At 40.2% G+C, this 60,948-nt stretch overlaps 2 protein-coding genes across 2 annotated transcripts; both read left to right on the top strand.

Moving 5' to 3' along the window:
• Window positions 1-490: 490 nt before the first annotated feature.
• Window positions 491-21,192, top strand: LOC139154085 (vomeronasal type-2 receptor 26-like). Its single transcript, XM_070728516.1, has 7 exons — window positions 491-674; window positions 5,216-5,285; window positions 10,657-10,948; window positions 11,767-12,624; window positions 14,126-14,353; window positions 15,220-15,346; window positions 20,291-21,192. The coding sequence occupies exons 1-7, from the start codon at window positions 491-493 to the stop codon at window positions 21,190-21,192; spliced, it is 2,661 nt and encodes an 886-aa protein (XP_070584617.1).
• Window positions 21,193-22,017: 825 nt separating this feature from the next.
• Window positions 22,018-51,012, top strand: LOC139154084 (vomeronasal type-2 receptor 26-like). The gene is made up of 6 exons (XM_070728515.1): window positions 22,018-22,085; window positions 38,532-38,823; window positions 39,665-40,522; window positions 41,913-42,140; window positions 45,034-45,160; window positions 50,111-51,012. Exons 1-6 carry the CDS (start codon window positions 22,018-22,020, stop codon window positions 51,010-51,012), a joined length of 2,475 nt encoding a protein of 824 aa, XP_070584616.1.
• The last annotated feature ends 9,936 nt before the right edge of the window (window positions 51,013-60,948 follow it).

Below are 60,948 nucleotides of genomic sequence, written 5' to 3'. Positions count from 1 at the left end.
TATAAGCCCTTTAAATTCAAATTATAATTTCACTGTCCTGAGAGAAACATTAAGTCAAGTATGTTACAATCTCTTCAATAAAAATAGGTCAAACAAGAAAGGAGGTGGAGTTGCAATATACATAAAAGACCACTACACTGTCACAGAACTGTATCCAACCAAAGAAGATAACTCCCTAGAAAGCATATGGGTTAGCATAAAAGAAAAAAAGTGCAACACTACAATAGGAGTATACTACAAGCCACCAAACCAAACTGATACAATTGACAACTTCTTTACATGCCAACTAACAGAAATATGCAATAAGCATAACACAATAATAATGGGGGACTTTAATGACCCCGACATCAACTGGAAAACCAACTAAGCACCAAGTGGAAAGTCTAATAGATTTCTCACCAGTCTTACAGATAACTTTCTAGGCCAAAAAGTGGAAACAGGAACCAGAGGGACTGCAATACTAGACCTAATACTAACAAACACGGAAGAAATGATAGAGAGAATCGAAGTAGAAGGGATGTTGGATGAGAGTGACCACTTCCTTCTAAAATTCAGTATAATACAATCACTAACTGCTGAACCCAACACCACTACAGTCCCAGACTTCAGAAAAGCGGACTTCAAAAAGCTTAAAGACAACCTGGAAAATATCCCCTGTAAAGAAGTTCTAAAGGGTAAATCCACACAGGAAGCCTGGGAGGCCCTCAAAAACACAATCATATATGCCCAACACAATATAATCCCTATGAAAAAGAAAAACAGGAAAACTAAAAAGAAACCAGCATGGCTAAACAAAGACCTCACAGACAACCTAAAAGAAAAAATAAGCCAAATACAAAAAATGGAAAGAAAGACACATAACCAAGGCAGAATTTCAACAAACAGCAAGAATCTGCAAACAAAAACTTAGAACAGCAAAGGCCCCACATGAACAATACCTAGCAATGAAAGTCAGTGACAACAAAAAAGGCTTATTCCAGCACATAAACAACAAGATGAAAATCAAGGAAACAATCACTACACTAAAAAATGAAGATGGTAAAGAAATCACAGACAACAGAGATAAAGCACAGCTCCCCAACCCCTATTTTGCATCAGTCTTCACACAAAAAGGAACCACCAACCAACCAATCTGCAACTCAACTGCAATAAACAGCCCCGGAACCGAACTCAACATAAATAAAAACACAATAAGGGACTACTTGTGGGAGCTCAACTAGTACAAATCGCCAGAACCAGATGGACCACACCCCAGAGTCCTAAAAGAACTGGCAGACACCATCGTGGAACTAATTCTCCTAATCTACCAAAAATCCTGGACCACGCGAGATCTACCGGAAGACTGGAAACGAGTTGATGTAGTCCCCATCCACAAAAAAGATAAAAAGACTGACCCAGGTAACTAGAGACTAATCAGTCTGACTTCTATACCTGGAAAAATACTGGAGAAAATAATCAAAAAACAACTTTGCCACTACCTAGAAACAAAGAAGATAATATCCAAGAGCCAACATGGGTTTGTCAGAAACAAATCATGCCAAACCAATCTCATATCATTTTTCAACACCATAATCAAATCAGTAGACCAACGCAATGTAGTTGACCTCATATACTTGGACTTCAGAACAGCTTTCGATAAAGTAGATCACAATCTCCTAATCCACAATTTTTTAAAAAAACATGAATACAATACATGCAGATGGATAAACAGTTGGTTGACCAACTGCACCCAACAAGTTGTTCTCAACAGCTCCAATCCACGTGGAAGAAGGTGGGCAGTGGGGTACCACAGGGTTCTGTCCTGGGCCCTGTGCTCTTCAACATTTTCATCAATGATCTAAATGAGGGAATAGAGGGGGAAATAATCAAATTTGCAGATGACACCAACCTAGCAGTGACAGCCAACACCCTAGAGAATAGGCACAAAATACAGAAAAACCTAGATAGATTAACGCTGTGAGCCCAAACTAACAAAATAATGTTAAATGGCAGGAAGAGTAAAAATCCTTCACCTAGGTAAAAAAAACCTAGACACGGATACAGTCTGGGAGGAACCCTACTTAGCAGTAGTGACTGTGAAAGGGATCTTGGAGTCTTGGTGTATAATCAACTAAATATGAGCCAGCAATGTGCAGCAGCGGCTAAAAAGGCCAACACAATCCTAAGCTGTATCAACAGGGGGATACACACCAAGACCAGAGAGGTGTTAATACCACTCTATAATGCCCTAGTCACACCACATCTGAAGTACTGCATTCAGTTCTGGTCACCACACTTCAAAAGAGACATAGAAACTCTGGAGAAGGTGCAGAAGATAGCAACCAAAATGATTAGGAGACTAGAAACCAAGATTTATGAAGAGAGATTGCTGAACTGGGCATGGATACCCCAGAGAAAAGAAGGGCCAAGAGGGACATGATAGAAGTCTACAGGTATTTGAGGAGTTGCCACAGAGAGGAGGGGATCACACTTTTCCAGGGCACCAGAGGGCCAGATGAGAAACAACAGTTGGAAGCTGACCAAGGAGAGATTCAACCTAGAAAAAAGGAAGAACTTTCTGACAGTCAGAGTGATCAACCAGTGGAATGGCTTGCCAGTGGAGGTTGTGAACTCCCCAACTTTGGACATTTTTAAGAGGAGATTGGACTGTCATTTGGCTGGGGTGCTGTAGGATTTCCTGCTTAAGCAGGGGGTTGGACTTGATGATCTGCAAGGTCCCTTTCAACTCTAATAATAAATAAATAGATAATTAATAAATAAATAAATGTGTCACACACACACACACACACCCATGAACCAGACTCTGTAATACCTGTGTCAGGTCCATGGCTGCCATGGAAGCCATAAACTCCTGTGCCAACTGAGCAATGGTAAGTTAAAGTCCCCCAAGACCACGATTCTGGGGAACTCGACCATCAGCCTGGCTACTGCTTCAAGTAGCACAGACAGGGCTGTTGTCACACAGCTGGAAGGCAGGTATGTGAGCAACAAGCCCACCTGAATCCTCAAAAGGAGATACTCACATCCAACTATCTCAGGTGCAGGGAGTCTGAGCAGGCTAAGGGTCTTCCGGACTATGACTGCCACTACTCCACCCCTTCATTGGTGGTTTGTGGCTGGTGCAGCATCTGAAACCAGTCTGGGCACATGTTCAAGAGGGGAGCAACCCCCTCTTGGCCCAGCCAGGTCTTAGTCACACATGCCAGGTCAGCCTCCTCATCCACTAATAAGTCATGGACAGGGGAGCTTTATTCAGAGCCTAACCGGCATTGAGCAGCAGCAGCCAGAGCCCAAGGTCCACATTCACCTATCACAGTTATGTGGGTTGGGTTTGATGACTCACAGGGGCCAGAACATGAAATCATTTTTAAGCAGCAAATTCTAGTTCCCAACGAGCAGCCTGGCTCCCACAAAATCTGTCCCTTCCAGTCAAAACCATCATGCCCTGGCCCTCTCCCACTCCAGGGATATCTCCCCCCACTCTCTAAGCCTCACTCATCTTTGGCAAGTCTGTACACATTCACACCCATCCGCACCAATACTCACTCCCTCACCCAACCCACCTATCCTAATTAAAACAAATTGCACCTCATTGCAATCACAATCACTATCATGGCATACTACAGGCATTCATTCAAGCAAACAAGCACCCCCCAATAAAATTAATTAACAAATAGCTAAAAAAGCAAGGCCAACAATATAAAATATTATCTACTCCTACCTCTCTTCTATAAATAAGAAGAGTAATAAAGTTCTAAATGAGGTTTTTCTGTTTTGAAAAGTCCTGCTATTAAGGTCTATTAGTAGGGGGAGGCTGACCCAAATAAGTGCAATTATTGGCCCAGTATAATCCACATACCCCATATTCTTCCCCCTAAACAAGTCCTCAAGAGCTGCAACATCAAAGTTTAAAGATATAAAAGAAGAAATTGCTCGGGGTAAATTTATTTATTTATTTATTTATTAGATTTGTATGCCACCCCTCTCCGTACAGTGTTCTCTCTAAATTTTTTTTGGGGTGGGCGGAAAAGTATAGTGTCTGAGCGGCAGTCCCTTCGGGACTGGGCGACACAGAAATAATAATAAAATTTCCCTCTCGGCTTCTGGGCAGGTTTGGAAAACTCTGAGTTGATGATGATTTTTAAGTGAGCGATTGCTCACTGCTCAGCTTAGAGGGAACTATGTCTCCGTAGACTCGGGGCGGCTCACAGCAACAATAAAACAATGTAAAAAGCGTCCTCTAATATCAGATGTTAGCTGGAATTAGTTAATGTTAGTTTATTGCAGTGTTTCCTACTTTTGCCTGTGGCCTCAATTTTACTTTTCTCATGGGCGTTCCAATAGTGTTGGGGTATTGAATTCCCCTTCTGACCAGCTTTACTGCCTTTGCTGCTACCTTTGCTAGCCACTCTCACCTGCTAGCAAGGTAGCAGAGCTCTCCTCTGTTGGTGCCACAGTTTCTTCACTGGCACGGCTTCCGCTGGCCATTTGCACCTGCCAGCTCTGGCAATGACACTCACCTCTGTTTCCCTCATTGCCATATAGCTCACTTTCTTTTTTCTTTTTTTTGAAAAATAATTTTTTTATTGTTTTACAAAAAAGATTATGTACAAAGGGAGAAAGATACATCAATTCACAACATTGTGATAACCTGACACATACTTGCTGTTATGCCATGATTACTCCATTCAACTTATTTTGTTAAACCAATACATATCATAACCTATTGTGGTTAACATAATACATCTCTATAGTTCGTTATTTTTTGGGTCTTTTGGGTCTTCCTCCCAACCCCTCCCCCCCATTGAACTGTAATAGTTCTAAAAGGTCTAAATTGTTTGTTTGGGCGGCATATGGAAGCCGCGGTTTCGTTAAAGTAGTATTTATATCAATATATATTTACATTTGAGAAGAAATCGTGCTGGATTGATCAAGGTATTCTTAGTAGTCCGATATTATCCTTCAGAATTCTAGAGTTTTTCTACAGTCATTTCTACGCTTTCCACTAATATTTTAGTATTTTAATATATCTACGTTTTGTAGTATTTCGTTATATTTTCCCCTTTTCTTCATTTATTTCTTTTCTTACTTTTTACCCAATTGTAAAATTTTTCCCAGTTTTTGTAGAATTTCAAGTCTTCTTTATTTTTGAGTTTTTGAGTAAGCCTATCCATTTCTGCACAGTCATAGATTTTTTTGATGATTTCTCTTTCAGTTGGTATAGTATCTCTTTTCCAGTTTTGTGCTATTGTTATTCTGGTAGCTGTGATTATATGGTGTATTAGGTACGTGTCTTCTTTCTTGTTTTTCAAATCAATTATGCTCAAGAGGAATATTTCTGGTGTGAGTTTTAAGGAAACTGTTGTGATTTGTGATTTGTTGTATCCATGTTTGGATTTTTTTCCATAGTTTTTTGATGAGGGGGCAAGTCCACCATAAATGAAAAAATGTTCCAATTTTGCTATTGCACCTCCAACAATTTGGTTTTATGGTAGGGTAGATCTTGGCCAGTCTCGTTGGTGATAGATGCCATCTATAAAACATTTTTTGTAGGTTCTCTTTATATGGAACTGATTTAGTAATTTTCAGCACTCACTTCCCTCATTGCCATATAGCTCACTTTCACTCTCGCTGCCTCTCACCAACATCACCTCCACCAACTGCTCTCCCTGTTGATTTGGTGATGCAGCTTCTTTCTGGCAGCTCCACAGCTTTCACAGCATTTGCTGTCACCCACTCTTGCTCCCATCACCATCACTGCCATTAACATAGAAACATAGAAGACTGACAGCAGAAAAAGACCTCATAATCCATCTAGTCTGCCCTTATATTATTTTCTGTATTTGACCTTAGGATGGATATATGTTTATCCCAGACATGTTTAAATTCAGTTACCGTGGATTTATCAACCACGTCTTCTGGAAGTTTGTTCCAAGGATTTACTACTCTTTCAGTAAAATAATATTTTCTCACGTTGCTTTTGATCTTTCCCCCAACTAACTTCAGATTGAGTCCCCTTGTTCTTGTGTTCACTTTCCTATTAAAAACACTTCCCTCCTGGACCTTATTTAACCCTTTAACATATTTAAATGTTTCGATCATGTCCCCCCTTTTCCTTCTGTCCTCCAGACTATACAGATTGAGTTCATTAAGTCTTTCCTGATACATTTTATGCTTAAGACCTTCCACCATTCTTGTAGCCCGTCTTTGGACCCGTTCAATTTTGTCAATATCTTTTTGTAGGTGAGGTCTCCAGAACTGAACACAGTATTCCAAATGTGGTCTCACCAGCACTCTATATAGTGGGATCATAATCTGCCTCTTCCTGCTTATTATACCTCTAACTATGCAGCCAAGCATCCTACTTGCTTTCCCTACTGCCTGACTGCACTGTTCACCCATTTTGAGACTGTCAGAAATCACTACCCCTAAATCCTTTTCTTCTGAAGTTTTTGCTAACACAGAATTGCCAATACAATACTCAGATTGAGGATTCTCCTTTCTCAAGTGCATTATTTTACATTTGGAAACATTAAACTGCAGTTTCCATTGCTTTGACCATTTATCTAGTAAAGCTGAATCATTTACCATATTACAGATGCCTCCAGGAATATCAACCCTATTACACACTTTAGAGTCATCGGCAAATAGTCAAACCTTCCCTACCAAACCTTCCCCTATGTCACTCACAAACGTATTAAAAAGAATAGGACCCAGAATAGACCCCTGTGGCACACCGCTTGTAACCTGTCTCTGCTCAGAATTCTTGCCATTAACAATAACTCTCTGATGTCTATGCTTCAGCCAGCTGAAAATCCATTGAACTATCCAGGGATTAAGTCCAATCTTCACTAATTTATCTATCAGCTCTTTATGTGGAACCGTATCAAAGGCTTTGCTGAAGTCCAGAGAGGCAATATCCACGGCACCACCTTGATCCAACACCTTTGTGACATAGTCAAAGAAATCAATGAGATTAGTCTGACATGATTTGCCTTCAGTAAAGCCATGCTGATTTGGGTCCAATAAGTTATTACTTTTTAGATGCTGATTTATCCTCCTTTTGAGTAGAGGCTCCATCATTTTAACTATAACTGATGTCAAGCTAACTGGCCTGTAGTTACCAGCCTCTTCTCTACTGTCCTTCTTGTGGATAGGCACAACACTGGCCATTCTCCAATCCTCAGGAACAGGGATTAGTTAAACAAATAAGTCAGGGGGGTAGGAATGACAGATCTGAGTTCTTTAAAAACTCTGGGGTGGATGCCATCTGGACCCATTGCCTTATTTATCTTTAATCGTTCAAGTTCTTCTAAGACATTGGCTTCTAAGATTACTAGAGCTGAATCCATACAGCTGGAAGCAATGCTATATCCTTCTATAGTATTATTTTGTAAGGTGTCTTTTGAGAAAACTGAACAGAAGTAGCTATTGAAATGGCCAGCGATCTCCTTATTCCCATTAATGCATGTATTATTCCCGGTACTAAGCTTCGTGGTACAGCAGCTTTTCTTCTTCCTATCACTAATATATCTGAGGAAGGTTTTATCCCCCTTCCAGCAACTCTCACCAGCCGGTGTTTAATAATCAAATTATCATTTATTAATCTAATCAAAGGGCAGCTTGGCAGTTCAGCTCACTTCACTCCACCAGTCTCTCCCCCCATGCGGCCTCCATCTTCCATCTCCACCTTCTCCTCACCTCCACAGTTGTTACAGACACAGCCATGTAGTTCTGTTCTTCGAGACACTGCACCAGCTCAGACTCCCCAGGAAAAACGGGGAACCCCTGGCACAGTTTGAATTTTGGACAAAAAGCCTTATCATGATCTTAATAGTTGTTATTCACTGTTGTCCTCCATGGGGTTTGCTCCTCATTCCTCTCTCTGCTAACACCAGAACTGGAAATTTGTCTGAGTTTGAGGCTTACAGGAATTGTCTAGCATGTTTTGTACCTAGATCTAGGATGCTCAAGTTGAAATTATGCTACCTAGTTGGTTAATGAAATATTTTCAAGAAATCAACCAATCTCTGCAAAATAACTCTGTAATTCAATCCTGAGCTTAAATATTGTTTCCTATTAATAATAGATTTGATCCCCTGGATCACACTTTCTACTACTACTACTTATTTACTTGGTTCATCAGAAACTTTTTAAAAAGCCATGTATTTACACTTCATTAGTCTTTTTTAAATTTTCTGATATAAATTCTTTACATAAAGACTTATTTATCTAATATTTTAATCCATGTCTATATGAGTTCCTGATCACATCATAATTTTTTTTTCAAATAAAAAAAAGACTTTCCAATTTAATAGGAACTTAGCCCCATTGATAATAATAAATTGTGACCTGTGAATATTCTGTGAACTATGAATGTACATTCAAGTAGTTGCAGATTTTTTTTTAGGTCTGCCTCCCATTTCCATAACTAGAGCAACTCCAGTATCAGTATCTGTATAATAGACATTTCTGTTGACTGTAATTTGTTATGTCTAATATCTGTTTATGACATTCCATGCTTTGACATAATTAGATTAAAACAACATATAGTTTTTCTCTGTAGATCCTAAAAATTTAACTTTCTTAAGAGAAACATATTGTCAGGCCCAATACCTAAAGGGGAACAACATTTGATATTAAGAATAAAATATAGATAAATCTCATTATTGAATGATGATTTGAACAGCTTGTAATCATATTATTGTGAAAATATATGTTCACAATATATTTGCAAAAATATATTCATGAGAATCAATGGTAATTGACAAGGGTAATGACACTTTCATGACATCAAAAATCTAAGCATATTATAGTCCCTAAATAAACAGGTCTAGCTCATTTCTCAGGAGAAATGTGCATAATACTGAATTGTGAAAATTACAGGTATTGTCTTTAATATTAACAATTATATTAAATTCAATGTTCCAAAAGTCAGCCTAATAATAGAAATGTCTTAGGTATCTTCAAAATATCATTTGTTATACTGCATATAGAGTTGTCTTGTGATATAGATATATTTTTCTGTTTAAGGAACATGTATCTTTGTCAGGATAGAAATTGTTAATAATAGGATGAGTCTGACAAGAATACTACCTCTTGTGTTCCTGTTCTGTACTATGTACAAATCATATGCTATCAATTGTAGCATACCTGATGACCTACTTCCTATATACCATCACTTTGCTCAGCCTGGAGATTTTATCATTGGGGCAATAATCTCTCAAGCCTTTGTCTTTCACAGTAGTCCTTCCTTCACAGAAGAGCCCTCTCCGATGGCTACCAATGAAGCGATGTAAAAATATCTATTTTATTTTCCTCTTCAGACTAGAAGGAATTGGGGAAAATTATTGGTTGGGGGAAGAGTTAAGTAACAGGATTATAAAGTAGCAATTTCTTTTTAAAAAAATCATAACTATAATGTCATTAGGAATTTTCTGTTAATTCTGTTAAAAAGAAATTGTCTACTAAGTAGAAAAGTCCATATGGCTTCACACATTGCACCAAATCAATATACAATTCTCCTAAAATATTCAGAATTCAGCACAGAACAGAGGAATAAAAATTATTAGGGAACTGAAGGTTAAAACATACCATGAACAATAAATGGAACTAATCTAAGGAGTAAGGAAGGCATGAAAACAATATTTGAGGGGCTGTCAAAGAGAAGAGATGAGTCAAAGTATTTTCCAGAGCACCTAAGACAGTATAAGAAGTAACAGATGTAAAATTATCCAAGGAAGATGCAACCTAGAACTACGGTTAAATTGCTTGTGAATGAGAAAAATTAATGGATTCATTCTAGTTGTTATGGATACTCAATCACTAGAGGTTTTGCAAGAAGAGAGTGGACAGCAATATCTCCAGAATGGAATAGGATCTCCTGTTTGAGCAGGGGTGTTAGACTAGAAGACCTTTAAGATACAAACACAGAAAAATAGAAGATTGATGGCAGAAAAATACCTCATGGTCCATCTTGTCTGCCCTTATACTATTTCCTATATTTTATCTTAGGATGGATATATGTTTATTCCAGGCATGTTTTAATTCATTTACTGTGGATTTACCATCCAGGTCTGCTGGAATTTTGTTCCAAGCATCTACTACTCTTTCAGTAAAATAATATTTTCCCACATTACTTCTCATCTTTCCCCCAACTAACCTCAGATTGTGCCCCCTTGTTCTTGTGTTTACTTTCCTATTAAAAACCACTTCTCTCCTGAACCTTATTATCCCTTTAACTATTTAAAAGTTTCGATCATGTCCTCCCTTTCCCTTCTGTCCTCCACACTGTACAAATTGAGTTCATTAAGTCTTTCTTGATAAGTTTTATGCTTAAGACCTTCCACCATTCTTGTAGCCTATCTTTGGACCCGTTCAATTTTATCAATATCTTTTTTTCTCCAGAACTGAACACAGTATTCCAAATGTGGTCTCACAAGCACTCTATACTGTGGGATCACAATCTCCCTCTTCCTGCGAATTATACCTTTAGCTATGCAGCCAAACATTCTATTCGCTTTCCCTACTGCCTGACTGCACTGTTCACCCATTTTGACACTGTCAGAAATCACTACTTTCTGACAGTCTCAAAATAGATGCTTTTCAGGGTTGTTTTTCTTTGTGTGTTTTTGTTTGTTTGGTTGGTTTTTGCAGTTCTTCAACTAAGTCATATCAGTACATCCTTGCTTTGGTATTTGCTATCAAGGAGATCAATAGGAACCCTCAACTCTTACCGAATGTCACTTTGGGTTTCTACATTATGAACAACTACTTTACTGAGAGGATAACCTATAAGGCAACATTGAACCTACTTTCTACCCAGCAGAAATTGATTCCCAACTACACCTGTGATTTAACAAAAAGATTTATTGCTGCCATTGGGGGTCGTTTGACGGGGACCACATCCATTATGGCCAATATTCTTGCCAACTATAAGATTGCACAGGTAGGCCCTTGAAATGGCTCCCTGTAGATTCTTGGATTCTTAAAAATTCTTAGGATATTTGTCAAAGTTGACTTCACAGGAGTGTATCTAAAAGAACATGCAATTTTACTTTCAATTCTTATTCATATGTATAAATTGGAGGAATGCATTTATAAACTGGGTACTTTTTGCAATTTCTTCCAAATATTGCAGATTGCGAAACACCTATTGGCATTGAACTTCACCTGGTGATGCCACTATTAAATTTTCTACTTGCTACTTGTGTGGTATTGAGTTTCAAAGTGGGGTGGACCAATATAGAAAATATTCTGTCTTGGTTACATGCTGCTTGCCTCCCTTCATGTGATCAGGCAAGAAGACTTTTGCAGATCATAAATACCTGGATTTTGATTTTGTGCTATATTTTCACATTCAGTTCAATTTGGATCAGAAACATATAGGCAACCCTTTTAACTGATGTAATATTGCGGGTAAATGAATTTACTGCACAATTTCCAGCAATTTCCATTATGTGTGTCAATATTTCGTTTAGTTACAACAGCAATGGCATTTAGACTTTTATACTGCTCCACAGTGCTTTAAAGTCCTCTCTAATAGCCCCAACAATCTGGGTCCTCATTTTACTGACCTCAAAAGGATGGAAGGCTGAGCCAACCTTGAGATGTTGAGAACTGAACTGCCAAACTACTAGCAGCCAACAGCCAGCCATAGTAGCCCACAGTGTTGCATTCTAATCATGGTAACAGCATGGCACATGAAGATGAACACATTTCAAATTTTCACATAATGGTTCTGATTATTTATTACATTACTTTCAGCTGGTTTATGGAGCATTTACACCAATCCATGGTTACAAAAATACATTTTCATTCTTATACCAGATGGTCCCAAATGAAATGTATCAGTACACTGGTATTATTCAATTACTTCAGCATTTTGGATGGAATTGGATTGGGATCATGGCTGTGGATGATGACCATGGAGACATGTTTTTTCAAAAAATTGGACCATTGCTTTCCCAAAACAATATTTGTTATGCTTTCATACTTAAAACACCAAAGAGGACATATCTGGAGGAATATGTAAACTTGATTTCAATGGACTTAAGATATGACCAACTTTTTATGGAAGATAAAGTCAAAGTTTGTTTAATCTATGGAGCACCACCATCCATGCAAAATATGAGGATGATTATCCTTATAGCATCTTTGACTTCATGGCCACCTTTGGGTAAAGTGTGGATTGTTACATCTCATTGGAATTATGACTCACTGTCATTTCAGAGACTTTGGGATATGCAAAGTTTCCATGGAACTCTATCATTTGCAATTCGTTCAAAAGAACCCTCTGGATTCCAAGAATTTCTTCACACTGTAAGGCCATCCTGGGCAAAAGAAGACAATTTTGTTCATAAATTTTGGGAGCAGGCATTTGACTGCCCATTATTAATTTCAAGTGTAAATGAAAATAACAAATTAAGGTGCACCGGGGATGAAAAATTAGAGAATTTACCAAATATATTATTTGATATGAACATGAGTGGTAACAGTTACAACATTTATAATGCAGTCTATATTTTGTCTCATTCTTTGCATGTTTTACTCAATTTCAGATCCAGATATAAACATTTAATAGAAAGAGAACAATTAATATTTCACAATTTAAAACCATGGCAGGTACTTTATTTTATTTTAAATAGAGAAATGTTGTGTATGTAGTTGGACTATCATATTTCCCTAATCCCTAGCAATGCTGTGGGAATGATGTTTCATAGCACTATGGCCCCAATGAATGCTATAGAAAGGAACATGTCTTCTTCTATGAAAGAAAAACATTTTAGTTAGTTATTGTACTCTCTAGTATAAAAAAATGCAAGCACCATTTTAAAAGCTTTTCATTGTTGAAGAAATCGATCATTTATTCCGAAAAATTCATTGGGCCATTTATTCCAAAAAATTCATTGGGCCCATAGTCCTTATTAGTTTCAAAAAATCTGTAGTTACTTTGAAAGACATACAGGAATTTGTTAACATTGTGTGTTCATTTGGAGTTTTAGAATACAGAAAAAAGCCATGTCTTCTAAAGGTCAGGTTGAATTAGTAATAGTAGATGATAACTGTGTATCACGAGGACTTGTCACTTTGCAATGGAATTTGGACAACTCTGTTTGAGTGCCCCATGTATACTGCATTCAGATTCTACATAGCAAACAATCTGAAAGTAAGCTAACTAGGCCAAACTCAGTGAATGAATTTTCCTAATGCTCTTAATAATTCTTACAAATAATTCTTATTTGTTTATAGCAATAGCACTTAAACTTACATACCAATTCATAGTGCTTTATAGCCCTTTCTAAGTGATTTACAAAGTCATCATATTTTCCCCAACAATCTGGGTCCTCTTATTAACAACCTCAGAAGGATGGAAGGATGAATCAACCTTGAACTTGTTGAGATTTGATCTGCCAAATCACTGGTAGCTGGTGATCAGCAGAAGCAGCCTTCAGTACTGCACTCTAGTCATTGCAGCACCGTGGCTCTTTTATTATTTTCTTATCTTGTATTATTTGTTTATATTTGTTTGTTTTCTTCTCTGCATACTTTCCACTTCTCTTGCACTATTTCTAAATAACACTTACAATAATTTGTCTAGGATGCTTCTTTTTCTTGAAGATAATAATAAATAATAATAATATAGTGTTTTTAAAAATGGGTTAAATGTTAGTACCAATCAATAGTAGATTAAACCTACACTCTAAATCTGTAATGAATCCAATGTCTATGTGTTGAAAGAAATGGCTGTATTTGTGAAATATGGATAATCTATGAAGAGTCTTTAGTCATTAAGGTTCAAATGGTGTAGTCATTAAGGTTCAAAGTTAGCTAGGAATCTTGGACCAAATGCTGTCTCTCAGCCCTAGAAAGAAAGCAATTAGAAAACTATCAAGTATTTTTGAGAAAATTGCAGGAATTTCTCCATGCGGTCACCAGGAATGAACATTGAATTGAATGTATCCACATGAATTTGCCATATGCAAACATATGCATAAGCAAAAAGATAAACATCATCAATGACATCCTGAATCCTCATTTGTATTTTTCAAAGCACGATGTCCAATTTGATAGGTTTTTCTCCTGTTGTGATTTAAATTGTTACTTTCTTTTTCATATAAAATAGTTTCACCCCACCTTGGAAAGCATCGTATTCAACAACAGTATGGGCGACACTATTAGTTTTGATGAAAACAAAGAATTGATTACAGATTTTTATGTCGTAAACTGGGTTATTTTGCCCAATAATTCCTTTTCACGAGTCAAAGTTGGAACATTAGAACCTCGGGCTCCATCAGGCAGAGAATTAACTCTTAATGACAATGAAATAGTATGGCATAGGAGTTTTAACCAGGTGAGAAAAAGTTGCACATTATCAAATAATAACAAAAGTAAATCCTTCTTTAGAGCAATTGTCAAATGCATGAAAATACTTGAAGAATGTGATGTTTTGATGTTTTGGAGCTTTCCATAGCGATGGCATTTTCTACATGTACTTTTGAACACTGATGTGTCCATGACATGTCTTAGGAGAACTGCTTACAATTTCGCCTGGGAAAGAAAGATTGTGAATTTAGGTACAGATAGTTATTGCCTCAATCATTTATTATTTTTTTTCAATTTAAAATAGAATGAACAAGTTATTTATCACTCAAGTTACAATGTCTAGTTCCTCCACAGCCATGTGATCAGGCATTTGGCAAATCAATTCACTTTTATAACCAGTTGCAGAGATCAACAGTTCCATGTTCATCACTGTACATTTACCACTATTGATTTGCTTATTGACTATATAAATCAAATATGAACCATGTGATTTATTGCATACCCATAGTGTTTCAAATTACAATTATTATAAAACCAGGTGTAAAATCAAATCACATATACCTTGACTTATGACTGAAATGACTAGTCATAAATCAACACATCTGTAATGCCTTATTTAAGCTACTTATTGAAAAATTCTGGCAAAAATAGAATCTTGACATTCGTGTTGGCATTTTCTCATCTTCCGAAACAGCATGAGGAATAATTAAAAAAAGCTTTCAGATCCTGTGAAAATCTAACTTTGTGGAGATTTTTTTTTTTTGCCAATTCCTTCCCATTAATTGAAGATTTTCAATTTTCATTTTCTTCTTCATCGCAAGTGTGAGTTGTTTGATAAAATTCTATTAATGCAAGTGTTCTTTTCTTGATTCTCTCATATGTATTTCTGATAAGGTGGTACCTGTTTCTCTGTGTAATGACCACTGTGATCTAGGCTCAAGCAAGAAGAAGAAGGAAGGAGAGAAATTTTGCTGCTATGATTGTGCACCTTGTCCAGAAGGGAAGATCTCTGACAAAATAGGTGGGACAAAAAGAGGTTAAGACAATGGCTAACTGACCAACAAAGTTTCAGCCAAAGGGTCTTATTTTTTAAGTACAGAAACATGAAGATATAATCAGTATTCTTATTCTTACAAAGTTTTTCTTACTCTCCCATGCATCTATCTGATTCTCATGCACTGTACATATAACCTTTTGAACCAAAGTCACTTAAGATCATATATTCTATGTGAATAGAATAGAATAGAGTAGAATTCTTTATTGGACAAGTGTGATTGGACACACAAGGATTTGTCTGTGGTGTACATGCTCTTAGTGTTCATAAAATAAAATATACATTTGTCAAGAATCATGAGGTACAACACTTAATGATTGTCATAGGGGTCAAATAAGCAATCAGGAAAGAATTGATATTCATATAAATTGTATAAATATAAATACAAGCAACAAGTTACAGTCACATAGTCATAAGTGGGAGGAGAAGGGTGATAGGAATAATGAGAAGAACTACTAGGGTCGCCCAGAAAGTAATGCACCACATTTTTTTACTTTAACAATTATTTATTGAACACAATGAAACTTACAGACAAGAAAGAATGATTTTTCTTCTACATTCCCTATTTTTCCATGTAATCTCCATCCCGTTCTCTGGCTTTCCTCCAGCAAGACACAAGGGTTTGTATGCCCTGTCGGTACCACTCCTTGATCTAGTCACAAAGTCAGAATCACTTCTTCGTTATCCTCAAAATGTCTTCTGCAAATGGCATCCTTTAATGGCCCAAACAAGTGGAAGTCTGAGGAAGCTAGGTCAGGGCTGTAGGGTGGATGGGGTAACACTGTCCAACCCTGTTTAGTGATGTGTTCCAAAGTCTTCAAACTTGTGTGAGGCCGAGTATTATCATGTTGAATCAAACATTCACCTGAGTTTTTATGGTGCCGAAGTCACAAGCAGTGCTTCTTGAGTTTGGTTAATGTCTTCACATAAGCTTCAGAATTAATGGTGCTACCTCTTGGCATCACGCCAGTGAGTATGACACCCTCACAATCCCAAAACACAGTGATCATGACCTTATCGGCGGAAGCAATTGCTTTGAATTTTTTCTTCTGTGGAGATTGAGGATGATGCCATTCCATTAACAGCCATTTTGTTTTGGGCTCAAAATGGTGAACCCTGGTTTCATCACCTGTCACAATCCTGGACAAGAATACGCCCCCCTCAGCTTCAAAATGTTTCAACAGCTCAGAAGAAATGTTTTTTTCTGAGAGATTTGTAAGACAGTGTGGCACCCATCATACACACATTTTTGAGTAATCAAGAGCATGGATTATTGCACCCATGCTTATTTTGCTGATTGATAACTTCATCATCATCTGCCAAGTCATTATGTGTCAGTCCTCACGAATGAGCACATCAGCAAACTGCATCTGGCTGCCCCGAATGCAGCAAATCTTGGATCTCTGCCAAATCGTCTTCTAATGGCCTCTCCCTCTCTGCCCAGCGACTAACCATATTTCTTTCAACTGCAGATTCTTTATAAACTCTAAGCAAAGGTTTGGGAATGTTCCCAACAGCTTTTTTCTCTGCAGTGAGAAATTCAATGATGACACACTGCTTGTAATGTACATTACCTACAGATGCCATTTCAAAACACTGCTGCAGCTATGCTATCTGTCTGAAGAGATGCAAAATTTACACATGCACTCCTGACAATTCAAATAATGTATATCTAAAGTTTTGCATTTTTACCATTACTGTAGGCTGAGAAAAAAAATGTGGTGCATTACTTTATGGGTGATCCTCATAGTAGTAAGAGTAATGCAGGGCATAAACTAATTTTAAAGATATTTAAAGGCAATATCTAATTTTAAATGAATTGAATAATCTGGGCCATAGATTCATTAATAATAATAATAATAATAATAATAATAATAATAATAATAATAATAATAATAATAATAATGACCTGCATTGACTACAAGAAAGCCTTTGACTCATTGCCACACAGCTGGATCATAAAATGCCTGGAAGTCATTGGAGTCAATGAAAACATCAGGAAATTCATAGAAAAGGCAATGAAGTATTGGAAGACTGAGCTTTTTGTTGGGAATGAAAGCTATGGACTGATCAACATCAGAAGGGGTATCTTCCAGAGGGACTCTTTGTCCCCATTGCTATTCACCATTGCTATTCACCATTGCTATAATCCCACTGTCACTACAGAAAACAAACCTAGGCTATCAAACTGCTAGGAATTCACCAAAAAATTCACACCTGCTGTATATGGATGACCTGAAGTTATATGGAAAATATCAGAAAGTGAGATACAGTCACTAACCAACACTGTGTGAATCTTCAGCAATGACATCAGCATGGAGTTTGGCCTGGATAAATGTGCCACAGTGGCACTGAAAAAGGGGAAAATCACTGAAAGTGAGGGCATTGAAATGCCAAATGTTCAAACCATCAAGTGCCACCAGCCAGAAGCGTACAGATACTTGGGAAGCATGCAACTGAATAATATCATGGCCATGTGAAAACTGTGATCAGCAAAGAGTACATCCAGAGGACCAGAAAAATTTTGAAGAGCAAACTGAATGGTGGCAACACTATCAAGGCTATAAATACTTGGGCCATACCTGTCATTAGATACACAGCTGGCATAGTGAACTGGACTCAAGCAGAACTGGACAACTTGGACAGGAAAACCAGAAAATTAATGACAAACCAACATGCACTACACCCCCCACAGTGATGTTGACAGGCTGTATTTAACAAGGAAAATAGGTGGCAGAGGACTTTTGCAAGTGAAGCAGACAGTGGAAGAAGAGAAGCATGCATTAGCTGACTATGTGAAGGAGAGCAAAGAGTCAGCGTTGATGGAGGTCAACAATAGGAAGCTTCTCAAGATGAAGCAAACTAAGGACCAGTATAGAAAAACTGTAACTCAATGTCGTATGGACAGTTGGCGGAACAAAGTATTCCATGGCCAGCTCTTGGAGAAGATTGAAGGCAAAGTGGATAAAGAAAAGGCCTGGTCATGGCTTACAAATGGAACACTTAAAGGACTGATACTGGCGGCACAAGAACAGGCCATTAGAACAAATGCTGTCAAAGCCAGAATTGAAAAATCAACAGACGATCCAAAGTGCAGACTCTGTAAAGAAAGAGATGAAACAATCAGTCCCATACTCAGCTGCTGCAAAAAGATCGCACAGACTGACTACAAGCATAGACATGATGCTATGGCACAGATGATCCACTGGAACTTGTGCTGGAACTACCATTTCCCAGTGGCAAAGAACTGGTGGGATCATAAGCCTGAAAAAGTGGTGAAAAATGAGCAAGCAAAACTACTGTGGGACTTTTGACTTCAGACTGACCGAATTCTGAAGCGTAACAAACCAGACATCCTGATTGTGAAGCAAAAGAAAGTATGGATCATCGACATTGCAATCCCAGGGTACAGCAGGAGAAGCAGCTAGAGAAGTTAGTGAAATACGAAGATCTAAAAATCGAGCTGCAACGACTCTGGCATAAGCCAGTGAAAGTTATCCCAGTGGTACTTGGCATGCTGGGGCAGTGTCGAAAGATCTCAGCAGACATTTGAAAACCATTGGAATTGACAAAATCTCCATCTGTCAATTGCAAAAGGCTGCTTTACTGGGATCGGCAAACGTAATTCGCTGCTACATCACTCAGTCTTAGGTGCTTGGGGACCGCCCGACTGGTGATGAAATACGAAATCCAGCCTAGTGCTCTTGTTTGCTGTGTTGTATTGACATACTACTAATAATAATATATTAGACTTGTATGCCGCCCCTCTCCGAAGACTCAATGTGGCATAGAAGTCTAATAAATTATATAATTATCCTTCCAATTTTGAATAACATATCTCTGTCCCAAACAAAAAGTAAACAATGGGGAATCTATTTCCATAATTTAACTAACATTTAATAGTAATGTAGTTCCAACAGATAACTGAAATTAAAAATATGAAATTTGATCTCAAAGTAAAATTAATACACTGGAACCTCTACCTAAGAACGCCTCTACTTAAGAATTTTTCTAGATAAGAACCGGATGTTCAAGGTTTTTTTGCCTTTTCTGAAGAACCATTTTCTACTTAAGAACCTGAGCCCAGAAAAAATTCCCAGGAATTTTGAGAGCATGAAGGCCTGGCCAGTTTCCTGCTATTCCCCCCGGATGTCTCTCTTTGGCGCAGTGCCTCACGCTGGGTGTATGAGAGGTGCACGCTCCTCCTCGCTGCCTCAGAGTGCCTCTTTTTTTTTAAGCCTTAAAGTTTTGGATTTTTTTTATTACCCTCACCTCACCTTCTTCCTTCAGCAGCGACTGTCCTCCTCCTATTCTTCTTCTTCTTCTTCCTCCTCCTCCCACCCAAATTCCGAGCTATTATTTCTTTCCTAATGGGTTTGCATTCATTATTTGCTTTTACATTGATTCCTATGGGAAAAATTGCTTCTACTTACAAACTTTTCTACTTAGAACATGGTCACGGAATGAATTAAGTTCTTAAGTAAAGGTACCACTGTATATAGGTTTTAAGAAAAAAATGTGTTTCAATGAAACTTTACTCTTGTTCCATTTCCAATAATTACAACATAGTCTTACATTCTTTAGTCCTGGATTCTCCAATTTTTCCATCCATTCCTTATATTTCCATATTAAATTAAAGTATTTATAATATTTATTTCTATAAACATACTATGTATGTCTCTTAAGCTATAGCTGTTTTTAGTCCAAATTGAGATAGTAATAAACTACATAAAGAGTCTATTAATAACTATCACCTCAGTTTTAAAAAACCTAATAGGACAGAATATACTTTCTTTTGCTTTGTATTTTTAAAATATGTAGTTGCTATCAACATCAATTGTGCTATTTGTATTGTAAATTGATAAAAAGTTTGATATATTTAAAACAATATATTCTTTTGTCTTTTATCAGATATGGATATCTGCATGAACTGTCCAGAAAATCAGTATCCCAATAGTATCCAAAATCAATGTATTCCCAAAGTGTTCACCTATCTCTCTTACAATGAACCTTTGGGGATCCTATTTACAACATTGGCTATTGCTTTCTCTTTGATTACATTCTTCATTCTTGGAGTCTTTTGGATGCATCAAGGGACTCCAATTGTCAAAGCCAATAATTGGAACCTCACCTGTATTCTCCTCGTCTCCCTTTTTCTCTGCTTCCTCTGCTCCTTCCTATTCATAGGAAGACCTAAAAAGATTATCTGTCTTCTACGGCAAGCAACGTTTGGCATTATCTTCTCAGTGGCCCTTTCATCTATATTGGCAAAAACCATGACTGTGATTCTAGCATTTATGGCAACTAAACCAGGCTCTGGAATAAGAAAATGGGTAGGGAAAAGATTGGCCAATTCTATTGTATTTTTGGGTTCTTTCATCCAATTGGGAATTTGCATTGTTTGGTTGAGTATCTCTCCACCTTATCTAGATACAGATCTGCACTCACTAAAGGGAGAAATCATAATGGAATGCAATGAAGGCTCTGTGATCATGTTTTACTCTGTCTTGGGTTACATGGGCTTCCTGGCTAGTGTCAGCTTTAATATTGCTTTCCAGGCCAGGAAGCTTCCCAACAGTTTCAATGAGGCTAAGTTCATCACTTTCAGCATGTTGGTGTTTTGCAGTGTTTGGCTGACATTTGTTCCAACCTACCTGAGCACCAAAGGGAAATACATGGTAGCTGTGGAAATCTTCTCTATCTTATCTTCCAGTGCTGGTTTACTGGGGTGTATATTTTCCCCCAAATGCTACATCATTTTATTGAGACCCGAGATGAATAATAAGGAACATTTAATAAGGAAAGAAAAATAAGTATTTCTGTGTTTCACGGTAATGCATAATTATTTAAGTACTTTAGCTCATTCCATTTCATAAAGTCTTTTTGAATTGAAATTTAATAAAAACTTCATTAGATTATTCCTGAAATTTGTTTTTATTAAATTTAAATAACTTTATTGTGATCATTAATAAGCAGAAAAAAGAAGAAAGGAAAATAGTTTTTGAATATACAGAGATAATCAAAAAATAAGTAACGAGGAATGATATATAGAAAAATATGCTAAAAGGTTTCATTCTTATTAGTTAAAACTAAACCAAAATGGTTAATTATAGAGTTCCTAACAAATGTGAGGAAGATACAGTACAGTATCTGACATAAAAAATGACTAGTGGGGAATACTGAATTTCTATTGAAATAAGTTCTATGGCTCTTAATTATTCTTTGTCTAATTCTGTATGCCACCACCAATAACCTGGCAATGTTATATATTAGTTCAAGATTAATATATGAAAATAAGAGTTGCTTGTACTACTGGTCATTATATTCTGTTTTACTAGCCAGGATTGGGGCAATTAGAGCATTTCATGATGCATTGCTGTCATTATTTTCCACCTAGACCACACAGTTTAGAAGTTCCAGCAATGCCCTACAATACTTGCTGATGGGTTCCTGGTGCTTTTTCTCCTTGTAGAACTGAGCTCCTTGTATTTTGAAGTCCAGAACTCTTGGATTTCAAAAGTGCTCCAGCTCAGCAGCTGGAGAAGCAGCATTGGCTTTCTAAAACCAACCAAGAGTAATTCAGGAGTTGGGCGGCATACAAATTAGATTAAATAAATAAATAGATTAAATAAAGCTCAATGCTACAAGGAGAAGAAGTGTCAAAAAGCCATTGGCAAGATGGAAAGCATTCATCCAGCATTCAGAGGTAAGCAGGAAGCTCTGGTAAGTGCAGTTAGCAGCCTCCCTCCCAGGCAGCATAGGAAGCAGCAGGAAGTGCAGAAAGCTTTCAGAAGCGGCACAGACAAGTGACTTGCCTCCCAGATAGCATGGGAATGGTGGGAAATGGAGCAGGTGAATGGAGCATAGCTTGGCGTGCTTGGTGGCAGGAGGGGGCCTGTTGGGATGGAACTGTTTTGTTCTTTCTTACTTCATGCTAGCCATTCAGTTGCTTGTTTTGCCAATGCAGCCCCAAGCCATGCCACAGAGATTCCCCACCACCACCACTGCCCAGATGCCTTCGCTTCTCCCAAATTTCTTTGCCTACCTAATGTCCAACTCCATCACATTTCTCACCATCATGTGCAGGGAAATGAAAAATTGTGTGAGTCTAAAAAATCTTCACTCAATCAATTCCAACTTCATAAGATTGTTTTCTTTTGGAAAATGTTGGAATTGATTGATTGAACATTTTTTTTATCTCCATACAAGCTTTCGTTTCCCTGCACACAATGGTAAGAACTATGATGAAGTTGGAAATATGGTAGGCAAAGAAATGCTTGGGGAATTTGTTGGGGGCATCTGGGTGAGGTGGGAACCCCACCCACTGCCCACAAAGAGAATATTATTATTTTTTTATTTTTTATTTTTTTATTATTTGGATTTGTATGCCGCCCCTCTCCGAAGACTCGGGGCGGCTCACAACAAGTGAAAAACAATCCAATACAATCCAATTAATTAAAATATTATAAGTTTAAGAGAATCCCCAATACTAACATACACACATACAGGCATACCATATATAACTTCAACGTGCCCAGGGGGAGATATTTAGTTTCCCCATGCCTGACGGCAAAGGTGGGTTTTGAGGAGTTTACGGAAGGCAGGAAGAGTAGGGGCAGTTCTGATCTCCGGGGGGAGTTGGTTCCAGAGGGCCGGTGCCGCCACAGAGAAGGCTCTCCCCCTGGGGCCCGCCAACCGGCATTGTTTAGTTGACGGGACCCGGAGGAGGCCCACTCTGTGGGACCGAATCGGTCGCTGGGATTCGTGCGGCAGAAGGCGGTCTCGGAGATATTCTGGTCCAGTGCCATGAAGGGCTTTAAAGGTCATAACCAACACTTTGAATTGTGACCGGAAACTGATCGGCAGCCAATGCAGACTGCGGAGTGATGGTGAAACATGGGCATACTTGGGTAAGCCCATGACTGCTCTCGCAGCTGCATTCTGCACGATCTGAAGTTTCCGAACACTTTTCAAAGGTAGCCCCATGTAGAGAGCATTACAGTAGTCGAACCTCGAGGTGATGAGGGCATGAGTGACTGTGAGTAATGAGTCCCGGTCCAGATAGGGCCGCAACTGGTGCACCAGGCGAACCTGGGCAAACGCCCCCCTCGCCACAGCCGAAAGGTGGTTCTCTAATGTCAGCTGTGGATCGAGGAGGACGCCCAAGTTGCGGACCCTCTCTGAGGGGGTCAATGATTCCCCCCCCAGGGTAATGGACGGACAGATGGGATTGTCCTTGGGAGGCAAAACCCACAGCCACTCCGTCTTATCCGGGTTGAGCTTGAGTCTGTTGACACCCATCCAGGCCCCAACAGCCTCCAGGCACCGGCACATCACTTCCACCGCTTCGTTGACTGGGCATGGGGTGGAGATGTAAAGCTGGGTATCATCCGCATATTGATGATACCTCAACCCATGTCCTTGGATGATCTCGCCCAGCGGTTTCATGTAGATGTTAAATAGCAAGGGGGAGAGGACCGACCCCTGGGGTACTCCACAAGGGAGAGACCTCGGAGTCGACCTCTGACCCCCCACTAACACCGACTGCGACCGGCCAGAGAGGTAGGAGGAGAACCACTGAAGCACAGTGCCTCCCACCCCCAACCCCTCCAACCGGTGCAGAAGGATACCATGGTCGATGGTATCGAAAGCCGCTGAGAGATCGAGGAGCACCAGGACAGAGGATAAACCCCTGTCCCGGGCCCGCCAGAGATCATCCATCAATTATTATTATTATTATTATTATTATTATTATTATTATTATTATTATTATTATTTTTACTATTACTATTAGGTTTATATTACGCCCCTCTCCGAGGACAGGGAAGAGAAATGGGAAGGGATGGCAGGAGGAGCGCCGTCTCAGTCCATGCACTCCAATGAAAGGCAACAACAGACCAGCTGCTTCCCTTCCCCGCAAAGAAGGCAGGCAAGCATAGAGTTGTGGGTCATGAGGAAGTGGGCCTCACTATTGAGAAGGCTGAGGTGAAAATAGGCAAGCATGGCAGACTGCAGGCCACATGGAAGGGAGAAGGGAAGGCAGACAAACAGGTCTGTCCATAGGGACAGTTGTGAAGGCTGTGGGGAGGGAAAGGAAGCATAGCATGGCCACGGGCCATGTGTAAGGAAGTAGAGAGTGCAGGTAAGCAGGCCTGGCTATAAGGACTGCTAGGGAGGCCATAGGGAAGGCAGGGAAGCATGATGGGTGTTGCAGGTTTTGTGGAAGGGAGTAGGGAAGTCAGGTGGGGACAGGGGGCAACTAGTTAGGCCATAATTCTCAGGCTTACTTACTCAGGCAGGCAAATCAGGGCCACTCATTTGGACCATAGGCACTGCTTGGGAAGACAGACAAGCCAGACAAACTGTGTGGTCAAATAAGTGAGGAGCCACACAGTGATCTATGTCATGGAGGCAAGATGAGGAGTGACTGGGTAGGGTGGGCAGGATGAGCAGTAAGTGGTGGATAGGTAGGTGAGGCAGGACCAGCCAGAGGTGGTTCAACTCTGTGAGATCTGACTGAGCACAACTGCTTTTTGGACTAACTGCAGTTTCCGAATGTTCTTTAAAGGTAGCCCCATGTAGAGAGCATTGCAATAGTAAATCCTCAAGGTGATGAGAGCCTGACTGTGAAAAGAGATTCCCTGTTCAAATAGAGCCGCAATTGGTGCGCCATGTGAACCGGTCCAAATGCCTTCCTTGCCACAGCTGAGAGATATTGTTCTAGCTGTGGATCAAGGAGGACTCCCAAATTGCGGACCCTCTCTGAGGGGGTCAAAAATTCCCCCTACAGGGTGATGGAAGGACAGATGGAATTGTCCCTGGAAGGTTTTTGCTTCTGTGCATGCGCAGGAAGCAAAATCTTGAGAGGGGATGTACATGCAAGAGGGATTTCAGCAATATTTTTGCTTCCATGCATGCGCAGAAGCAAAAAATTGCCAGAATCTCTCTCACGCGCTGATCCCCTCATGAAATTTTGCTTCCTGTGCATAGAAGCAAAAACATGCTGGGACGTGCATGCAGAAGAACAGAAGCTTCACATGCAGTGTAACTTTTGCTACCGGTGCACCATCCTTATCCGTACCGGTAGCAACATAATACTGATCTGCATATATACTATACCAGTGCAGGCATCCTTGACTCCTGGGAAAAACCCAATGTTAATGAAGACCAACATAATAAATGTACGGCCCCATTTAATCAATGGCTCAAAGATTTGTACACTTGTATGCCATTGATGATCAGATTGGCCAAATACTGTACGAAGGCTTTGTATGGACAACTATTTTAAAATATGGGACTCATTTATTATACAAAATACAATGGAAGAGGGGAAAACATGATAGATATACACACAAACACACAGAGAGAGACTTGCTTTCATAATATTTGCATTAGGTATATATTGAATTGAAACTGTCTACTGTTATATTATTCTTTCCTTTTATTTTTTTTCTGTTGTATTTTTGACAGTTTTAAAGCACTTGTTATGCTTTTTTTATTGATAATGTATGTAACTTTTCATTATTCAATAATACAATTTTATCATTTTAATTCAATACTAAAAAATGATTTTATGCTTTGTTCCTTTTTTTTTTATTTAAAAGCAGAAAAAATAAAATTTAAAAAACTTAAATTTTGCAAGGAAATAATTATTGTGGATAAAAATAAGTTGAATCTGTTTTAATGAAAGAGTAGAGATGTCAGCATGCCTTCCCAAATATATTTATTCAGGCTGCTTAAAGTACAAGAATAAAGCCAATATCCCTACCCAACAGATCAGAGATAGTATTCATCTGGTTTGGACAAGTTCTCATTCATTCTTGTTTGTTTGTTTGTTTGTTTGTTTGTTTATTTGTTTATTTGTTTATTTGTTAATTTATTTATTTATTTATTTGTTTGTTTGTTTGTTTGTTTGTTTATTCATTCATTCATTCATTCATTCATTCATTCATTCATTTATTTATTTATTTATTTATTAGCTGCCTAACTCCTTCCAGACTGTGGTCAGCATACAACAATTAAAAACAATATATAAACATAAAAATCAAAAACATTTCTATCTTGGCTGGATCCAGGTGGTAATTTCTTGCTCAACAGCCCCACGCCTGTCGGACTGGCCTTCACTAACAACTGACAAAGAGAGAATTACTGACTGCTGCCTGAGGTGACTGCCACAGAAGCTATGCTCTTCAGCAACAACATTCATCTCCTTCCAGCTGTAACCTGTGTTCCAAGAGGACAACAAATAACAATTCTTATTGTTATTTGGGAGCAGATAAGATAGTAATGAGCAGGCCAGCTTCAGAGTTTGGCATGAAAAGCCATTAATTGCATTTTTCATCTCCTGACAAAACTGGATATATTCCATATATCTTCTCTTCTATCCCTGTATCTATCACTTCTATCCCTATATCTTTCTTCTATTCTCTTATTGATTTATTTTATTATATATGCTCTCTTCCATTCTTTCTCTAATTCTATTTCATCAAAGGTGTCCTCTATTACCTCATTGTGTCTTATTTTGTATTGGAACAAATAAACAAATAAACAAACAAACAAATAAACAAACAAACAAATAAACAAATAAACAAATAAACAAATAAACAAATAAACAAATAAACAAATAAACAAATAAACAAATAAACAAATAAACAAATAAACAAATAAACAAATAAACAAATAAACAAATAAACAAATAAACAAATAAACAAATAAACAAATAAACAAATAAACAAATAAACAAATAAACAAATAAACAAATAAACAAATAAACAAATAAACAAATAAACAAATAAACAAATAAACAAATAAACAAATAAACAAATAAACAAATAAACAAATAAACAAATAAACAAATAAACAAATAAACAAATAAACAAATAAACAAATAAACAAATACATACATACATATTTTAAAGTGCTATACTTGGAGGCTAGCTCCATCCTATGAGAAGGGGTGTATAAGGTAGGTCCAATGCTATTCTCATGAAAGAAAAATATCTCTCAAAGTTGGAGATTGATTGAATGGATTTTTTTCTTAGTCCTGCAAATGCTTTTTTCCCTTCACACAAGAAGGCAAATAAATGCTTGGGAGAAGGGAGGGCATCTGGGTGGCATCTGTGTGGTTGTGGGTAGGGAAAACCCCATGTTATGGGGCTGCAATAGTGAAAAAGGCAACGGAGCAGCTGGTGCAAGATACGGAGGAACAAAATAGCCCCATTGCAAAGTGGTTCCTCCTGCCACTAAGCATACCCAGCTGTGCATGGACTATCCTTCGCTCACACCATTTTCCAACATTTCTTACACTGTCCACGGGGCAAGCCACTTCTCAGGAACTTCTCTGACCACCCAAGAAAGTGCCTCTGGGCACCAACACTATGGAGTCCATGTAAAATCCATGGAATGTCCCACCTATGTTGCCAGGCATGGGAGAACTAAGATACCCCCAGGCATATACAGTTTATACATGGTTTTAATGTTGGGTTTTTTAAATGTTTTTTAATATTAGATTTGTTATACTGTGTTATTTTCTTGTGAGTCACTCCAAGTCCTCGGAGAGAAGTGGCATACAAATCTAATAAATTATTTTTAAAAAGTATTATAAATTATAATTATAAAATCTGAGAATGATCACCTTATTTATTTATTTATTTATTTATTTAAAATTAAATTAACAATAAAATTAATTAACAAATAGCTAAAAAAGCAAGGCCAACAATATAAAATATTATCCACTCCTGCCTCTCTTCTATAAATAAGAAGAGTAATAAAGTTCTAGATGAGGTCTTTCTGTTTTGAAAAGTCCTGCTATTAGGGTCCATTTGTAGGGGGAGGCTGACCCAAATAAGTGCAATTATTGGCCCAGTATAATCCACATACCCCCTATTCTTCCCCCTAAACAAGTCCTCAAGAGCTGCAACATCAAAGTTTAAAGATATAAAAGAAGAAATTGCTGGGGGGGATTTGTTTGTTTGTTTGCTTGTTTGTTTGTTTGTTTGTTTGTTTGTTTGTTTACTTATTTATTTATTTATTTATTTATTCATTTATTTATTTATTTATTTATTTATTTATTGGATTTGTATGCCGCCCCTCTCCGTAGACTCGGGGTGGGTCACAGCAACAATAAAACAATGTACAAAGCGTCCTCTAATATCAGATGTTAGCTGGAATTAGTTAATGTTAGTTTATTGCAGTGTTTCCTACTTTTGCCTGTGGCCTCAATTCTACTTCTCTCATGGGCGTTCCAATAGTGTTGGGGTATTGAATTCCCCTTCTGACCATCTTTATTGCCTTTACTGCTACCTTTGCTAGCCGCTCTCACCTGCTAGCAAGGTAGCAGAGCTCTCCTCTGTCGGCGCCACAGTTTCTTCACTGGCACTGCTTCCGCTGGCCATTTGCACCTGCCAACTCTGGCAATGGCACTCACTTCCCTCATTGCCATATAGCTCACTTTCACTCTCGCTGCCTCTCACCAACATCATCTCCACCAACTGCTCTCCCTGTTGATTTGGTGATGCAGCTTCTTTCTGGCAGCTCCACAGCTTTCACAGCATTTGCTGTCACCCACTCTTGCTCCCATCACCATCGCTGCCCTTAACATAGAAACATAGAAGACTGACAGCAGATAAAGACCTCATGATCCATCTAGTCTGCCCTTATATTATTTTCTGTATTTTATCTTAGGATGGATATATGTTTATCCCGGGCATGTTTAAATTCAGTTACTGTGGATTTACCAACCCCGTCTGCTGGAAGTTTCTTTCAAGCATCTATTACTCTTTCAGTAAAGTAATATTTTCTCACGTTGCTTTTGATCTTTCCCCCAAATAACTTCAGATTGTGTTCCCTTGTTCTTGTGTTCACTTTCCTATTAAAAACACTTCCCTCCTGGACCTTATTTAACCCTTTAACATATTTAAATGTTTCGATCATGTCCCCCCTTTTCCTTCTGTCCTCCAGACTATACAGATTGAGTTCATTAAGTCTTTCCTGATACATTTTATGCTTAAGACCTTCCACCATTCTTGTAGCCCGTCTTTGGACCCGTTCAATTTTGTCAATATCTTTTTGTAGGTGAGGTCTCCAGAACTGAACACAGTATTCCAAATGTGGTCTCACCAGCACTCTATATAGTGGGATCATAATCTGCCTCTTCCTGCTTGTTATACCTCTAACTATGCAGCCAAGCATCCCACTTGCTTTCCCTACTGCCTGACTGCACTGTTCACCCATTTTGAGACTGTCAGAAATCACTACCCCTAAATCCTTTTCTTCTGAAGTTTTTGCTAACACAGAATTGCCAATACATTTCTCAGATTGAGGATTCCTTTTCCCCAAGTGCATTATTTTACATTTGGAAACATTAAACTGCAGTTTCCATTGCTTTGACCATTTATCTAGTAAAGCTAAATCATTTACCATATTACAGATGCCTCCAGGAATATCAACCCTATTGCACACTTTAGAGTCATCGGCAAATAGTCAAACCTTCCCTACCAAACCTTCCCCTATGTCACTCACAAACATATTAAAAAGAATAGGACCCAGAATAGACCCTTGTGGCACACCGTTTGTAACCTGTCTTTGCTCAGAATACTCGCCATTAACAATAACTCTCTGATGTCTACGCTTCAGACAGCTGAAAATCCATTGAACTATCCAGGGATTAAGTCCAATCTTCACTAATTTATCTATCAGCTCTTTATGTGGAACCGTATCAAAGGCTTTGCTGAAGTCCAGATAGGCAATATCCATGGCACCACCTTGATCCAACACCTTTGTGACATAGTCAAAGAAATCAATGAGATTAGTCTGACATGATTTCCCTTCAGTAAAGCCATGCTGATTTGGGTCCAATAAGTTATTGTTTTTTAGATGCTGATTGATCCTCTTTTTGAGTAGAGGCTCCATCATTTTAATATAACTGATGTCAAGCTAACTGGCCTGTAGTTACCAGCCTCTTCTCTACTGCCCTTCTTGTGGATAGGCACAACACTGGCCATTCTCCAAGCCTCAGGAACAGGGATTGGTTAAACAAATCAGTCAGGGGGGTAGCAATGACAGATCTAAATTATTTAAGAACTCTGGGGTGGATGCCATCTGGACCCATTGCCTTATTTATCTTTAATCGTTCAAGTTCTTCTAAGACATCGGCTTCTAAAATTACTGGAGCTGAATCCATACAGCTGGAAGCAATGCTATATCCCTCTATAGTATTATTTTGTAAGGTGTCTTTTGAGAAAACTGAACAGAAGTAGCTATTGAAATGGTCAGTGATCTCCTTATTCCCATTAATGCATGTATTATTCCCGGTACTAAACTTCGTGATGCTGCAGTTTTTCTTCTTCCTATCACTAATATATCTGAAGAAGGTTTTATCCCCCTTCCAGCAACTCTCACCTGCTGGCGTTTAATAATCAAATTATCTTTTATTAATCTAATCAAAAGGCAGCTTGGTAGTTCGGCTCACTTCAATCCACCAGTCTCTCCTCCCATGCGGCCCCCATCTTCCGTCTCCATCTTCTCCTCCCCTCCACAGTTGTTACAGACACAGCCATGTAGTTCTGTCCTTCGAGACACTGCACCAGCTCAGACTCCCCAGGAAAAGCAGGGAACCCCTAGCACAGTTTGAATTTTGGACAAAGAGCCTTATCATGATCTTCCGGTTCCGGGTGAGCGGTGAGGAGCATGGTGGGTCCGCTGCTCCTCTGAAACGACGGGAATCATCAGAAAAATTGGTCAATCTGGGCTCAAGACGTTTGGAGACGGGTCAGTGTCCACCGGTCACTTTGCCCCCCTACTTTTATGATCCTGAGGGTCGGGAATGTTCCCACCTGGGGGGGGGGCGAGAAAGACCGCGGCAAGGAAAAGGTGGCCAGCTGAGACGCGGAGATGGTGGCGGCGTTCGGCGTTTGGCGTTTGGCAGAGCCTCGCAGAGGATACAACCTCTGTGAGATGCAGCCTTGCTTGAGAGAGAGGAGAGGACGAAGGAACACCAAGTCACTGCTGAGTGGGTGTCGAGGGTGCCGAGGGAGAGCTGACAGAGAGCGCGGCACCAGAGGAACATCTGGCCGGCGCGGAGAATGGCGGCAGGACCGGACAGAGGTCGGAGGCTCGCGGCGCCGGCGGAGAGGAGAGGTGATAAGAGGAATTGTGGGGAGCAAAGGGAGTCGAGTCCCCCACTGAGATGGATCCCCAGCCCGACTCCGGAGGTGAGAGGTCCGGTGTCGAGATGGTGATGATTGGGAATGGCAGAGACAACACGAGGGAGAGAGAGAGACAGCGGGGAAGAAATGGAGCTTAGTGTCGGAAGTCAACTGTAACACCAACAGATGAACGAGGACGTTCAGGGGAAATTAAATTAGCCCCCTCCCTGTTGGCACCAGTGGGTGAGAGCTACTGGGGGCCAAGGGGAGTCAAAAAAACTGAGGACCATTCTATCTACTCCCTCCCCCCCTCCCCTCCTTCCCCTCTTAACCTTAATTTTTGTGATCTATGTATATTATTGCTGAAAGACTATGCCCCCTGTGGACTGTGGATGAATTGAAGAACACTGCCCCCCTGTGGACTGATTTAAAAAGACTCCTAGAAAGAGAGGAAATTAAGATCAAGCCTTTTTAAATTAGACTAAGACCTAAGACCTTCAAAGACCAGATGAACATCATGCCTGGACTGACTGATTACTGATGATTGAAGAATATTTTAAGATCTGCTTTATACCATCAACAAAATCAATTTTTATATCAACTTATAATTTTAGTGTATATTGTATATAGTTATATTTTAACGGTTTTTAGTGTTTTTAAATTGTTATTAATTGCCATTTTATACTATTATTAATTTAATTGATTTTTAAAATAATTGAGGTCTAAGTAATGGATGACTGGGATAAATTTGCTTGTGGCTATGAATGGAATGACTGGTATGATTGGGTGTGTGGGGGTGGGGTTGTGTGTGGTATGGATGAGTTTATTGATAGTAGTGTGAATGATAGGTCTGGCCCACCTGATGCTCTGGAGACAGGAGAGGAAGGGGCGCCGATCTCTGGGGGGGCAGAGGGTCGAAATATCCCTGTGTTGCTGGGGAGAGGCAGATATGGCGGGGGCCACAGAGTTAGCCGTTCCAGGGGAACGAGGGACCATTGCTTAATAACGGTCCCTTGTTCTGGCTCTGTGAGCCCAATCTTGGGTACTGGTGGTGAGTGTAACTCTGGCCCTGGGCTCAGGTTGCTGCTGCTGAATGCCAGGTCGGTAGTAAATAAAGCTCTCCTCATCCGGGATCTGATCCTGGATGAGGAGGCCGACCTGGCATGTATTACTGAAACCTGGCTGGGCCCAGAGGGAGGTGTTCCTCTCTCTGAAATTTGCCCAGCCGGGTTTCAGATATGGCATCAACCTCGACCCCAGGGAAGGGGGGGAGGAGTGGCTATTGTAGCCAGGGAGAGCCTTTGCCTGCGTAGACTCATTGCTCCGGAAATTGCGGGTTGCGAGTCTCTCTTGATGAAGTTGGACTTAGGGGTTCAGGTGGGCTTATTTCTCATGTACCTGCCTCCCAGCTGCGTGTCAAAAGCCCTGCCTGTGCTACTCGAGGAGGTAGCCGGGTTGGCGGTGGAGTTCCCCGGACTCATCGTCCTGGGGGACTTCAACCTGCCGTCACTCAGCGAAACCTCTGGGTTGGCACAGGAGTTCATGGCCACCATGACAGCCGTGGACCTGACTCAAGTAGTACAGGGTCCGACTCACGAGGGAGGGCACGCACCTGACATGGTATTCCTTTCCGAGCAATTGAGTAATGGTCTGAGACTAAGGGGCTTAGAAGTATTGCCTTTGTCATGGTCAGACCATTTTCTACTACGGCTTGACTTCCTGGCTCCAATCCTCCCCCGCAGGGAGGCGGAACCAATGAAGATGTTCCGCCCCAGACGCCTGATGGACCCAGAGGGCTTTCAAACGGCGCTTGGGGTTATTCCAGAGGCACTCGTCCACAGTTCGGCGGAGTCTCTCGCGGAGGCCTGGAACAGGGCTGCGGCGGGGGCTCTTGACCGGATTGCGCCTTTGCGACCTCTCCGTGGCGCTAGACCCCGTAGAGCCCCATGGTTCAACGAGGAGCTCCGGGAGTTGAAACGCCAAAAGAGACGTCTAGAGAAGCGATGGAGGAAGAGTAGGTCTGAATCCGACCGAACACTTGTAAGAGCTTTTATTAAGACTTACAAAGTGGCGCTCAAGGCGGCAAGATGCGCGTATCATGCCGCTTTGATTGCATCAGTGGAATCCCGCCCGGCCGCTCTGTTTAGGGTGACCCGCTCCCTTCTTAACCAGGGGGGAGTTGGGGAGCCCTTACAGAGTAGTGCCGAGGATTTTAACACGTTTTTCGCTGATAAAGTCGCTCGGACCCGGGCCGACCTCGACTCCAATTGTAAAACAAAGTCGACTGACAACGAGTCAGTCGAGGTGACTGGGGCACGTACTTGTCCACCTGTCTGGGAAGAGTTTGATCTGGTGACACCTGATGAAGTGGACAAGGCCATTGGAGCTGTGAGTTCCGCCACCTGTTTACTGGATCCGTGTCCCTCCTGGCTGGTTTTGGCCAGCAGGGAGGTGACGCGGAGCTGGGCCCAGGAGATTACCAATGTTTCCTTGGGGAGGGGAGTTTTTCCATCACTCTATAAAGAAGCACTCGTGCGCCCCCTCCTCAAGAAGCCCTCCCTGGACCCAGCTGTGCTTAACAATTATCGTCCAGTCTCCAACCTTCCCTTTATGGGGAAGGTTGTCGACAAGGTGGTGGCGCTCCAGCTCCAGCGGTCCTTGGAAGAAGCCGATTATCTAGGTCCCCAGCAGTCGGGTTTCAGGCCCGGTTACAGCACGGAAACCGCTTTGGTCGCGTTGATGGATGATCTCTGGCGGGCCTGGGACAGGGGTTTATCCTCTGTCCTGGAGCTCCTTGACCTCTCAGCGGCTTTCGATACCATCGACCATGGTATCCTTCTGCACCGGCTGGAGGGGTTGGGGGTGGGAGGCACTGTTCTTCAGTGGTTCTCCTCCTACCTCTCTGGCCAATCGCAGTCGGTGTTAGTGGGGGGTCAGAGGTCGACTCCTAGGTCTCTCCCTTGTGGGGTGCCTCAGGGGTCGGTCCTCTCCCCCCTGCTATTCAACATCTACATGAAACCGCTGGGCGAGATCATCCAAGGACATGGGTTGAGGTATCATCAATATGCGGATGATACCCAGCTTTACATCTCCACCCCATGCCCAGTCAACGAAGCGGTGGAAGTGATGTGCCGGTGCCTGGAGGCTGTTGGGGCCTGGATGGGTGTCAACAGACTCAAGCTCAACCTGGATAAGACGGAGTGGCTGTGGGTTTTGCCTCCCAAGGACAATCCCATCTGTCCATCCATTACCCTGGGGAGGGAATTATTGACCCCCTCAGAGAGGATCCGCAACTTGGGCATCCTCCTCGATCCACAGCTCACATTAGAAAAACATCTCTCAGCTGTGGCGAGGGGGGAGTTTGCCCAGGTTCGCCTGGTGCACCAGTTGCGGCCCTATCTGGACCGGGACTCATTACTCACAGTCACTCATGCCCTCATCACCTCGAGGTTCGACTACTGTAATGCTCTCTACATGGGGCTACCTTTGAAAAGTGTTCGGAAACTTCAGATCGTGCAGAATGCAGCTGCGAGAGCAGTCATGGGCTTAGCTAGGTATGCCCATGTTTCACCATCACTCCGCAGTCTGCATTGGTTGCGGATCAATTTCCGGTCACAATTCAAAGTGTTGGTTATGACCTTTAAAGCCCTTCATGGCATTGGACCAGAATATCTCCGAGACCGACTCCTGCCGCACGAATCCCAGCGACCGATCAGGTCCCACAGAGTGGGCCTTCTCCGGGTCCCATCAACTAAACAATGTCGGTTGGCGGGCCCCAGGGGAAGAGCCTTCTCTGTGGCGGCACCTGCCCTCTGGAACCAACTCCCCCCGGAGATTAGAACTGCCCCTACTCTTCCTGCCTTCCGTAAACTCCTTAAAACCCACCTTTGCCGTCAGGCATGGGGGAACTGAAACATCTTCCCCTGGGCATGTTTAATTTATATATGGTATGCTTGTGTGTATGTCTGTTAGTATATGGGGTCTTTTAAAACTTTTAATTTTAAATTTGTTAGATTATTTATGATTTGTTTCCACGTGTTGTGAGCCGCCCCGAGTCTTCGGAGAGGGGCGGCATACAAATCTAAGTAATAAATAAATAAATAAATAAATAAATAAATAAATAAATAAATAAATAAATAAATAAATAAATAAATAAATAAATAAATAAATAATAGTTGTTATTCACTGTTGTCCTCCATGGGGTTCGCTCCTCATTCCTCTCTCTGCTATCACCAGAACTGGAAATTTGTCTGAATCTGAGGCTTACAGGAATTGTCTAGCATGTTTTGTACCTAGATCTAGGATGCTCAAGTTGAAATTATGCTACCTAGTTGGTTAATGAAATATTTTCAAGAAATCAACCAATCTCTGGAAAATAACTCTGTAATTCAATCCTGAGCTTAAATATTGTTTCCTATTAATAATAGATTTGATCCCCTGGATCACACTTTCTACTACTACTACTTATTTACTTAGTTCATCAGAAAATTTTTAAAAAGCCATGTATTTACACTTCATTAGTCTTTTTTAAATTTTCTGATACAAATTCTTTACATAAAGACTTATTTATCTAATATTTTAATCCATGTCTATATGAGTTCCTGATCACATCATAATTTGTTTGTTTTTTTCAAATAAAAAAAGACTTTCCAATTTAATAGGAACTTAGCCCCATTGATAATTCTAAATTGTGACCTGTGAATATTCTGTGAACTATGAATGTACATTCAAGTAGTTGCAGATTTTTTTTTAGGTCTGCCTCCCATTTCCATAACTAGAGCAACTCCAGTATCAGTATCTGTATAATAGACATTTCTGTTGACTGTAATTTGTTATGACTAATCTCTGTTTATGACATTCCATGCTTTGACATAATTAGATTAAAACAACATATAGTTTTTCTCTGTAGATCCTAAAAAATTAACTTTCTTAAGAGAAACATATTGTCAGGCCCAATACCTAAAGGGGAACAACATTTAATATTAAGAATAAAATATAGATAAATCTCATTATTGAATGATGATTTGAACAGCTTGTAATCATATTATTGTGAAAATATATGTTCACAATATATTTGCAAAAATATATTCATGAGAATCAATGGTAATTGACAAGGGTAATGACACTTTCATGACATCAAAAATCTAACCATATTATAGTCCCTAAATAAACAGGTCTAGCTCATTTCTCAGGAGAAATGTGCATAATATTGAATTGTGAAAATTACAGGTTTTGTCTTTAATATTAACAATTATATTAAATTCACTATTCCAAAAGTCAGCCTAATAATAGAAGTGTCTTAGGTATCTTCAAAATATCATTTGTTATACTGCATATAGAGTTGTCTTGTGATATAGATATATTTTTCTGTTTAAGGAACATGTATCTTTGTCAGGATAGAAATTGTTAATAATAGGATGAGGCTGACAAGAATACTACCTCTTGTGTTCCTGTTCTGTACTATGTACAAATCATATGCTATCAATTGTAGCATACCTGATGACCTACTTCCTATATACCATCATTTTGCTCAGCCTGGAGATTTTATCATTGGAGCAATAATCTCTCAAGCCTTTGTCTTTCACAATAGTCCTTCCTTCACAGAAGAGCCCTCTCAGATGGCTATCAATGAAGTGATGTAAAAATATCTATTTTATTTTCCTCTTCAGACTAGAAGGAATTGGGGAAAATTATTGGTTGGGGGAAGAGTTAAGTAACAGGATTATAAAGTAGCAATTTCTTTAAAAAAAATCATAACTATAATGTCATTAGGAATTTTCTATTAATTCTGTTAAAAAGAAATTGTCTACTAAGTAGAAAAGTCCATATGGCTTCACACATTGCACCAAATCAATATACAATTCTCCTAAAATATTCAGAATTCAGCACAGAACAGAGGAATAAAAAATATTAGGGAACTGAAGGTTAAAACATACCATGAACAATAAAAAGAACTAATCTAAGGACTAAGGAAGACATGAAAACAATATTTGAGGGGCTGTCAAACAGAAGAGATGAGTCAAAGTATTTTCCAGAGCACCTAAGACAGTATAAGAAGTAACAGATGTAAAATTATCCAAGGAAGATCCAACCTAGAACTACAGTTAAATTGCTTGTGAATGAGAAAATTTAATGGATTGATTCTAGTTGTTATAGATACTCAATCACTAGAGGCTTTACAAGAAGAGAATGGACAGCAATATCTCCAGAATGGAATAGGATCTCCTGTTTGAGCAGGGGTGTTAGACTAGAAGACCTTTAAGATAGAAACACAGAAAAATAGAAGACTGATGGCAGAAAAATACCTCATGGTCCATCTAGTCTGCCCTTATACTATTTCCTATATTTTATCTTAGGATGGATATATGTTTATTCCAGGCATGTTTTAATTCATTTACTGTGGATTTACCATCCAGGTCTGCTGGAATTTTGTTCCAAGCATCTACTACTCTTTCAGTAAAATAATATTTTCCCACGTTACTTCTAATCTTTCCCCTAACTAACCTCAGATTGTGCCCCCTTGTTCTTGTGTTTACTTTCCTATTAAAAACCACTTCTCTCCTGAACCTTATTATTCCTTTAACTATTTAAACGTTTTGATCATGTCCTCCCTTTCCCTTCTGTCCTCCACACTATACAAATTGAGTTCATTAAGTCTTTCCTGATACGTTTTATGCTTAAGACCTTCCACCATTTTTGTAGCCCATCTTTGGACCCGTTCAATTTTATGAATATCTTTTTGTAGGTGAGGTCGCCAGAACTGAACACAGTATTCCAAATGTGGTCTCACAAGCGCTCTATACTGTGGGATCACAATCTCCCTCTTCCTGCGAGTTATACCTTTAGCTATGCAGCCAAGCATTCTATTCGCTTTCCGTACTGCCTGACTGCACTGTTCACCCATTTTGACACTGTCAGAAATCACTACTTTCTGACAGTCTCAAAATAGATGCTTTTCAGGGTTGTTTTTCTTTGTGTGTTTTTGTTTGTTTGGTTGGTTTTTGCAGTTCTTCAACTAAGTCATATCAGTACATCCTTGCTTTGGTATTTGCTATCAAGGAGATCAATAGGAACCCTCAACTCTTACCGAATGTCACTTTGGGTTTCTACATTATGAACAACTACTTTACTGAGAGGATAAGCTATAAGGCAACATTGAACCTACTTTCTACCCAGCAGAAATTGATTCCCAACTACACCTGTGATTTAACAAAAAGATTTATTGCTGCCATTGGGGGTCGTTTGACGGGGACCACATCCATTATGGCCAATATTCTTGCCAACTATAAGATTGCACAGGTAGGCCCTTGAAATGGCTCCCTGTAAATCCCACATTTTTTAGATTCTTGGATTCTTAAAAATTCTTAGGATATTTGTCAAAGTTGACTTCACAGGAGTGTATCTAAAAGAACATGCAATTTTACTTTCAATTCTTATTTATATGTATAAATTGGAGGAATGCATTTATAAACTGGGTACTTTTTGCAATTTCTTCCAAATATTGCAGATTGCGAAACACCTATTGGCATTGAACTTCACCTGGTGATGCCACTATTAAAAATAATATTTTCTAATTGCTACTTGTGTGGTATTGAGTTTCAAAGTAGGGTGGACCAATATAGAAAATATTCTGTCTTGGCTACATGCTGCTTGCCTCCCTTCATGTGATCAGGCAAGAAGACTTTTGCAGATCATAAATACCTGGATTTTGATTTTGTGCTATATTTTCACATTCAGTTAAATTTGGATCAGAAACATATAGGCAACCCTTTTAACTGATGTAATATTGCGGGTAAATGAATTTACTGCACAATTTCCAGCAATTTCCATTATGTGTGTCAATATTTCGTTTAGTTATAACAGCAATGGCATTTAGACTTTTATACTGCTCCACAGTGCTTTAAAGTCCTCTCTAATAGCCCCATCAATCTGGGTCCTCATTTTACTGACCTCAAAAGGATGGAAGGCTGAGCCAACCTTGATGTGTTAAGAATTGAACTGCCAAACTACTAGCAGCCAACAGCCAGCAATAGTAGCCCACAGTGTTGCATTCTAACCATGGTACCAGCATGGCACATGAAGATGAATACATTTCAAATTTTCACATAATGGTTCTGATTATTTTCTACATTACTTTCAGCTGGTTTATGGAGCATTTACACCAATCCATGGTTACAAAAATATATTTTCATTCTTATACCAGATGGTCCCAAATGAAATGTATCAGTACACTGGTATTATTCAATTACTTCAGCATTTTGGATGGAATTGGATTGGGATCATGGCTGTGGATGATGACCATGGAGACATGTTTTTTCAAAAAATTGGACCATTGCTTTCCCAAAACAATATTTGTTATGCTTTCATACTTAAAACACCAAAGAAGACATATCTGGAGGAATATATAAACTTGATTTCAATGGACGTAAGATATGACCAACTTTTTATGGAAGATAAAGTCAAAGTTTGTTTAATCTATGCAGCACCACCATCCATGCAAAATATGAGGATGATTATCCTTATAGCATCTTTGACTTCATGGCCACCTTTGGGTAAAGTGTGGATTGTTACATCTCATTGGAATTATGATTCACTGTCATTTCAGAGACTTTGGGATATGCAAAGTTTCCATGGAACTCTATCATTTGCAATTCGTTCAAAAGAACCCTCTGGATTCCAAGAATTTCTTCACACTGTAAGGCCATCCTGGGCAAAAGAAGACAATTTTGTTCATAAATTTTGGGAGCAGGCATTTGACTGCCCATTATTAATTTCAAGTGTAAATGAAAATAACAAATTATGGTGCACCGGGGATGAAAAATTAGAGAATTTACCAAATATATTATTTGATATGAACATGAGTGGTAACAGTTACAACATTTATAATGCAGTCTATATTTTGTCTCATTCTTTGCATGTTTTACTCAATTTCAGATCCAGATATAAACATTTAATAGAAAGAGAACAATTAATATTTCATAATTTAAAACCATGGCAGGTACTTTATTTTATTTTAAATAGAGAAATGTTGTGTATGTAGTTGGATTATCATGTTTCCCTAATCCCTAGCAATGGTATGCAAATGATGTTTCATAGCACTATGGCCCCAATGAATGCTATAGAAAGGAACATGTCTTCTTCTATGAAAGAAAAACATTTTAGTTAGTTATTGTACTCTCTAGTATAAAAAAATGTAAGCACCATTTTAAAAGCTTTTAATTGTTGAAGAAATTGATCATTTATTATGAAAAATTCATTGGGCCATTTATTCCAAAAAATTCATTGGGCCCATAGTCCTTATTAGTTTCAAAAAATCTGTAGTTACTTTGAAAGACATACAGGAATTTGTTAACATTGTGTGTTCATTTGGAGTTTTAGAATACAGAAAAAAGCCATGTCTTCTAAAGGTCAGGTTGAATTAGTAATAGTAGATGATAACTGTGTATTACGAGGACTTGTCACTTTGTAATGGAATTTGGACAGCTCTGTTTGAGTGCCCCATGTATATTGCATTCTGATTCTACATAACAAACAATCTGAAAGTAAGCTAACTAGGCCAAACTCAGTGAATGAATTTTCCTAATGCTCTTAATAATTCTTACAAATAATTCTTACTTGTTTATAGCAATAGCACTTAAACTTACATACCAATTCATAGTGCTTTATAGCCCTTTCTAAGTGATTTACAGAGTCATCATATTTTCCCCAACAATCTGGGTCCTCCTATTACCGACCTCAGAAGGATGGAAGGATGAATCAACCTTGAACTTGTTGAGATTTGATCTGCCAAATCACTGGTAGCTGGTGATCAGCAGAAGCAGCCTTCAGTACTGCACTCTAGTCATTGCAGCACCGTGACTTGTATTATTTTCTTATCTTGTATTATTTGTTTATATTTGTTTGTTTTGTTCTCTGCATACTTTCCACTTCTGTTGCACTATTTCTAAATAACACTTACAATAATTTTTCTAGGATGCTTCTCTTTCTTGAAGATAATAATAAATAATAATAATAATAATAATAATATAGTGTTTTTAAAAATGGGTTAAATGTTAGTACCAATCAATAGTAGATTAAACCTACACTCTTAATCTGTAATGAATCCAATGTCTATGTATTGAAATAAATGGCTGTATTTGTGAAATATGGATAAACTATGAAGAGTCTTTAGTCATTAAGGTTCAAATGGTGTAATCATTAAGGTTCAAAGTTAGCTAGGAATCTTGGACCAATTGCTGTCTCTCAGCCCTATATGCATAAGCAAAAATATAAACATCATCAATGACATCCTGAATCCTCATTTGTATTTTTCAAACCACAATGTCCAATTTGATAGGTTTTTCCCCTGTTGTGATTTAAATTGTTACTTTCTTTTTCATATAAAATAGTTTCACCCCACCTTGGAAAGCATCGTATTCAACAACAGTATGGGCGACACTATTAGTTTTGATGAAAACAAAGAATTGATTACAGATTTTTATGTTGTAAACTGGGTTATTTTGCCCAATAATTCCTTTTCACGAGTCAAAGTTGGAACATTAGAACCTCGGGCTCCATCAGGCAGAGAATTAACTCTTAATGACAATGAAATAGTATGGCATAGGAGTTTTAACCAGGTGAGAAAAAGTTGCACATTATCAAATAATAACAAAAGTAAATCCTTCTTTAGAGTAATTGTCAAATGCATGAAAATACTTGAAGAATGTGATGTTTTGATGTTTTGGAGCTTTCCATAGTGATGGCATTTTCTACATGTACTTTTGAACACTGATGTGTCCATGACATGTCTTAAGAGAACTGCTTACAATTTTGCCTGGGAAAGAAAGATTGTGAATTTAGGTACAGATAGTTATCAATCATTTATTAATTTTTTTCAGTTTAAAACAGAATGAACAAGTTATTTATCACTCAAGTTACAATGTCTAGTTCCTCTACAGCCATGTGATCAGGCATTTGGCAAATCAATTCACTTTTATAACCAGTTGCAGAGATCAACAGTTCCATGTTCATCACTGTACATTTAGCACTATTGGTTTGCTTATTAACTATATAAATCAAATATGAACCATGTGATTTATTGCATACCCATAGTGATTCAAATTACAATTATTATAAAACCAGGTGTAAAACCAAATCACATACCATATTTTTCGCTCCATAAGACGCAGTTTTTTTCCTCCCAAAGTAGGATGAAAAATCAGCCTCGTCTTATGGAGCGAAGATGCAGGCAGGGAGGGGGGGAGGTGTGGTAGTAGGAGTAAAGGGAGCCGCGGCCGCCCCTGCCTCCCCACGGTGCCTCCGGCCAAATGCGCCCCTGGCTTCTCCACCCTGCCCTATTGCCCGCCCGATCCGCCTCCTCTCCTCCTCTGCCACCTCCTGCCTTGGGGCGTGATCTGCCTCCTCTCCTCCGCCGCCTCCTCCTGCCTTGGGGCGCAATCTGCCCCCTCTCCAACGTCGCTGTCTTCTGCCTTGGGGCACAATCTGCCCCCTCTCCAACGTCGCTGTCTTCTGCCTTGGGGCACGATCTGCCCCCTCTCCTCCGCTGCTGCCTCCTGCCTTGGGGCGAGCAATCCGGGAGTCCGGGACTGTGTGGGTTTGCGCCATGAAGAGAAAACGGCCGACTTTTCCCTGCTGCCTGGGCCGTTTTCTCTTCATGGCGCAAAGCCACACAGTCCCGGACTCCTGGATCGCTCGCTTCTCCGGTCAGCAAAGCCATCTGCCCAGGAAAGCGCCGCGCAGCCGGCTTGCTGGCTGGAGAAGCGAGCGATCCGGGAGTCCAGGACTGTGGCTTTGCGCCATGAAGAGAAAATGGTAGCAGGAAAGTCAGCCGGGCTAACGGGAGGCGGCGCGTGGCTGGGCGCTGGGGACGTCTGGGAGGGCGAGGGGGCTGATAGCTGCTGCCTCTTAGCTGCAGAGCCGGTGGGCGGAGGCGAAGACAACAGCCGCCGGCTCTCTACTTCCACTCTCTCCGGCTCTCTCACTTTCTTTTTCTCTCTGTTGCCGGCGTGGTGAACGAGAGAGAAAGAGAGAGAGAGAAAAAGGAGGGGAGAGAGAATGAGAGAGAAAGAAAGCAAGAGAGAAAGAGAGGGAAAGAAAGCAAGAGAGAGAGAAAAAGAGGGGGGAAGGAGGGAGAGAGAGGGAAAGACATAGAGGGAGGGAAGGAGGGAGAGAGAAAGAACAAAAAAGAGACAAAGGAAGGAAGGAAGAGAGAAAGGAAGAGGGATGGAGAGAGAGAGAGGGAAAGAAAGATGAAGGAAGGGAGAGAGAAAGGGGGAGGGAGAGATAGAAAGGTGTGAGAGGGGGTAGTTAGATAGGGAGAGGGAAAAGGAAGGGCTTGGAAAAAGGCAGGGGGAGAGAAAGATAGAAAGGAAAGAGGGAGGGAGAGATAGAAAGGAAAGAGGGAGGGAGAGGGGGGAGAGATAGCAAGAGAGGGAGAGGGAGAGAGAGAGGGAAAGGGGGAGAGAGGGGGAGAGAAAGAGAGAGGGAGGGAGAGAGAGGAGATAAAGGAAGAGGAGAGAGAGAAAGGAAGAGAAAGAAAGAAAGAGGGATAGAAAGAGAGAGAGTGAGAGATGCTCAGTGAGCCTTTCTTTGAAGTTGCCTTTCTTTCTTTCTTTCTTTCTTTCTCTCTTGCTTTTTCTCTCTTGCTCTCTTGCTCTTTCATTCTTTTTTCTTTCTCTTGCTTTCTTTCTTTCTCTTGCTTTCTCTCCTTCCTTCCCTCCTTCCATTTCTTTCATTCCCCCTCTCTATTTTTATTTCTCTTTAATTTTCTTTCTTTCTCTCTTTCTTGCTTTCTTTCTTGCTCTTTTTCTTTCTCTCTTTTACCTTCCCTTCCTCTATTTCTTCTTTTCTTTCTCCTTCCTACCTTCTTCCCTCCCTCCCTCCCTTCAGTCCTTCCTCTCTTACTCTCCCCTTTCATAGGTTTCCTTGCTTCCTTCCTCTGTTCCTGTCCCTTCCCCCTTTCTTTCTTTCTTTCCTTCCTTCCTTCCTTCCTTTCCTCCCTCCATTTCTTGCTTTCCTTTTCCTTCCTCCCTTCTTTCCTCCCTCACTCCCTTCTTTCACTCCTTCCTCTCTTCCTCTCCCCTTTTTGGCTCAAAATATTTTTTTTCTATTTTCCTCCTCTAAAATCTAGGTGCGTCTTATCAGCAGGTGCGTCTTATAGAGCGAAAAATACGGTATACCTTGACTTATGACTGAAATGACTAGTCATAAATCAACACATCTGTAATGCCTTATTTAAGCTACTTATTGAAAAATTCTGGCAAAAATAGAATCTTGACATTCGTGCTGGCATTTTCTCATCTTCCGAAACAGCATGAGGAATAATTAAAAAAAGCTTTCAGATCCTGTGAAAATCTAACTTTGTGGAGAATTTCTTTTTGCCAATTCCTTCCCATTAATTGAAGATTTTCAATTTTCATTTTCTTCTTCATCACAAGTGTGAGTTGTTTGATAAAATTCTATTAATGCAGGTGTTCTTTTCTTGATTCTCTCATATGTATTTCTGATAAGGTGGTACCTGTTTCTCTGTGTAATGACCACTGTGATGTAGGCTCAAGCAAGAAGAAGAAGGAAGGAGAGAAATTTTGCTGCTATGATTGTGCACCTTGTCCAGAAGGGAAGATCTCTGACAAAATAGGTGGGACAAAAAGAGGTTAAGACAATGGCTAACTGACAAGCAAAGTTTCAGCCAAAGGGTCTTGTTTTTTAAGTACAGAAACATGAAGATATAATCAGTATTCTTATTCTTACAAAGTTTTTCTTACTCTCCCATGCATCTATCTCATGCACTGTACATATAACTTTTTGAACCAAAGTCACTTAAGATCATATATTCTATGTGAAGAGAAAAGAATGGAATAGAATTTTTTATTGGGCAAATGTGATTGGACACACAAGGATTTGTCTGTGGTGTACATGCTCTTAGTGTTCATAAAATAAAATATACATTTGTCAAGAATCATGAGGTACAACACTTAATGATTGTCATAGGGGTCAAATAAGCAATCAGGAAAGAATTGATACTAATATAAATTGTATAAATATAAATACAAGCAACAAGTTACAGTCACATAGTCATAAGTGGGAGGAGAAGGGTGATAGGAATAATGAGAAAAACTACTAGGGTCGCCCAGAAAGTAATGCACCACATTTTTTTCTTTAACAATTATTTATTGAACACAATGAAACTTGCACACAAGAAAGAATGATGTTTCTTATACATTCCCTATTTTTCCATGTAATCTCCATCCCGTTCTCTGGCTTTCCTCCAGCAAGACACAAGGATTTGTATGCCCTGTTGGTACCACTCCTTGATCTGGTCACAAAGTCAGAATCACTTTTTCGTCATCCTCAAAATGTCTTCCGCAAATGGCATCCTTTAATGGCCCAAACAAGTGGAAGTCTGAGGAAGCTAGGTCAGGGCTGTAGGGTGAATGGGGTAACACTGTCCAAGCCTGTTTAGTGATGTGTTCCAAAGTCTTCAAACTTGTGTGAGGCCGAGTATTATCATGTTGAGTCAAACATTCACATGAGTTTTTATGGTGCCGAAGTCACCGGGAGTGCTTCTTGAGTTTGGTTAATGACGTCACATAAGCTTCAGAATTAATGGTGCTACCTCTTGGCATCACACCAATGAGTATGACACCCTTACAGTCCCAAAACACAGTGATCATGACCTTATCAGCGGAAGCAATTGCTTTGAATTTTTTCTTCTATGGAGATTGAGGATGATGCCATTCCATTAACTGCCATTTTGTTTCGGGCTCAAAATGGTGAACTATGGTTTCATCACCTGTCAGAATCCTGGACAAGAATACGCCCCCCTCAGCTTCAAAATGTTTCAACAGCTCAGAAGAAATGTTTTTTTCTGAGAGATTTGTAAGACAGTGTGGAACCCATCATACACACATTTTTGAGTAATCAAGAGCACAGATGATTGCACCCATGCTTATTTTGCTGATTGACAACTTCATCATCATCTGCCAAGTCATTATGTGTCAGTCCTCACGAATGAGCACATCAGCAAACTGCATCTGGCTGCCCCGAATGCAGCAAATCTTGGATCTCTGCCAAATCGTCTTCTAATGGCCTCTCCCTCTCTGCCCAGCGACTAACCATATTTCTTTCAACTGCAGATTCTTCATAAACTCTAAGCAAAGGTTTGGGAATGTTCCCAACAGCTTTTTTCTCTGCAGTGAGAAATCCAATGATGACACACTGCTTGTAATGTACAATACCTACAGATGCCATTTCAAAACACTGCTGCAACTATGCTATCTGTCTGAAGAAATGCAAAATTTACACATGCACTCCTGACAATTCAAATAATGTATATCTAAAGTTTTGCATTTTTACCATTACTATAGGCTGAGAAAAAAAATGTGGTGCATTACTTTATGGGTGATCCTCATAGTAGTAAGAGTAATGCAGGGCATAAACTAATTTTAAAGATATTTAAAGGCAATATCTAATTTTAAATGAATTGAATAATCTGGGCCATAGATTCAATAATAATAATAATAATAATAATAATAATAATAATAATAATAATAATAATAATAATAATGACCTGCATTGACTACAAGAATGCCTTTGACTCATTGCCACACAGCTGGATCATAAAATGCCTGGAAGTCATTGGAGTCAATGAAAACATCAGAAAATTCATAGAAAAGGCAATGAAATATTGGAAGACTGAGCTTTTTGTTGGGAATGAAAGCTATGGACTGATCAACATCAGAAGGGGCATCTTCCAGGGGGACTCTTTGTCCCCATTGCTATTCACCATCGCTATAATCCCACTGTCACTCATCCTACAGAAAACAAACCTAGGCTATCAAACTGCTAGGAATTCACCAAAAAATTCACACCTGCTGTATATGGATGACCTGAAGTTGTACCGAAAATCAGAAAGTGAGATACAGTCACTAACCAACACTGTGTGAAGCTTCAGCAATGACATCAGCATGGAGTTTGGCCTGGATAAATTTGCCACAGTGGCACTGAAAAAGGGGAATATCACTGAAAGTGAGCGCATTGAAATGCCAAATGTTCAAACCATCAAGTGCCACCAGCCAGAAGCGTACAGATACCTGGGCATCATGCAACTGAATAATATCATGGCCATGTGAAAACTGTGATCAGCAAAGAGTACAGCCAGAGGACCAGAAACATTTTGAAGAGCAAACTGAATGGTGGCAACACTATCAAGGCTATAAATACTTGGGCCATACCTGTCATTAGATACACAGCTGGCATAGTGAACTGGACTCAAGCAGAACTGGACAACTTGGACAGGAAAACCAGAAAATTAATGACAAACCAACATGCACTAAACCCCCCACAGTGATGTTGACAGGCTGTATTTACCAAGGAAAATAGGTGGCAGAGGACTTTTGCAAGTGAAGCAGATAGTGGAAGAAGAGAAGCATGCATTAGCTGACTATGTGAAGGAGAGCAAAGAGTCAACGTTGATGGAGGTCAACAATAGGAAGCTTCTCAAGGTGAAGCAAACTAAGGACCAGTACAGAAAAACTGTAACTCAATGTCATATGGACAGTTGGCGGAACAAAGCATTCCATGGCCAGTTCTTGGAGAAGATTGAAGGCAAAGTGGATAAAGAAAAGACCTGGTCATAGCTTACAAATGGAACACTTAAAGAACTGATACTGGCGGCACAAGAACAGGCCATTAGAACAAATGCTGTCAAAGCCAGAATTGAAAAATCAACAGACGATCCAAAGTGCAGACTCTGTAAAGAAACAGAGGAAACAATCAGTCCTATACTCAGCAGCTGCAAAAAGATTGCACAGACTGACTACAAGCATAGACATGATGCTGTGGCACAGATGATCCACTGGAACTTGTGCTGGAACTACCATTTCCCAGTGGCAAAGAACTGGTGGGATCATAAACCCGAAAAAGTGGTCAAAAATGAGCAAGCAAAACTACTGTGGGACTTCTGACTTCAGACTGACCGAATTCCGAAGCATAACACACCAGACATCCTGATTGTGAAGCAAAAGAAAGTATGGATCATCGACATTGCAATCCCAGGGGACAGCAGAATTGAGGAGAAGCAGCTAGAGAAATTAGTGAAATACGAAGATCTAAAAATCGAGCTGCAACGACTCTGACATAAGCCAGTGAAAGTTATCCCAGTGGTACTTGGCACGCTAGGGCAGTGCCAAAAGATCTCAGCAGACATTTGAAAACCATCAGAATTGACAAAATCTCCATCTGTCAATTGCAAAAGGCTGCTTTACTGGGATCAGGAAACGTAATTCGCTGCTACATCACTCAGTCTTAGGTGCTTGGGAAGTGCCCAACTGGTGATGAAATACGAAATCCAGCATAGTGCTCTTGTTTGCTGTGTTGTATTGACATACTACTAATAATAATATATTAGACTTGTATGCCGCCCCTCTCCGAAGACTCAGTGTGGCATACAAGTCTAATAAATTATATAATTATCCTTCCAATTTTGAATAACATATCTCTGTCCCAAACAAAAAGTAAACAATGGGGAATCTATTTCCATAATTTAACTACCATTTAATAGAAATGTAATTCCAACAGATAACTGCAATTAAAAATATGAAATTTGATCTCAAAGTAAAATTAATACAGTGGAACCTCTACCTAAGAACGCCTCTACTTAAGAATTTTTCTAGAATACAACCGGATGTTCAAGGTTTTTTTTGCCTTTTCTGAAGAACCATTTTCTACTTAAGAACACGAGCCCAGAAAAATTTCCCAGGAATTTTGAGAGCATGAAGGCCTGGCCAGTTTCCTGCTATTCCCCCCGGATGTCTCTCTCTGGCGCAGAGCATGGGAGACAGCCTCACACTGGGTGTATGAGAGGCGCACACTCATCCTCACTGCCTCAGAGTCCCTCTTTTTTTTTTAAGCCTTAAAGTTTTGGATTTTTTTTATTACCCTCACCTCACCTTCTTTCTTCAGCAGTGACTGTCCTCCTCCTATTATTATTCTTCCTCCTCCTCCTCCTCCTCCCACCCAAATTCCGAGCTATTATTTCTTTCCTAATGGGTTTGCATGCATTATTTGCTTTTACATTGATTCTTATGGAAAAAAATTGCTTCTACTTACAAACTTTTCTACTTAGAACATGGTCACGGAATAAATTAAGTTCTTAAGTAAAGGTACCACTGTATATAGGTTTTAAGAAAAAAATGTGTTTCAATGAAACTTTACTCTTGTTCCATTTCTAATAATTACAACATAGACTTACATTCTTGAGTCCTGGATTCTCCAATTTTTCCATCCATTCCTTATATTTCCATATTAAATTAAAGTATTTATAATATTTACTTCTATAAACATACTATGTATGTCTCTTAAGCTATAGCTGTTTTTAGTCCAAATTGAGATAGTAATAAACTACATAAAGAGTCTATTAATAACTATCACCTCAGTTTTAAAAAACCTAATAGGACAGAATATACTTTCTTTTGCTTTGTATTTTTAAAATATGTAGTTGCTATCAACATCAATTGTGCTATTTGTATTGTAAATTGATAAAAAGTTTGATATATTTAAAACAATATATTCTTTTGTCTTTTATCAGATATGGATATCTGCATGAACTGTCCAGAAAATCAGTATCCCAATAGTATCCAAAATCAATGTATTCCCAAAGTGTTCACCTATCTCTCTTACAATGAACCTTTGGGGATCCTATTTACAACATTGGCTATTGCTTTCTCTTTGATTACATTCTTCATTCTTGGAGTCTTTTGGATGCATCAAGGGACTCCAATTGTCAAAGCCAATAATTGGAACCTCACCTGTATTCTCCTCGTCTCCCTTTTTCTCTGCTTCCTCTGCTCCTTCCTATTCATAGGAAGACCTAAAAGGATTATCTGTCTTCTACGGCAAGCAACATTTGGCATTATCTTCTCAGTGGCCCTTTCATCTATATTGGCAAAAACCATGACTGTGATTCTAGCATTTATGGCAACTAAACCAGGCTCTGGAATAAGAAAATGGGTAGGGAAAGGATTGGCCAATTCTATTGTATTTTTGGGTTCTTTCATCCAATTGGGAATTTGCATTATTTGGTTGAGTATCTCTCCACCTTATCTAGATACAGATCTGCACTCACTAAAGGGAGAAATCATAATGGAATGCAATGAAGGCTCTGTGATCATGTTTTACTCTGTCTTGGGTTACATGGGCTTCCTGGCTAGTGTCAGCTTTAATATTGCTTTCCAGGCAAGGAAGCTTCCCAGCAGTTTCAATGAGGCTAAGTTCATCACTTTCAGCATGTTGGTGTTTTGCAGTGTTTGGCTGACATTTGTTCCAACCTACCTGAGCACCAAAGGGAAATACATGGTAGCTGTGGAAATCTTCTCTATCTTATCTTCCAGTGCTGGTTTACTGGGGTGTATATTTTCCCCCAAATGCTACATCATTTTATTGAGACCCGAGATGAATAATAAGGAACATTTAATAAGGAAAGAAAAATAAGTATTTCTGTGTTTCACGGTAATGCATAATCGTTTAAGTACTTTAGCTCATTCCATTTCATAAAGTCTTTTTGAATTGAAATTTAATAAAAACTTCATTAGATTATTCCTGAAATTTGTTTTTATTAAATTTAAATAACTTTATTGTGATCATTAATAAGCAGAAAAAAGAAGAAAGGAAAATAGTTTTTGAATATACAGAGATAATCAAAAAATAAGTAACAAGGAATGATATATAGAAAAATATGCTAAAAGGTTTCATTCTTATTAGTTAAAACTAAACCAAAATGGTTAATTATAGAGTTCTTAACAAATGTGAGGAAGATACAGTACTGTATCTGACATAAAAAATGACTAGTGGGGAATACTGAATTTCTATTGAAATAAGTTCTATGGCTCTTAATTATTCTTTGTCTAATTCTGTATGCCACCACCAATAACCTGGCAATGTTATATATTAGTTCAAGATTAATATATGAAAATAAGAGTTGCTTGTACTACTGGTCATTATATTCTGTTTTACTAGCCAGGATTGGGGCAATTAGAGCATTTCAGGATGCAGTGTTGTCATTATTTTCCACCTAGACCACACAGTTTAGAAGTTCCAGCAATGCCCTACAATACTTGCTGATGGGTTCCTGGTGCTTTTTCTCCTTGTAGAACTGAGCTCCTTGTATTTTGAAGTCCAGAACTCTTGGATTTCAAAAGTGCTCCAGCTCAGCAGCTGGAGAAGCAGCATTGGCTTTCTAAAACCAACCAAGAGTAATTCAGGAGTTGGGCGGCATACAAATTAGATTAAATAAATAAATAGATTAAATAAAGCTCAATGCTACAAGGAGAAGAAGTGTCAAAAAGCCATTGGCAAGATGGAAAGCATTCATCCAGCATTCAGAGGTAAGCAGGAAGCTCTGGTAAGTGCAGTTAGCAGCCTCCCTCCCAGGCAGCATAGGAAGCAGCAGGAAGTGCAGAAAGCTTTCAGAAGCGGCACAGACAAGTGACTTGCCTCCCAGATAGCATGGGAATGGTGGGAAATGGAGCAGGTGAATGGAGCATAGCTTGGCGTGCTTGGTGGCAGGAGGGGGCCTGTTGGGATGGAACTGTTTTGTTCTTTCTTACTTCATGCTAGCCATTCAGTTGCTTGTTTTGCCAATGCAGCCCCAAGCCATGCCACAGAGATTCCCCACCACCACCACTGCCCAGATGCCTTCGCTTCTCCCAAATTTCTTTGCCTACCTAATGTCCAACTCCATCACATTTCTCACCATCATGTGCAGGGAAATGAAAAATTGTGTGAGTCTAAAAAATCTTCACTCAATCAATTCCAACTTCATAAGATTGTTTTCTTTTGGAAAATGTTGGAATTGATTGATTGAACATTTTTTTTATCTCCATACAAGCTTTCGTTTCCCTGCACACAATGGTAAGAACTATGATGAAGTTGGAAATATGGTAGGCAAAGAAATGCTTGGGCAATTTGTTGGGGGCATCTGGGTGAGGTGGGGACCCTACCCACTGCCCACAAAGAGATTATTATTATTATTATTATTATTATTATTATTATTATTATTATTATTATTATTACTACTATTATTTTTACTATTATTTTTACTATTATTTTTACTATTACTATTAGGTTTATATTACGCCCCTCTCCGAGGACAGGGAAGAGAAATGGGAAGAAAAGGGATGGCAGGAGGAGCGCCTTCTCAGTCCATGCACTCCAATGAAAGGCAACAAAAGACCAGCTGCTTCCCTTCCCTGCAAAGAAGGCAGGCAAGCATAGAGTTGTGGGTCATGTGGAAGTGGGCCTCACTATTGAGAAGGCTGAGCTGAAAATAGGCAAGCATGGCAAACTGCAGGCCACATGGAAGGGAGAAGGGAAGGCAGACAAACAGCTCTGTCCATAGGGACAGTTGTGAAGGCCATGGGGAGGGAAAGGAAGCATAGCATGGCCACGGACCATGTGTAAGAAAGTAGAGAGTGCAGGTAAGCAGGCCTGGCTATAAGGACTGCTAGGGAGGCCATGGGGAAGGCAGGGAAGCATGATGGGGTTGCAGGTTTTGTGGAAGGGAGTAGGGAAGTCAGGTGAGGACAGGGGGCAACTAGTTAGGCCATAATTCTCAGGCTTACTTACCCAGGCAGGCAAATCAGGGCCACTCATTTGGACCATAGGCACTGCTTGGGAAGACGGACAAGCCAGATAAACTGTGTAGTCAAATAAGTGAGGAGCCACACAGTGATCTATGTCATGGAGGCAAGATGAGGAGTGACTGGGTAGGGTGGGCAGGATGAGCAGTAAGTGGTGGATAGGTGGGTGAGGCAGGGCCAGCCAGAGGTGGTACGACTCTGTGAGATCTGACTGAGCACAACTGCTTTTTGGACTAACTGCAGTTTCCGAATGTTCTTTAAAGGTAGCCCCATGTAGAGAGCATTGCAATAGTAAATCCTCAAGGTGATGAGAGCCTGACTGTGAAAAGAGATTCCCTGTTCAAATAGAGCCGCAATTGGTGCGCCAGGTGAACCTGTCCAAATGCCTTCCTTGCCACAGCTGAGAGATATTGTTCTAGCTGTGGATCAAGTAGGACTCCCAAATTGCGGACCCTCTCTGAGGGGGTCAAAAATTCCCCCTACAGGGTGATGGAAGGACAGATGGAATTGTCCCTGGAAGGCAAAACTCACAGCCACTCCATCTTGTCAGGGTTGAGCTTGAGCCTGTTAACTCCCATCCAGACATTCATTCATTCATTCATTCATTCATTCATTCATTCATTCATTCATTCATTTATTAGATTTGTATGCCGTTCCTCTCCATAGACTCGGGGCGGCTAATAACAATAACAAAAAACAGCATAAAACAAATCTAATACTTAAATTACTAAAAGCCCTGATTAAAAACCAAACATACACACAAACATACCATGCATAAATTGTAAAGGCTGAGGGGGAAGGTATATCTCAATTCCCGCATGCCTGATGACAGAGGTGGGTTTTAAGGAGCTTATGAAAGGCGAGGAGGGCGGGGGCAATTCTGATCTCTGGGGGGAGTTGGTTCCATAGGGCCGAGGCCACCACAGAGAAGGCTCTTCCCCTGGGCCCTGCCAAACGACATTGTTTAGTTGACGTGACCCGGAGAAGGCCAACTCTGTGGGACCTAACTGGTCGCTGGGATTCATGCGGCAGAAGGCAGCCCAAGAGATATTCTGGTCCGATGCCATGAAGGGCTTTATAGGTCATAACCAACACTTTGAATTGTGACCGGAAATTGATCCGCAACCAATGCAGACTGCAGAGTGTTGGTGTAACATGGGCATATTTAGGAAAGCCCATGATTGCTCTCGCAGCTGCATTCTGCATGATCTGAAGTTTCCGAACACTCTTCAAAGGTAGCCCCATGTAGAGAGCATTACAGTAGTTGAGCCCTGTGGTGATGAGGGCATGAGTGACTGTGAGCAGTGACTCCCTGTCCAAATACTGCCACAACAGGTGCACCAGGCGAACCTGGGCAAACGTGCCCCTTGCCACAGCTGAATGAAGTTTCTATAATGTGAGCTGTGTTTCGAAGAGGACACCCAAGTTGCGGACTCTCTCTGAGGGGGTCAGTGATTCCCCTCCCAGGGTAATGGATGGACAGATGGAATTGTCCTTGGGCGGCAAAACCCACAGCCACTCCATCTTATCAGGGTTGAGCTTGAGTCTTTTGACATCCATCCAGACCCCAACAGCCTCCAGGCACCGGCACATCACATCCACTGCTTTGTTGACTGGACATGGGGTGGAGATATACAACTGGGTATCATCCGCATACTGATGATACCTCACCCCATGCCCTTGGATGATCTCGCCCAGCGGTTTCATGTAGATATTAAATAGCAGGGGGAGAGGACTGACCCCTGAGGCACTCCATGAGGGAGAAGCCTAGAGGTCGACCTCTGACCCCCCACTAACAGCGACTGTGACCGACCAGAGAGGTAGGAGGAGAACCACCGTAAAACAGTGCCTCCCCCTCCCAACCCCTCCAGCTGGCACAAAAGGATACCATGGTCGATGGTATTGAAAGCTGCTGAGAGGTCAAGAAGCACCAGGACAGAGGATAAACCCCTGTCCCTGGCCCGCCAGAGATCATCCATCAACGCGACCAAAGCAGTTTCCATGCTGTAGCCAGGCCTGAATCCTGACTGCTGAGGACCTAGATAATCTGCTTCTTCCAAGGACCACTGGAGTTGGAGCGTCACCACCTTCTCAACAACCTTCCCCAAAAAGGGAAGGTTGGAGACTGGCCGGTAGTTGTTAAGAATGGCTGGGTCCAGGGAAGGCTTCTTGAGGAGGGGGCGCACAAGTGCCTCTTTGTAAGGATCCGGAAAGGACCCCCTCCCCAAAGAAGCGTTGACAATCTCCTGGACCCATCTCCATGTCACCTCCCTGCTGGCCGAAACCAGCCCAAACTTTATTGTGTCCCTGACCCAAACTTTATTGTGTTAATGACCCAAACTTTATTGTGTCCCAGACTCAAACTTTATTGTGTCCCTGACCCAGGCATCTGAGGAGGTATTATCCCAGGTGGTGGCAAACAAGGCCAGCCTGCCTCCAATAGGTGGATCAGGGGCATTCTCACTAGTGATGGGCGAACCCAATGAAGTTCGGGTTCGGCGGATTCGGACAAACTTTGCAAAAAATTCGGGTGACATCACCGAACCCGAACCCCAAACTTTTAAAACTTTTAAAAATAGCCTCCAGGCTTTTTTCATAGCCTCCAGGCACCAACCCATCATAACCACTGCTCCACTGAATTGACACAGGAGTGGAGATGTAAAGCTGAGTGTTGTCAGCATACTTTTGTGGGATGATCTCACTCAGTGGTTTCATGTAGATATTAAATCCAATCTTTCCCCCAATTCTTATTAAGAATCGTGGGGAAAGATTCTTAAATTCTAAGATTCTAAAATTTAGATTATTACTCAACTGCCCTGAGAGAAGCACCATGTCAAGTGTGTCCAGTTTCATTAGTCAGGCCCTGTATTACCTGGGTCAAGTCCATGGTTGCCATGGAAGCCATGAACTCTTGCACCAACCCAGAGGATTCATTGAGTGACGGTACATTAAAGTCCCCAAATACTATCAGTCTGGGGAACTTAACTGCCAACCCGACTATCTCCTTAACTAGTACAGGCAGGGCTGTATGTAAGCAACAAGCCCACGTGAACCCACAGGTCCAACTTCACAAGGAGAGACTCAGGACTATCTCAGGTGCAGGGAGCCTGCATAGGCTGAAGGTCTTCTAGGCTATAATAAGCACTCCTCCCCCCTTGTCTGGGGTCACAGCTGATGCCATACCTGAAACACAGTTGGCCACAGCTTCTAGAGAAGGACACCTCCCTTAGGACATAGCCAGTCACACGTGCCAGGTCAGCCTCCTTGTCCGAGAGTAAATCCCAGATGAGGGGAGCTTTATTCATGACAGACCTGGTATTAAGCAACAGCACCCTGAGCCCACTTGAGCCCAGGGTCAGGAGTTGAGGCACATGAGATCTAGTATCACTCACAACCACCACTCCCATCCCGATGACTCGGGTATCACAAATAGGATGGAATAGAAACTTCAACCTTGTTGGGTCACGGCGAACTGTTGGATTGCCTGGATTTCAAGTAGGTGGGCTATGGCAGCCTTCATAATCATTCACTTATCTAGGTTTGCAGTTACTGGAGAGGTGACAAAATAACTGGGTGCAAAAGACAAGAAGTCAAATAAAAACCCAAACTTTATTGTGTTAATGACCCAAACTTTATTGTGTCCCTGACCCAAACTTTATTGTGTCCCTGACCCAGGCATCTGAGGAGGTATTCTCCCAGGTGGTGGCAAACAAGGCCAGCCTGCCTCCAATAGGTAGATCAGGGGTGTTCTAACTAGTGATGGGTTTGGCGGATTCGGACAAACTTTGCAAAAATTCGGGTGACATCACCGAACCCGAACCCCAAAATTTTTAAACTTTTAAAAATAGAGCCGCAGAAGGCAGCCCTGTGGTTGCCCACAAATTAAATTTGCAAGAGGGTGAACGGGGACGCAGAGTAGCAGGAGGAGGCAACAGCAGCCACCCACCAGCTTTCACCCAGCAATCCCATCTACGGCAGGCATCACCTTTTTCACAGTAATCCCGTGTGATGGAAAGCCATGCACTCTGTGGCGCTATCGGTCTCTGGCCACTGTGACCAGTAGTAGCAGCTTGTGGCTTCAGATTACACTGAAAAAGGAAAGGCAGAGAAAGAAGGCAGCCCTGTGGTTGCCCACAAATTAAATTGAGAGACAGCGCTAGTGGCTTTTTCTCGCATAGAAAAAGGAACGGCAGAGAAAGAAGGCAGCCCTGTGGTTGCCCAAAAATTAAATTTGCAAGATGGGGGATGCAGAGTAGCAGGAGGATGGAACAGCAGCCACCCACCAGATTTTGCACAGCAATCCTGTGTGATTGGAGGGCATGCGCTATGTGGCATGCTGGGTCACTGGCCACTATGGGCAGTAGTAACAGCAGACTGAACACTAAGGGGTTTTGATCCACGTGTGATCTAGCACCTCGTCATCACCCCTGGTATCTTCTTCCACTGACTCCTCCCCGCTAGGCTTTCTCTCAGACTCTACATTGCAGTAAGCTCCAGGATTGGTGATCTGGGTCTCATCATCCTTCTCCTGGACACCTCCTCTTTCTCTTGTTCTGTTGCCATGGCTTTGAACAATGGACAAGAGTGGCACACTGGCAAACTACAACTGGTGGAGAGAGAACACAACACAACTATGTTTGTCAAACCCAAACCAGAACATTACATCCCATTACTATAAGTCTGCATATCTCAGATTTACAAACGGTGACAGTTCTGGGAGGGAACATAGTTTATAGTTTATTAGAGTTGTATGCCGCCCCACTCCCGCCATGGAAAGGCAGCCGAGAGGAAAATAAGACTTTCCCCCTCACCTGCCTTTCCATGGCAGCAGCAGCAGTGGTGATCCAGAGCCTGAACAAGCCAGTCCCCTGGGACTTCCACTCCCACCATGGAAAGGCAGCCAAGGGAAAAAGTCTGGCAGGTCCTGGTGGATGGGCTTATTCAGGCTCCAGGGCACCGCCGCACCTGCTCCTGCCATGGTGATCCAGAGCCTGAACAAGTCCATTCCCCAGGACCTGCCAGAGAGGAAAACAAGGGAACTTCACGCCGCCATAGAGAAAAGCACAATGCCTGCACCATTCCAAGCACTTCCGGTCAGAAGCCAACTGGTTTTTTCAGCCAAATGACCCAAACAAAAAAGTGGATTGTCATGGGCACAGAAAGATGCAAATAGATATGAATAGATAAAGGGAAGGGAAATAAGATGTATTCCCAGTTTATAACTTTCTGGTAAATGTTGCAGCTTCTTAAAGCCTTCTCTCTCTCGAGGAAAATGGGAGTTTAGCTGAATCTTTAGTGCTCTAAAACAGAGGTCTCCAACCTTGGCAACTTTAAGACTTGTGGACTTCAACTCCCAGAGCTCCTCAGCCAGCAAAGGTGGCTGAGGAACTCTGGGAGTTGTAGTCCACAACTCTTAAAAGTTGCCAAGGTTGGAGATACTTGTTCTAGAAACACTCTTTTTAATGAGTATTTCAGGTTTATCATCATCACCACATATTTCCATGCACTTCATTTGTGAAAATTGGAGTAGTTAAGAGAGGAGTCTTTGAAGTCATGGTACAGTAGTAATATTAAGGCAACCTCAGCAGGGAACTGTAATTGTAAATGATTATATCACTAGCCATTTCTGTGACTAAGGGAACAACTAACAAAATAAATTGTCCTTGTTTGTTTTGTTTGTTTGTTTGAGTTTGTTAGGAGTGCAACAGTCTTCAAATCTGGAAAGTTTAAGGCTTGTGACCTTTGATTCCCATTTCTGAGCAAGCATGACTGGTAGAAAAATTCTGGAAGTTGAAGTCCACAAATCTTGAAGCTGTCAAGTCTGAAGTTTGTAAAAAGTGTACATGGTTTTAAAAAGTATACATGGTTATAAAAAAATATACATGGTTGTAAAAAGTATTCTGCTACACGGGTATTTTATTAAACAATATAATACTACATCATTTGGTTCAGAATATTTTTTCCTTGTTTACCCCCTGTAAAATCTAGGTGTGTCTTATAAGCTTATTATTCAAAGCACCTGAAGGCAAGGAAGAAGTTATGGGTAGAAATTCATTAAAGAAAAGTCCAACACCTCAGAAAAATTTCCTGACTAAAAACTATTAATCAGTGCAATAGCTTACCTCTAGTAATCTTTTGAAATCCATACCATATCAAATATTGAAAATAATATAATTTTCTCATAAAATATATAATCTCTTGCACAGCTTTTTTTGGCCCAAAATCTATCAAATTTTCTATCTAATTTTTTTTAAGTGGAAGCTTGCCCTGGTTGTGTTTAATTTCTTTCTTTGAAGAGCTAACTAGCTGGAGGGTTTTTATTATTTCATTCTAATCTCTCAATATAGACTAATTTTGATATGAGAAGGGTCCAGTAAAAGGTGAAAAAATGTGTTTTTTTTAATCATGTAGAACATAAATACTAAATTTAAGAACTCTGGTCAGAATTCCACAGCCATCATTTGACCTGCTCATCAGACCAAAAAAGCCCCTTTGATCAGGGCCGCCATCAGGAATTTTGGGGCCCCATATAGCCTAGGTGTCTGCCCCCCCCCATTTTAAAACTACAATGAAATTCTAGTAAAATTCAAAGCCAAAAAAGCCAATTCAAAGCCAAAAAAGCTTAATATTTTCATGAAAAATGGACCACTGTAGTACCGCAAAGAACTATTCTAAAAACATTACCCAAGTTGTGCATTTGACACCCATGCTGTGTTGCAAAGACCATCAAGTTTAATTATAATTTCTCTACCAAGAAAAACTGCCTGGGTGATCTATTAGCAAGCTACTATCTCTTTGCCTTGGAATTCACAACACTGTATTCTTTCTTCTCAAGGTTGTTGCTATTAGAATTCAGGCACCAAAAGATAATTTGTTTCTTAAAAGTTGCTATGGAAAAAAGATTGTTGCAACAATCACTAAACAGCCCTGGATTCCCTGACTTTGTTAGCAAACTTTGTATTTGTAACCCAAAAGGGGCATTTGCAATTACTTGGAAAAAAATTTATACTCAAATTTATATTATTATTGTTGTTCAGATAATGGTGGAAGGAAGAAAGGATGAATTACCGGCTTTAAAATAATTTTTATAATTTGGTTTGTGAGGTGCAGAAGTAAAAAAGGCAGAATTTGAGCAGATGTGATTATGTTTCTTTAGAATTTAGGACTTCATGTATGAATGCATTGAATTTAACATGTGTTATTTTTATGTTAAAATACAAATGGCTGCAACCAGTGGAATAAGCTGCTGTTGCAGAGATGTGCATGCAGGAATGCTGAACAAAATGGGATAAGGTTTTGACTTCAAAACCACCAGCCAAAATGTGGACCACTCACATTATTTATATGGGAAAAATGTGCTTGCAATACCTAGAGAGGGCTCTGCGTGTAACCTGTGCCACGCATGCCATAGATTCAGCATCATGGTTCTAGAGTGTGAACAGCTTTTTTTTTAAGGAGTGAGATGGATCATATCCAGTGCCACAAGTTTTTTTTTTTACATCAGTACATTTAAACCCACCTAACCAATTTCCGTGACATTCTATACAGCACAAAAATAATAAAGGGTACACTTAAACAACAGAATATAACTCCAAGTAAGTCAAACTTCTGTGAAATCAAACTGTCCACTTAGGAAGCAACACTGATTGACAATCAATTTCATTTTGTTGTCAGCCCATTCAACTTTGTACAGTACAAAGTGTTCAATGAGAATATTCCATTCATTCAGATCTAGGATGTGTTCTTTGAGTGTTCTCTTTATTTATTTTTTTGAGCAGTGTAGTATCCA

This window comes from Erythrolamprus reginae, chromosome Z, assembly GCF_031021105.1.
Source record: "Erythrolamprus reginae isolate rEryReg1 chromosome Z, rEryReg1.hap1, whole genome shotgun sequence".
Classification (NCBI taxonomy): Eukaryota; Metazoa; Chordata; class Lepidosauria; order Squamata; family Dipsadidae; genus Erythrolamprus; species Erythrolamprus reginae.
This window is presented reverse-complemented; position numbering and strand designations above follow the sequence as displayed.

Bases quoted from the DNA above. Each gene is read 5' to 3' on its own strand.
- LOC139154085 (XM_070728516.1), top strand. From the start codon at position 491: ATGATAGAGAGAATCGAAGTAGAAGGGATGTTGGATGAGAGTGACCAC. The intron at 10,949-11,766 runs GTAGGCCCTTGA...CATTACTTTCAG, and splicing joins CCAACTATAAGATTGCACAG to CTGGTTTATGGAGCATTTAC. The intron at 14,354-15,219 runs GTGAGAAAAAGT...ATTTCTGATAAG, and splicing joins GGCATAGGAGTTTTAACCAG to GTGGTACCTGTTTCTCTGTG.
- LOC139154084 (XM_070728515.1), top strand. From the start codon at position 22,018: ATGCTACAAGGAGAAGAAGTGTCAAAAAGCCATTGGCAAGATGGAAAG. The intron at 38,824-39,664 runs GTAGGCCCTTGA...CATTACTTTCAG, and splicing joins CCAACTATAAGATTGCACAG to CTGGTTTATGGAGCATTTAC. The intron at 45,161-50,110 runs GTGGGACAAAAA...GTCTTTTATCAG, and splicing joins GAAGATCTCTGACAAAATAG to ATATGGATATCTGCATGAAC.